This window comes from Chlorocebus sabaeus, chromosome 7 (assembly GCF_047675955.1).
Source record: "Chlorocebus sabaeus isolate Y175 chromosome 7, mChlSab1.0.hap1, whole genome shotgun sequence".
Lineage (NCBI taxonomy): Eukaryota > Metazoa > Chordata > Mammalia > Primates > Cercopithecidae > Chlorocebus > Chlorocebus sabaeus.
Genome location: NC_132910.1, coordinates 94,875,638 through 94,947,726, shown reverse-complemented (window position 1 = coordinate 94,947,726; position 72,089 = coordinate 94,875,638). Strand labels below are relative to the sequence as shown.

The window sequence follows — 72,089 nt, the reverse complement described above, 5'->3', positions numbered from 1 at the left end:
TCACACAGCTTTAGGGTTTCAGCTGAGAATATTGAGACCCTAAATCCAGGGTCTGCACCTGACATTCCAACCTGCTAGGGTGGTTTCCAGTGTCATCCCCAAAGAACACAGTCAAAGCCATGGGAGCCTTAGCCTGTACCATATATCTCATTCTATAGTAACAGTTTGCATAGAGGCGGCTTATACATTTCAATCTACATCACTGTTATGTCTCAAAATCCTCTTCTTTAAAGTTTATTTCCTCAACTTCTTAATTTTATACATATATATGTATAAAATATATATGTATATATTTATATTTGTATAAATTTTATATATTTATATATAATTATATATTATACATATAAATATATATAAATATTATATATATTTATATATGTATATAATTAAGAAGTTGTGCAGTATAAATGTATAAAATGTATACAATGTATAAAATGAAGAACTGGTGCAGGAATGAGACATTTTGTCTCCAGATCCATGGAGAGTTTTTATTCTGCTCCAAAATGGTTTGCAAGACCACAGTTGGTAACTCAACTGTAACAGTTCTTATGTGAATCACTGGTCAGATTATATGTCCAAAAACAATATTAGATTTGTAATTTGACAGGGTCAGACTTGTTCCAAAGAGAATTTAGCCCTTCTAGATGACTTGAAATGTAATTCAAATTTTTGCTTCTTTCTAGAATAGGGCTGAAATAGTAACATGTACTGACCTCAGGACTCCCTGCTGTTGATCTGATATAACACAGATTTGCTACTTTCTTTAATAGAGGGAAGTTCCAGTTTGCAGACTTAAAAGAAGAGAATAACTAGGTAAGTGAGGTATCATGAAAGAGATAAATGATAACTGGCCGGGCTGAATTTTAAAATCTGTCAACCAAGAAGTTTTTTCTCTTAATTCTCTTTATGACACATTTTATAAATGATACATATATGATTCTATTTTTGTTCCAAATAATAAATTCATACACATACATGCACGTTTATGTGTGTGCATGTGTATATGTACTTCATTATTAAATAGTGAAGTTCGCTTCTTGATAAAAAACAGCTCCATAAATCTAAAGCATGATAAGGGTGAAACAAAATTAATGAATGTTTGAGATGTGGGTCTGAATCATTTTATAAATACAAATGCGAATCCTAGTTTCCAGTAGATTTTGAAATACATAGTCTATAAAATTCCATAAGAGATTCAGCTTTCAGATATAAAATGTCATATATCGTAATTCCTATATATTTCCTTTAAGTTAATGGCTATTTCATAGTAATAGTACATCATTAGCTACAATCTGTAGTTTTGCATTTAACCAAACTTTTCACACGAATCATACAACAGATTCCCAACATGTTTTCAAATGTGTCTCCTAAGATACAGTGGAAAATGTGACTTATATTTAAAACTTAATAAATAACTCATTGATGTGAAGTGTTTTAAGTATAGCAATGTGCTGTTTTAAACAAAGTAGTGAAAATATATCACTGACTGTGTCTAGTTGTTTTCACTTCTTTCAAGGTTTAGATTTCCTTTGCCTGCCCATCTGATTTAACTGGGGAAAAAAAAAAAAAAAAAAAAAAAAAAAAAAAAACTTATGGAAAGTGGGAACCTTGCATACTTCAAAGTTAGCCAAGATCAAAGTCAAATGAAGTCCACTGAATAAAGAACAAGCCTAAATGCAAAATGTGTCACGTTGATATTGGCTTGAGTCTCTTAGTTTATGGCTTGTACCAAAGCCTTAACCTTGGATTTGTCAGGTATCTAAGCACTGTGAGTTCTTATGGGAAAAAAAAAATGGTTTACTTAGTTTCTGCAGGAGACCATTTAAACACAAACTCATCTACATAACCAGGTAAATAATGTAGCTATTGGTAACTGAAACCTTGAAAATGTGAAAGGCTTCTTGCCTATTGCATCTTTGTTAACTGCATTTAACTCCTGACAAATAGTCACCTTCTACAGGCTACATCTTGTCTAATTACAGAATTAGAAAGTTTTAATATGAATTATGCCTCCCTAAAATGTGAGCATGCTAAAAACACTGAAATGAGCTATTATATCTTTCTATCTCTGCTAGAAGAATCTCTTAAAGTGAGACAGTTTCTTTGAGTCTTTTCAGGATTCCAATCTTGTTTGTTTTTGAATCTCCACCAATTTAGGGTCTGGGGATTTAGGCTAATGTTGAGTTCAATTAAAAAAAAAAAAAAAAAAAAAAAAAACCAGAATCATTAGCATGCAAAAGGTAGTGTGGTCTGTTATTTCAAAGATGCAATGGGTGTTCTTGAATGTTCTGCTTCATTGGAGCCCTCCTACACCGCACATGTTACCGGTAAAGGCACAATGTTTTTTCCTTGAAATGGTCCATGCTGTTTCATTTGAAACGGTGTGTGCTGCGGCTGGGTGTTCTGTGGTTCTGTCTCAACAACATTACTCAGAACTCACATTCAGCAGGTATCAACCAATAGGCCCTTTGGTATCAGAGGAGGAAATAAATCACATTCTCTAGAAACACCCATCTGTTTTGAATAGTCCCATAGAAAGATGGCTGTTTCAGGGAATATTTAATATTAGAAAAAACCAGTCCAAAGAGTTTACTCTCCTTAAGACTAAGCAGCATAAGGTCTTCCAGTAAATGCACTGCATAATGGGAGAGGCCAGAGACATCCCTCTGTGACTCAAAAACGGAAAGAAAAAAATACTGATAATTTCTGTGACTTTGGTGACCTCTAGCGATCAAATCTTAGAACAAGTCTACCAAGTTTCTTTTCTAAAACAGAGGGCTCTACAGAGTTAGATATTACATATTCGTTTTGCAATTTTTCTACTCATTATTTATTCATTTATTGGTCATTATTTTAATTGGTACATAATAAGTGTACGTATTTGTGGAGCACAGCATGATATTTTCATACATGTGTACAATGTGTAACGATCAAATCAGGGTAATGAGCAAGTCAGCAGTCACCTCAAACATTTATAATTTCTTTGTGTTGAGAATACTCAAAATCTTCTATTCTAGCTATTTGAAAATATACAATAAATTGTTGTTTACTCTGGTCCACCCTACAATGCTATAGAATATTAGAACATGTTCCTCCTATCTAGCTATAATTTTGTATCCATTAACCAATCTCCCCTACCCCCTCTTCCCCCTACTCTTCCCAGACTCTGTTCTACTCTCTACTTGCATGGTATCAACTTTTTTAGCTTCCACATATGAGTGAGGTCATGTGGTATTTGTCTTTCTGTGCCTGGCTTATTTCATTTAACATAACGTCCTTCAGGCTCATCTGTGTTGCCACGAAGGACCAAATTTCATTATTTTAATGGTTGAACAGTATTCCACTCTTTATACACCACATTCTCTTCATTTATTCATTTGCTGATGGACACTTACTTAGGTTGATTCCATATCTTGGCTATTGTGAATAGTGCTGAAATAAACAGAAGAGCGCAGGTATCGGCCGGGCATGTTGGCTCACTCCTGTAATCCCAGCACTTTGGGAGGCCGAGGCTGGCTGATGACCTGAGGTTAGGATTTAGAGACCAGTCTGGCCAACATGGTGAAACCCCTTCTCTACTATAAACACAAAAAATAGCCAGGTGTGGTGGCGGGCACCTGTAATCCCAGTAACTCAGGAGGCTGGGGCAGGAGAATCTCTCGAACCCAGGAGGCAGAGATTGCAGTGAGCCAAGATCACCTCGCTACACTCCAGCCTGGGCGACAAGAGCAAGACTCCATCTCAAAAAAAAAAAAAAACAGAATGAAGATATCTCTTTGACATACTGATTTTTGAATATATACTCAGCAGTTGGTGAGTCGTACTGTGTTCTATATGCAGTTTTTAGAGGAACCTCCATACTATTTTCCATAGTGGCTGTACTATTTTATATCCCACTAAAGTGCATAAGAGTTCCCCTTTCTCCAAATCCTCACCAGCATTTGTTATTATTAGTATTATTTTGGCTTTTTTATGATGTCCATTCCAACTGGGGTGAGATGATATCTCACTGTGGTTTAGATTTGCACTTTATTGGTGATTAGTGGTGGTGAACATTTTTCCAAATACTTGTTGACTATTTGTGTGCTTTGTTTTGAAAAATGTCTACTCAAATTATTTATTCATTTTTCAATCAGATTATTTGGTTTTTGCTGTTGTTTGAACTTTTAGCTTTCTAGCCATTCTTTAAATGAAATAACTGAATAACTGTAGATGATTTTTCTTATTAGTTAACAGCAATGTGTTCCCATGGTAAAATATTTAACAAACAAAAGGAGGAAACAATCTTGTTCTTTGAGATTTTGTTCTTTTCAGTTTTGTTTCTACATGTTTACATACAGATTCCCAGCAACACACAAAAATTTTTTTCTCCACAATAGCATCATACAGGACATACTATTTTCCAATTTGCGTTTTAACAGTATTTTCCTAATATCTTTCCATATCATTAAATATCCTTCTACCATATTATATTCTACTGGCCACTTAATCAGAGCGTCCTCAAGTATTTATTTATTATTAGTTACAGATTGTTCTAATTTTTTCTTATTATCTTTAAGGCTAAATCTTTGCATTCTTCTAAGCATTATAGATTTGACATAGAGTCTTAGAAATAAAATCTATGTTTCAAAAGTTACGGAAAACACAGTGGTTCTTAATATATATTATCAGATTGCCAGATAATTCTAAGAAAGAAATAGTCACCTAGACACGATTACATGTCATCCAAAGGGAACACAAGGTAAGCTGGAGACTCTAGGGCAGCCTAAATGCATGGCACTGCTACCAGCCAGGTATTCCTTGAGGGGCCTGCAGCCAAGGAGGGAACGAAAAATAATAAAAAATGCTATAACATGTGAGGTGCATAATAGCCTGTCAATCAATTCAAGGTTATGCCCATTGAAAAAAGGAATAATTAAAGAGTTATCAGATTCCAGGGAACTTTATTTTGTAAATACATATTGACATATGGCTCCCACATCAACAGCAACTTCTAATCTTACATAAAGTATCCATTCACTAGCTGTCAGCTAAAATTTGCATATGGAGAGTGTTTGCTGAAGACTTAATTATTGTTCCATGGGTTTTGCATTCACAGGGTAAATGTGCAGTTCTTTTTTTCTTTTCTTTATAAGATAAATAATACCAAGATAATGTCTGCAATACAGGGGCAAGCAGGAAGAAGAGAATTACTGGACATCTGTTTTTGCAATTATCAAAGTAAGGGTGGCACATTCTCCAATATTTTGTATGTGTAAATTAGATTTCCAGGCTATCCTGTTTTATGAATTCATGCTATCAATGATGTACTATATTTAGCCATCACTCTGTACCTCCCTACCTCAGAAGTATGTATCTGAATATCAAGGGACTGTGTAGTTCTTAAGAAACATATTCACCTACCATTATTTTCAATGTCAATTACAGAAAGTAAATCTCCTTTTAAGTCTTCTGAGTGCTTTGAAACTGAAGTTGGATGGAAAGATTGGGTGGCAGGAGTTAAAAAGATTGAGAAACACAGCTTTGAAGCAGTTTTTATATACCAGGTCTCTGGGGTTGTAGAATTATTTGGCAAATTTGAAGGATGTGTCCAGCCAACTTGCCCTTGCTCTCAAGTCACAATCTCAAGGCCCTGCTGGTCTCCCAATAGCTACATATATCCACTCCCTGGGGTTATATAACCAAGATTGAAAGCAGCAGCACAGGCTACACAGAGAGAGGGTCTGTCCAGTCTGTCTATTTAGCCTTTTTCCAACAGCACGAAGATACAGATGCCACAAAGGTACCAATGCATCGTGGTCTCCAGGTACAACCTTACTCTAAGATTCTGATTTTAGGGTTCTTTCTCTTTGATCGTGAGTGCCTTCTACTGTATTTGTATTGGTTAGGGTTATATGGTTGAAAGCAAAATAATGCTGTCTAATGGAAGACAAAGTGTAAACAAACTAACAAAAAAAAATTGCTCAGGAGATCCAGGAAAATGGTACTGAAGAGTCATCTCTCCAGGGTGTGTTTTGGAAAAACCAGCTTAAACCAGGTTCTGTGTTCGAATTCCTCCACTCAAGACACCATATATGCAGGTATCTCCTTCAACCCTGCTTACCAATAGGAAATATTCTGCATAGAGCCAAAGTAATTTTTATTTACTATTACTATACTGTGTAGTATGTATTATCAAATTGTGTACTTTAAAGTTTTCCCAGATAAATAATGATACTAATTAGGTATCTCATTGACCATCTCGTGTCTTGAGGGAACAACTTATAGGCTATTTCTGGGTTCTAGTGTTTTGTTTTTGTTTCACTAGCTATGGAATTTTGCAGAATCATTAAACAAATCTATGAAATGTAAACAAATCCTTAAATCTCTATTGAAGTTATTTAAGTATAACATTACTAAAATCTTTTCTTCTTTCTTATGACTTAGCATTTCCTTGTTTATTCTTTTAAACTATATTTTGCATCAGTTACAATTTATACCAAAGGTAGTACATTAGAAACATTACTATATGTCTCATTAACTCATACTAACTAATAAGATATGAGTCTAGTGACATAGAAATTGACTGAGAACTTAAAAATTCCTTCTTCCATCATTTCTTATTCTAGGATCTTTTGTCCAATAAAGAAAGACATCAATATTTTCAAGTACTTTCTTCTCCTTCCTCCCTATGTCCAGGACCTGAATAGAATGCCCAAATAAAAAAGGTGTCAACCTTCTTTACTGTCACATCCTATGAGGGAAAAAGAAACAACCCTGATGATTTAACTGAACACATAAATGAGAAACAGATTTGTGTAACATGAGTTTGCTCCAAGCCACAGAAGGCCGACACCATCCATTGGCATATTTTTAAGGTTAAGGGGTAATTCAATCCCTTCTACACTAGACAGATATTTTTTAAAAAATGAAGCAGCAGGATTTGTCTGGAAGAGACAATTCGGGCTCACATCTCACTTATGAGAAAGCGTGGCAGGACTGAAGGGCGTATTTAGGATTGTGCTAAACATCCCCACATGATTAGCCATGCACAAAAGGGCCCCTTTAGTCATTTGAAGCCAAATTATATGCAATGGCTTTAGCGAGTGCAGTCACCACACTTTTCACTGTGTCATAGAGAGATTTGCAAAGCCGCTTATCTTGGTCCCTGGCCAGCTCAGCTCAGCCTCAGCCTTTGCTTCATTCTGTTAATGATTCCCTAATTAGACACATCAAGTCTGTCCTAATTAAGACTCTTTTGGTTGCAAGTATCTTGAACCAGCTTTACAATATCTTTATAGAACAAGAGAATTTATTTGAAGGATACTGGGCTGCCTCACAGATTCCAGGCATCAGAAAAGGTGGGAACCCATGCAGTTCAGCAGGCCCCAGGAGATTTTTGGTGATATTCACTCAAGAATTCTATTAATAGGGCTAAGCTTCTAACACCCAGTCTTCTGTGTTTCTCCATAGAAGAATTAGAAGGGCTGAAGTTGTATCCAGTGTCCATGCGTGAGCTAATCAGCCGTAGTCAAAATTAATGGTCACATAACACAGTCTATGTCTTCTGAGTGCCACCCCTGAAAGAGAGGAAATTACTCCAATAAAAGGGATAGGTTCTGGGCAAAACAGTCTCTTAGAAAGCCACATTGGATGTTACCAAAACCTGGAATTTAATTGATTTGATATGGACTAGGTCATCTCCATTCTCCAATTCTCACAACTAGACTTAGAGACCTTCTAGCGCCTGTTTATACAATCGAAAGATAGTACAGATCTGTCTTTCACCTGATTGCTATCCATTAGGATACAGCGGATACTTCTATTCAATCCATGCGCAAGCAGACAGATGACTGCCACATCTCTGTCTTCAGTCTCGATTCCTCTTCTGAGTCCCAAATTCAAGAGTCCATTTTCTTCCTTGACTGCTCCACTAGTATATTCCAGAGAAACCTTAAATTTAACAAATCTAAAATGAAACTTACGATTTTCTCTCATTTCCTATCTCTATAAACAGAACCACTCTTTACCTAGTCATTCAAGCTGAAAACTTTGGAAGCAACCTTTAGCCTCCCTCTTATCCTCCTTACCCAAATAAACACAAAACACTCAATATTAAGTTCCAAATAGTTAAAACTTAAAGATGCCAAGGTGGGAGGTTTGCTTGAGCCTAGGAGTTTGAGATCAGCCTGGGCAACACAGTGAGAACTTGTCTCTACCAAAAAATTAGCTGGCCAAGGTGGTGCACACCTATAGTCCCAGCTACTCAGGAGGCTCAGGAGGCTGAGGTGGGAGGATTGCTTGAGTCCTGCAGGTAGAGGCTGCAGTGAGCTGTGATCACGCAACTGCATGCCAGCTTGGGGAACAGAGCAACACCCTGTCTCAAAAAAAGAAAAAGAAAAAAAAAAAAAAAGACTGTTATTGAATTGGTTTAACTAACACCACAATAGCTACCTTAGTTGAAATATCTGACTTTACTCTTACCTCAGTTTCTGCTAAGAACTTCTTGCAGTTCTGCTTGTCAACCTTGTTACTTCCCTAATATCTGTTTATCCTGTAGACAGTATGGCTCCACCCTGCTGCACAGCCTCCAGTGGCTTACCTCTTGTCTATGGGATGAAGCCCCAAACCCTCACATCATAATCTCACTGCCCATACCCTACAGTCATATCCGTTACTATGACTCACCTCTCATGCTATATTCCCCAGTCATACTGAATTTCACTCCTCAGAACAGTATGTAACTGTCTCTTTTGAAAGAGTGGTCTCTATTTAAAAGCCTCTTCATCTGCTCCTGCACGCAGCTTGTGAATAATGTCCAAATATTTGCATTTGACCTATCCCTGCTCCTCCAAACAATGCTAATTGACTTTTGTTGCATGGTTTAATATAGCAGGAGGACATATAGTTTACAGAGAATAAACCTGGGCCATAATGGCAGACTGCCTTGGTTCAAATCCTGGCTCTACCACATGTTTAGAAAATAATACATGTCTCATAAAATCACGATGAGGAATAATATACTGCCCACGAGAAGTAACTAGTACAATGCCTGATATGTAGTTAGTATTCAATAACCTGTAATTAATATCATGGGTTTGTCAGAGGCAAGAATAACATAAGCAAGAGAGTAACAATGTGATAGGCATCCCATGGTATTATAATCTAAAAATAACTGTATTATCTTTGAGGTCAGCTGGCTCTCAGGGCATGTAGAGACTCACATATATTTGCCACTCTAGCAAGCCACCCAGTTTCTGTCCTCTGACCCAAGACTGCAGTCAAAACAGGGGAAAGAGCAGAGATATTGGGATCTATGGTCTTAAAATTGTATGAAATATTACCAGTCTCTTGGAACTTGTTTTAAGGAAATTGGAAATCTATCACTAAAAATGACCCTTGGCTATTTGCTCATTGATTATTTGAAACAAGCAATACAACTGTTCCTCTAACTTGGGCACATTTGGAAGAAGGGTGAGAATATTATCAGAAAATTATGTTATTGGCATCATAATCACATTCAGGCATGAGAGGTAATAGGGAGTTATACAGTCACATGGGGCGGCTTTAATTTCCCTAGGGGAATTTGGCTGTTTGCTGATTTCTTCTATGGTAACTAAGTAGATTATGAGCAGGAAAATACCATGGAAGTGGGGAGGAGGTATTAAAACTGTTAGAGCTTTTAGTGGTTAATCAGGGCTGGTATAACAGGTTAAGACTAGAGCCCCAACCGCAAAGCCTGTTTTCCCCAAAGGACACTTGCTGAGTTTTAGAATGGCACAGTAGGCTGAAAAGCTAAATTGGGAAAAACAGTAAAATCCTACCAGAGGGAAGGGAACTGCAGTAAAGCATGATTAATATCTTTTTCAAGACATTTCCATTGAAGCTGCACAGTTAGGAAACTAAAAAGCTAAGGTCAAGATTCTGCATATGGGGAAAAATTTGATTAGGCATGCAAAGAGGCAGAAAATGTGGCAAATAATCAAGATTTTTAAAAATGAAGGCTATGGTTGTACACCTAGAGTGTGAATGCACTTAATGTTATTGAACTATACGCTTAGAATGTTAAACAATAAAATTTTGTTATATATATTTTATGATAATAAAAACAAAAACTAAATTACAGATATCTATACATTGGAACCAACAGACAAATACTTTAAAATAATTATGATTAGTATATTCAAGGAAGCAGACTGAGTTACATAGAATAAATGAAATTAGTAAAATTTCTTTTTTGTTTTTTAAAATAATTTCAACTTTTATTTTAGATTTAGGGGGTAGAGGTGCAGGTTTGTTACATGCGTATATTGAATGATGCTGAGGTTTGGTGTATGATTCATCTCATTATCCAGGTATTAAACATAATACCCAACAGTTTGTTTGTAAGCCCTTCCCCTCTTCCCTTCCTCCCCCTTCTAGTAGACTCCAGTTTCTGTTCTTGCCATCTTAATGTCTGTGAATATACAACATTTAGCTCCTACTTATAAGTGAGAATATGTGGCATTTGGTTTTCTGTCCCTGCACTAGTTCACTTAAGATAACAGCCTCTGGTTGAATCCATGTTGCTGCAAAATACACGATTTTGTTATTTTTAAATGGCTGTGTAGTATGCCATGGTGTACATGTACCACATTTTATTTATTTAATCTATCATTGATGGGCACTTAGGTGGATTCCATGTCTTAGTTATTGCTAGTAGTGATGTAATGAACATAAAAGTGCATGCATCTTTATAGTAAAATGATTTATTTTCCTTTGGGTATATACTTAGTAATGGGATTGCTGGATTGAATGGTAGTTCTAAGTTCTTTGAGAAATATCCAAACTGCTTGCCACAGGGCATGAACTGTTAAGTTGATGCAAAAGTATAATAATTTACATTTCCACCAACAATGTGTAAGCTTTCCCTTTTCTCTGCAGTCTCGCCAGCATCTGTTGTCTTTTGACATTTTAATAATAGCTATTCTGAAGGATGTGACATGATATCTCATTGTGGTTTTGATTTGCATTTCTCTGATGATTCGTGTCATGGAACATTTTTGTACATGTTTGTTGGTTGCTTGTACATCTTTTGAGAAGCTTCTGTCTTTCACCCATTTATAGGAGAGTTATTTGTTTTTTGCTTGTCCAATTGTTTAAGTTTCTTATAGATCTGGATAGTATACCTTTGTCAGATACATAGTTGGAAATACACTCTTTCATTCTGTAGGTTGTCTGTTTACTCCATTGATAGTTTATTTTGCCATACAGAAGCTCTTCGGTTTAATTAGGTCCCACTGGTCAATTTTTTTTTTCTTGCAATTGTTTTTCAGGACTTAGTCATCAACTATTTTCCAAGGCCAATGTCCAGAATGGTGTTTCCTAAATTTTTTTCTAGGATTCTTATACTTTAAGGTCTTGCATTTAAATATAAGTAGAATTTCAAATATAATTGAAACTTATAAAAAATCAAATGTGTATTCTGAATTTAATAATTTAATATCAGCATCAAAGAACTAATGATACAGATTTGACAGCGGCCTAGACACAGCAGATAAGATTGTTAAAAGTCATTAAATAGTAGCCAAGCTGAAGCACAGTAAGGAAAAAAGAGAACGTAAAAGGTCTGATGTATGCATAATTGAAGTCCCAGAAGGAAAAGAGAGACAATATTTGAAAACGTAATCAAGATTTTTCCAAAACTGCAAATAATATGAACCCAAAATTTAACAAGCTAAGAAAATACCAAAGAAAATGGCGAGCAGATACATCACAATCAAACTCCCAAAAATATAAAACAAAGAGAAAATCTTAAAAGCAGTCAAAGGACAAAAACATATTGTCTTCACTGAAGGATCAATAAGACGGATGACTGATTTCAACAAAAATGATGAAAACCGGAAGATAAAAAAAGCGGTATCTTCAAAGTGTCAAGCAAACAAACCCCTGAAAACCTGGGCATCTATACACAATTAGAATAAGCTTCAGAAAAAAAATAAAGAAAGTCATTTTAATATAAACATAAGTTGAGCAAATTTTTCATCAGTACTGCCAGAACTATCAGTACTACCAGAAATGCAAACACGCACACACACACACACACACACACACACACACACACACACTTCATGCTGAAAGAAAAGGATCCCAGATGGGAGCATGGGATTGGAAAGGGTACCGAAAGCTAGGAAGCGTAAATATGTGTATAAATAGACAAGAATTTTAAACTGCTACTAATAATATTTTATGATATTTATAATATATAGAAGTAAAAATATTGTTATTTATTTTAATTATACAATCATTCCATACTTAGATCTTATCTCCTGTGTTTAATCAGTTGAGGAAGTTGAAAGCTCAGAGAAAGTTAGTAATCTGACAAAAGTACCTTTGGCCATAAGCAGAGTAAAAGTCTGAACCCAGGATTACTTCAGAGCCCATGCATGATATTTTAAGCACTTTGGAAAATAAGAGTTGCTTTATAAATATTTAACAGTTATGTTCCCTCAAGCCCTACACAAAATAAAATGCATCACATATGAAATAATAAAAATAATAATTATGCAAATAACAGAAGGGAAAAAAGAGGCAATATGTGGTATGTCTCTTGCATTATTCAGGAATTGGTAAAACTACCAACTTAAGGTAGGCTATAATAAATCAGTCTTAAAAATACATGACTACTTAACTAAAGCACAAAATTCTTGATTTATATAAAAGAAGGAAGGAAATTATAAATAACCAAAGAACAAAGGAAGAAATGCAAAGCAATCAGGAAACATGGTAGACTTAAATACAACTATAAAGTTAATTCAATAAATGTAAATAGATCAAACACTCCAATTAAAAGGCAAAGTGTGCCAGACTAAATTAAAATATCCACCTTTATACTGTTTGTAAGAGACAAACTTTAATTTTAAAGAAACTGGTTGAGAGGAAGAGAATGAAAAATGATGTTGTATGAAAATATTAATCAAAAGAAAGCTGTATTTTTCTTTCTTTTTTTTTCTTTCTTTTTTTTATTTTTATTTTTATTTTTTATTTTTTATTTTTTTTTAAATTTATTTATTATTATTAAACTTCAAGTTGTAGGGTACATGTGCACAACGTGCAGGTTTGCTACATATGTATACTTGTGCCATGTTGGTGTGCTGCACCCATCAACTCGTCATTTACATCAGGTATAACTCCCAATGCAATCCCTCCCCCCTCCCCCCTCCCCATGATAGGCCCCAGTGTGTGATGTTCCCCTTCCCGAGTCCAAGTGATCTCATTGTTCAGTTCCCGCCTATGAGTGAGAACATGCGGTGTTTGGTTTTCTGTTCTTGTGATAGTTTGCTGAGAATGATGGTTTCCAGCTGCATCCATGTCCCTACAAAGGACACAAACTCATCCTTTTTTATGGCTGCATAGTATTCCATGGTGTATATGTGCCACATTTTCTTAATCCAATCTGTCACTGATGGACATTTGGGTTGATTCCAAGTCTTTGCTATTGTGAATAGTGCTGCAATAAACATACGTGTGCATGTGTCTTTATAGCAGCATAATTTATAATCCTTTGGGTATATACCCAGTAATGGGATGGCTGGGTCATATGGTACATCTAGTTCTAGATCCTTGAGGAATCGCCATACTGTTTTCCATAATGGTTGAACTAGTTTACACTCCCACCAACAGTGTAAAAGTGTTCCTATTTCTCCACATCCTCTCCAGCACCTGTTGTTTCCTGACTTTTTAATGATCGCCATTCTCACTGGTGTGAGATGGTATCTCATTGTGGTTTTGATTTGCATTTCTCTGATGGCCAGTGATGATGAGCATTTTTTCATGTGTCTGTTGGCTGTATGAATGTCTTCTTTTGAGAAATGTCTGTTCATATCCTTTGCCCACTTTTTGATGGGGTTGTTTGTTTTTTTCTTGTAAATTTGTTTGAGTTCTTTGTAGGTTCTGGATATTAGCCCTTTGTCAGATGAGTAGATTGCAAAAATTTTCTCCCATTCTGTAGGTTGCCTGTTCACTCTGATGGTAGTTTCTTTTGCTGTGCAGAAGCTCTTTAGTTTAATGAGATCCCATTTGTCAATTTTGGCTTTTGCTGCTGTTGCTTTTGGTGTTTTAGACATGAAGTCTTTGCCCATGCCTATGTCCTGAATGGTACTACCTAGGTTTTCCTCTAGGATTTTTATGGTATTAGGTCTAACATTTAAGTCTCTAATCCATCTTGAATTAATTTTCGTATGAGGAGTAAGGAAAGGATCCAGTTTCAGCTTTCTACTTATGGCTAGCCAATTTTCCCAGCACCATTTATTAAATAGGGAATCCTTTCCCCATTTCTTGTTTCTCTCAGGTTTGTCAAAGATCAGATGGCTGTAGATGTGTGGTATTATTTCTGAGGACTCTGTTCTGTTCCATTGGTCTATATCTCTGTTTTGGTACCAGTACCATGCTGTTTTGGTTACTGTAGCCTTGTAGTATAGTTTGAAGTCAGGTAGCGTGATGCCTCCAGCTTTGTTCTTTTGACTTAGGATTGTCTTGGAGATGCGGGCTCTTTTTTGGTTCCATATGAACTTTAAAGCAGTTTTTTCCAATTCTGTGAAGAAGCTCATTGGTAGCTTGATGGGGATGGCATTGAATCTATAAATAACCTTGGGCAGTATGGCCATTTTCACGATATTGATTCTTCCTATTCATAAGCATGGTATGTTCTTCCATTTGTTTGTGTTCTCTTTTATTTCACTGAGCAGTGGTTTGTAGTTCTCCTTGAAGAGGTCCTTTACATCCCTTGTAAGTTGGATTCCTAGGTATTTTATTCCCTTTGAAGCAATTGTGAATGGAAGTTCATTCCTGATTTGGCTCTGTGTTTGACTGTCACTGGTGTATAAGAATGCTTGTGATTTTTGCACATTAATTTTGTATCCTGAGACTTTGCTGAAGTTGCTTATCAGCTTAAGGAGATTTTGGGCTGAGACAATGGGGTTTTCTAAATATACAATCATGTCGTCTGCAAACAGGGACAATTTTACTTCTTCTTTTCCTAACTGAATCCCCTTGATTTCTTTCTCTTGCCTGATTGCCCTAGCCAGAACTTCCAACACTATGTTGAATAGGAGTGGTGAGAGAGGGCATCCCTGTCTTGTGCCAGTTTTCAAAGGGAATTTTTCCAGTTTTTGCCCATTCAGTATGATATTGGCTGTGGGTTTGTCATAAATAGCTCTTATTATTTTGAGGTACGTTCCATCAATACCGAATTTATTGAGCGTTTTTAGCATGAAGGGCTGTTGAATTTTGTCAAAAGCCTTTTCTGCATCTATTGAGATAATGATGTGGTTCTTGTCTTTGGTTCTGTTTATATGCTGGATTATGTTTATTGATTTGCGAATGTTGAACCAGCCTTGCATCCCAGGGATGAAGCCCACTTGATCATGGTGGATAAGCTTTTTGATGTGCTGCTGAATCTGGTTTGCCAGTATTTTATTGAGGATTTTTGCATCGATGTTCATCAGGGATATTGGTCTAAAATTCTCTTTTTTTGTTGTGTCTCTGCCAGGCTTTGGTATCAGGATGATGTTGGCCTCATAAAATGAGTTAGGGAGGATTCCCTCTTTTTCTATTGATTGGAATAGTTTCAGAAGGAATGGTACCAGCTCCTCCTTGTACCTCTGGTAGAATTCAGCTGTGAATCCATCTGGTCCTGGACTTTTTTTGGTTGGTAGGCTATTAATTATTGCCTCAATTTCAGAGCCTACTATTGGTCTATTCAGGGATTCAACTTCTTCCTGGTTTAGTCTTGGAAGAGTGTAAGTGTCCAGGAAATTATCCATTTCTTCTAGATTTTCCAGTTTATTTGCGTAGAGGTGTTTATAGTATTCTCTGATGGTAGTTTGTATTTCTGTGGGGTCGGTGGTGATATCCCCTTTATCATTTTTAATTGCGTCGATTTGATTCTTCTCTCTTTTCTTCTTTATTAGTCTTGCTAGTGGTCTGTCAATTTTGTTGATCTTTTCAAAAAACCAACTCCTGGATTCATTGATTTTTTGGAGGGTTTTTTGTGTCTCTATCTCCTTCAGTTCTGCTCTGATCTTAGTTATTTCTTGCCTTCTGCTAGCTTTCGACTGTGTTTGCTCTTGCTTCTCTAGTTCTTTTAATTGTGATGTTAGAGTGTCAATTTTAGATCTTTCCTGCTTTCTCTTGTGTGCATTTAGTGCTATAAATTTCCCTCTACACACTGCTTTAAATGTGTCCCAGAGATTCTGGTATGTTGTATCTTTGTTCTCATTGGTTTCAAAGAACATCTTTATTTCTGCCTTCATTTCATTATGTACTCAGTAGTCATTCAGGAGCAGGTTGTTCAGTTTCCATGTAGTTGAGCGGTTTTGATTGAGTTTCTTAGTTCTGAGTTCTAGTTTGATTGCACTGTGGTCTGAAAAACAGTTTGTTATAATTTCTGTTCTTGTACATTTGCTGAGGAGTGCTTTACTTCCAATTACGTGGTCAATTTTGGAGTAAGTACGATGTGGTGCTGAGAAGAATGTATATTCTGTTGATTTGGGGTGGAGAGTTCTATCGATGTCTATTAGGTCTGCTTGCTGCAGAGATGAGTTCAATTCCTGGATATCCTTGTTAACTTTCTGTCTCGTTGATCTGTCTAATGTTGACAGTGGAGTGTTGAAGTCTCCCATGATTATTGTATGGGAGTCTAAGTCTCTTTGTAAGTCTCTAAGGACTTGCTTTATGAATCTGGGTGCTCCTGTATTGGGTGCATATATATTTAGGATAGTTAGCTCTTCCTGTTGAATTGATCCCTTTACCATTATGTAATGGCCTTCTTTGTCTCTTTTGATCTTTGATGGTTTAAAGTCTGTTTTATCAGAGACTAGTATTGCAACCCCCGCTTTTTTTTGTTCTCCATTTGCTTGGTAAATCTTCCTCCATCCCTTTATTTTGAGCCTATGTATGTCTCTGCCTGTGAGATGGGTCTCCTGAATACAGCAGACTGATGGGTCTTGACTCTTTATCCAGTTTGCCAGTCTGTGTCTTTTAATTGGAGCATTTAGTCCATTTACATTTAAGGTTAAGATTGTTATGTGTGAACTTGATCCTGCCATTATGATATTAACTGGTTATTTTGCTCGTTAGTTGATGCAGTTTCTTCCTAGCCTTGATGGTCTTTACATTTTGGCATGTTTTTGCAATGGCTGGTACCGGTTGTTCCTTTCCATGTTTAGTGCTTCCTTCAGGGTCTCTTGTAAGGCAGGCCTAGTGGTGACAAAATCTCTAAGCATTTGCTTATCTGTAAAGGATTTTATTTCTCCTTCACTTATGAAACTTAGTTTGGCTGGATATAAAATTCTGGGTTTAAAATTCTTTTCTTTAAGAGTGTTGAATATTGGCCCCCACTCTCTTCTGGCTTGAAGAGTTTCTGCCGAGAGATCTGCTGTTAGTCTGATGGGCTTCCCTTTGTGGGTAACCCGACCTTTCTCTCTGGCTGCCCTTAAGATTTTTTCCTTCATTTCAACTTTGGTGAATCTGGCAATTATGTGTCTTGGAGTTGCTCTTCTCGAGGAGTATCTTTGTGGCGTTCTCTGTATTTCCTGGACTTGAATGTTGGCCTGCCCTACTAGGTTGGGGAAGTTCTCCTGGATGATATCCTGAAGAGTGTTTTCCAACTTGGTTCCATTTTCCCCCTCACTTTCAGGTACCCCAATCAGACGTAGATTTGGTCTTTTTACATAATCCCATACTTCTTGCAGGCTTTGTTCATTTCTTTTTCGTCTTTTTTCTTTTGGTTTCTCTTCTCGCTTCATTTCATTCATTTGATCCTCAATTGCTGACATTCTTTCTTCCAGTTGATCGAGTCGGTTACTGAAGCTTGTGCATTTGTCACGTATTTCTCGTGTCATGGTTTTCGTCTCTTTCATTTCGTTTGTGAGCTTCTCTGCATTAATTACTCTAGCCATCAATTCTTCCACTTTTTTTTCAAGATTTTTAGTTTCTTTGTGCTGGGTACGTAATTCCTCCTTTAGCTCTGAGAAATTTGATGGACGGAAGCCTTCTTCTCTCATCTCGTCGAAGTCATTCTCCGTCCAGCTTTGATCCGTTGCTGGCGATGAGCTGCGCTCCTTTGCCGGGGGAGATGCGCTCTTATTTTTTGAATTACCAGCTTTTCTGCCCTGCTTTTTCCCCATCTTTGTGGTTTTATCTGCCTCTGGTCTTTGATGATGGTGATGTACTGATGGGGTTTTGGTGTAGGTGTCCTTCCTGTTTGATAGTTTTCCTTCCAACAGTCAGGACCCTCAGCTGTAGGTCTGTTGGAGATTGCTTGAGGTCCACTCCAGACCCTGTTTGCCTGGGTATCAGCAGCAGAGGTTGCAGAAGATAGAATATTTCTGAACAGCGAGTGTACCTGTCTGATTCTTGCTTTGGAAGCTTCCTCTCAGGGGTGTACTCCACCCTGTGAGGTGTGGGGTGTCAGACTGCCCCTAGTGGGGGATGTCTCCCAGTTAGGCTACTCAGGGGTCAGGGACCCACTTGAGCAGGGAGTCTGTCCCTTCTCAGATCTCAACCTCCGTGTTGGGAGATCCACTGCTCTCTTCAAAGCTGTCAGACAGAGTCGTTTGCGTCTGCAGAGCTGCTGCGTTTGTTATTATTTACTGTGCCCTGTCCCCAGAGGTGGAGTCTACAGAGACAGGCAGGTTTCCTTGAGCTGCTGTGAGCTCCACCCAGTTTGAGCTTCCCAGCAGCTTTGTTTACCTACTTAAGCCTCAGCAATGGCGGGCGCCCCTCCCCCAGCCTCGCTGCTGCCTTGCCGGTAGATCACAGACTGCTGTGCTAGCAATGAGGGAGGCTCCGTGGGTGTGGGACCCTCCCGGCCACGTGTAGGATATGATCTCCTGGTGTGCCTGTTTGCTTAAAGCGCAGTATTGGGGTGGGAGTTACCCGATTTTCCAGGTGTTGTGTGTCTCAGTTCCCCTGGCTAGGAAAAGGGATTCCCTTCCCCCTTGCGCTTTCCAGGTGAGGCAATGCCTCGCCCTGCTTCAGCTCTCGCTGGTCGGGCTGCAGCAGCTGACCAGCACCGATCGTCTGGCACTCCCCAGTGAGATGAACCCAGTACCTCAGTTGAAAATGCAGAAATCACCGGTCTTCTGTGTCGCTCGCGCTGGGAGTTGGAGACTGGAGCTGTTCCTATTCGGCCATCTTGCTCCGCCCCTCTGGTTTATGAATTCTTATCCATTCTTCAATTCTGTATCTTTTAAGTGGAGTGTTTAGGCCATTTATATTCAATGTTAGTATTGAGATGTGAGGTACCATTCCATTCATTGTGCTATTTCTTGCCTGTATACCTTGTGTTGTTGTTGTTGTTGTTGTTGTTGTTTTATAGGTCCTGTAATATTTATGCTTTAAAGAGGCTCTGTTTTAATGTTGTTCCAGAATTTGTTTCAACATTTATAGCTCCTTTTAGCAGTTCCTATAGCGCTGGCTTGCTAGTGGCAAATTCTCTCAGCATTTATTTGTCTGAAAAAGACTGTATCTTTCCTCCATTTATGAAGCTTAGTTTCAGTGGATACAAAATTCTTGGCTGATAATTATTTTATTTAAGGAGGCCATAGATAGGGCCGAAATTCCTTCTAGCCTACAGAGTTTCTGCTGAAAAATCTGCTGTTAATCTGATAGGTTTTCCTTTATAGGTTACCTGGTCCTTTTACCTCACAGTTCTTAAGATTATTTCCCTCATCTTAACTTTAGATAACCTGATGTCAATGTGCCTAGCCAATGATCTTTACGCAATGTATTTCCCAGGTGTTCTTTGAGCTTGTATTTGGATGTCTAGGTCTCTAGCAAGGTCAGGAAGTTTTCCTTGATTATTCCCCCAAATATGTTTTCCAAACTTAGATTTCTCTTCTTCCTCAAGAACGCTGATTATTCTTAGATTGATTGTTTAACATAATCCATAACAGATTTTTTGGAAGCTTTGCTTGTATTTTCTTATTCTTTTTTCTTTGTCTTTGTTGGTTTGGGTTAATTTGAAAACCTCATCTTCGAGCTCTGAAGTTCTTTCTTTTGCTTGTTCAAATCTATTGCTGAGACTTTCCAGAGCATTTTCCATTTCTGTAAGTGCATTCGTTTTTACCTGAAGTTTTAGTTGTTTGTTATTTATGCTATCCATTTAATTGAAATTTTCTCCCCTCATTTCTTGTATCATTTTTTTTCCCTTCCTTAAATTGGGCTTTGCCTTTTCTGGTGCCACCATGATTAGCTTAATAACTAACCTTCAGAATTCTTTTTCAGGCAATCAGGGATTTCTTTTTCATTTGGATCCATTGCTGGTGAGCTAGTGTGATTTTTAGGGGGTGTTAAAAAACCTTGTTTTGGCATATTACCGGAGTTGGCTTTCTGGTTCCTTCTCTTTTGGGTAGGCTCTGTCAGAGAGAAAGTCTAGGGCTCAAGGCTGTTGTTCAGATTCTTTTGTCTCACAGGGTATTCCCTTGATGTAGTCCTCTTCCCCTTTTCCTAGGGATGTGGCTTCCTGAGAGCAGAGCTGTAGTGATTGCTATCCCTGTTCTGGATCTAGCCACCCAGCAAGTCTACCAGGTGCTGGCTGGTACTGGGGGTTGTCTGCACAGAGTCCTGTGATGTGAACCATCTGTGAGTCTCCCAGCCATGGAGATCAGCACATGCTCCAGTGGAAGTGGCAGAGGGGTGAAATGAACTCTGTGAGGGTCCTTAGATTTGGTTGTTTAATGCACTGTTTTTGTGCTGGTTGGCCTCCTGCCAGGAGGTGGCACTTTCACAGGAGAATCAGCTGTATTAGTACAGGGAGGAACAGGTGGTAGGCAGGGCCCTAGAATTCCCCAGAGTATATACCCTTTGTTTTCAGCTACCAGGGTGGGTAGGGAAGAACCATTAGGTGGGGGCAGGGCTAGGCATGTCTAAGTTCAGATTCTCCTTGGACAGGTCTTGCTGTAGCTGCTGTGGGGGATAGGGATGTGGTTCCCAAGTCAATGGAGTTATGTTCCTGGGAGAATTATGGCTGACTCTACTGTGTCATGCAGGTTGTCAGGGAAGCTGAAGTCACAGGCCTCACCCAGCTCCCATGTAACCCAAAGGGCTGGTCTCACTCCCACCACAGCCCCTACAACAGCACCGAGTCTGTTTGCAGGCAGTAGGTGAGCAGGGCTGAGAATTTGCCCCAGGCTACCTGCCTCCCAACTGCAAAAGCAAGTAGGACTTACATGCTTCCCCGCCTGTGGCATTTGCACACTGGATTCACGCCCTCCCCCAAGTTCCCCAAGTTCTGGCCAGGAGACTTCTCAATCTGTTCAAATTGTTACAAAGTTCAGCTGGAAATTTCCTTCTCTTTGTTACCTTTTCCCAGTACCTCTGGTAGCCCTCCTCAAGGACCCCTATGAGACCAGGCAAAAATGGCTGGCTAGGGAACCCAGTGAGCCCAGAGGGCTTTTCCCACTGCTTCCTCTATCCCTGTATTTCTCTTGGCTCTTTTAATTGACTCAGTTCTGAGTAAGGTCAGATTCTTCTCCTGTGATCTAGACCTTTAGGTTCCCCAGTTAAGTTGTGTTCAGGAGCTGACTATTCCCCTTTCCTACTTCCACAGTTTGCAGTTTGGGCACTCACATCATTTGGGGTGTCTCCTGAGACCTGCAGGAGCGATCTGCTTCCTTCAGAGGATCTGTGGGTTCTCTCAGCTTTCCTGATTTATTCCTGCAGTCAAAGTTCATGATGCAACACTCCACATGCTTCTTTGTCCAAGTGGGAGCTGCAATCTAGTCCTGCCTCCTATCCACCATGATCCCTGGAATACGTCTGGAATGTTCCGTGTCTTGATTTTCTGGTGCTTGTTTCCATTTCTTAGATTAGATTCTACTGTGGTAAGGCCTCAAAATCTAGTGTCTTGCAGACAGTCACTGGGGACAGATAAAAAGTGACAGTTTAACACATATATTCATGTATGCGTGTGTGTGTATGTATGTGTGTGTATATATATATGAGTTATACACTTACAGTTTGTGAGTGTTACATTTTAATAAAAATAAATCTTAGAAATTACTACATATTTATTCCTTATCTTTTATCAATATACTTCCTCTAGTATTCATATAGAGAACCAGGGTTAAATTCATATTTACAAAGGTAAACAGCAGAATGAATTGATATCCTAGACACTGAAAAGAACAAGTGCGAGATTAAAATTTCAAACAGTTTTGAAAACAATTACATTGTGTACTCTTGCAATCTGTCTCTCTTTCTTGATATCAGACCATTGCTTTTGCTGTTTTCTCTGCTTAAAATGTTCCTACTTCTCCCGTGACTTGGCTACTCATCCTTTAGGTCTCATTGCTTGCTCTGGAAAACCTTTCCAGAAACCCAAGTCTGAGTTAGGTACCCCCTCTTATGTACTCTTATAACACCCTTAGCTTACTACTGTCATCCACTTGACATGCCAAAATGCAGTTCCCTTCTTAATTTATTTGTCTCCCAATTAAGCTGTCAGTTCCTGAAGGGAAACGTGAGTTACTGGAGGTTGTGTCTTCAACACTTGTCATGGTGCCTGGTACGTGCTCACAAATCATTTGTTGAATTATTATTTGGATGTAGAACAAGCTGGACCTATGAATTCTCAGCAGAAAGATTGTGTGTGTATGATACCTGATTCCAGCAGTATAGCACAATGGACTTAGAGGCAACTGGGAACAGTTTTTCACTGCCTTTGTCACCGTTGTAGTGATGAGAATTTCTCACTTCTGGGGTTTATTCAACACACATCACATCTCATTATAATTTTAAGGAAAGGAAACTGAAAACTGTGTTAAAGAAATCTCATCACTAGAAGGTGTTGAAGAAGACTCCTAAATAAATTTGATTTCCAAAACCAAATGCCAAAAGCTTAGAAAGAGTGCAAATGAATGTAATGGATTGTGTTTTTGCTCCCAATTATTAGTGCCCTTCTTGTAAGTGTTTTATATATCCTCACCATTGACATATGACTTGCAGGACTTCCATTTGGAAGAATTATATTTACTTGTCCCATTGAAGTCAGCTTGGCTAGTGATTTACTTTGGCCAACAGAATGTGAGAGAAAAAAAAATAACATGTACCATGTCTGAGAGGAAACATTAAAAGCCATTCCTTATTTGGCCTTTTCTCCCCTTCTTTGCAACAAGAACAGTATGTTCCAAATGGGGGTGGCTCCCTCAGTCTGGATCCTGGAACTTGTCACCATCATAGACCAAATGTAATGTGAGCAGGAAATGAACCAATGTTGCTGCAAGACACTGAGATTTTGAGGCCTTAGCACAGTAGAACCTAATCTAAGAAATGGAAGCAAGCATCAGGTGGAGCACTTACCAGACTCAAGAAAGCCTGTTTGTCCCAAGAGACAGTCAGTCCCTAGCTCTCATGGATTGTCACAATGTAGAACTGCATGCTAACTCTTGCCAGATCTTCCTGTAAGAGGAGCTGAATTTTTAATTAAATCCCTTCCTGATTTTTAATTAAAATATACCTTCTTTTTAAATGTTGGCAGCTAAATCCATATGTTTAAAAAACACTTAGGGCAAATCAAATCAAGTAATACAGTCATAATCTCTTTTCCATTCTATAGTTTGCTTATATATAAAATAAGAATGCTAATATCCGTTCTGCCTCTCTAACAGGGTTATTTTGAGTGTTAGATTTATCTTACCTTGTAGTTTTTTTAAATTTTTTTTTAAAATTTTGAAATGATAACATCACAAAAGTCAGGGAAAGCTCTTAGAGTACTCTGGCAAAGCAGGCTGGACAATTCTAAGGTGACGAGGTACCAAGGAGGCTAGTAGTACAAATGACTGTGCCTCAACTTTCCTGCCCATCTCCTGTTCTCCACTCTTCCATGCAAAACATGAAAAGCAGACTTCTCCACTGGCAGATAAGACTAGCATGCAACATCTTCAGGAATAATCTAAGCCTGAAATAGTTGAGGGACAAGTAATTCACAAAAATGAATGGTTCTCTGTCATGAAACAAGTAAGGTACAAGTTTGTGTTGATCAATCCAAGTTGACTTTCCTAGGTTATAACACTGAACTTCATCCTTCTTAACTACGTCATAGAAATGACTCAGGCAATTAAAAAATAGCCTAAACACACACAATATCAATAAAATTTGATAAAATTTTTATGTTTGATCAAAGATCTCGGAAGTACTTGTTTTATTTTATGCAGAGTCAAAATTCTTAAAAGATGTGGAGTTGTCTAATAATTTGCATGATATAGCTCATAGGTAGAATTTTATGATAATTATGAATGTGTATTTAAGTAAAAATATTTTTGAAAAATTTAAAGAAGATTGGGGAATGCCTGAAAGAGAAAAATGTAATCTGATGTATATTTTTTTCTGTTGCATTTTCAGGGCTCACATTTTTCCTTCCACTATGCAGATATGCCACTAGAGGGCACTGTAAGGCGCTGCTTCCTTACACCCTGTGTGAGATGCTGAATCTGACCTCTAATTTCCCTATTGAGAACCCTCCAGGTTTTGCCTTACTTTAATAGGGCCAGGTACTCTGTAGGGCATTGTGCCAGGTGCTGGAAACAGAACAACAGAGACAGGACCCACAAATACAAAGGAACGGATTGTTCAGAACAACCTGAGACAGGTGTTAATAAACAGGCATGGGTCAGCACTCTAGGAATTTAGAGAATAGCATTATAACGATGTGATTCTGCAGAAAGGGAAAGTGGGAGGTCATGGAAGAGAAAGCACTCTCAGACTCTGACCAGTTCAGGCTGAAGAAGGTATGAAAGCTGAATTTTAGGGTGAGTTTCCTTTTCCTTTTCCCTTTCCTGCCTTAGCAAGGGACCTCCATACTGGAGGGAACCTGAAGTTAGGATATGACGTAGGTTACCCACAGTATATATAAAAAATGATCAGCCTATACACCCCAGGACTGCCCATGAGAAGTTGCTTTCCTCTGCACTGCAATATTCATTTATCGTTTATTGATTTGGGAAATATTTATTGCCAAGTATGCCCCAAGCACTCATTGGTAAATAAGATAGCCATAGTCAGAGTGTGCCCACTTAAAAACTGTAGTCCAGTGGAGACACAATGATTGCAATGTAGTGTAACAAGTCCTATGATAAGGGAAGAAGACGGAACCATATACATATAGAGCAGGGGCACCTGACAGACAGGAAGTCAGGGAAGGCTTCGTGGAGGAAGTACTATTCAATTGAGACCCTGGCAGAATTGGAGGCCACCTAAAAAGGAGTAGGTGTATTCCAGGTGAAGGTAGCACAACCCAGAGGAAAAAATAATCAAATAGGATTTTATTTGTGTATATACAATTTTGAGATCTTGCTGTTTTCCACTTATCCTTTTTATCCTGAGTTTCCCTATCTTTAACTATTTTTGAAAATGTGGTTTTAATAGTTGCTCCAATAGTCCATTGTAAGAATGGTGACATTTATTTACCCATTTTTAGAAATAGCATTTTTAAGACTCATGCTAATTGCTCTCCCTTTGTCAATATAAAATCATATGAAATAATTCTTACTGTTTATATGAATATCAACAACATTCCTTTACTTGGCTGACTCTTGAGCACAATTCCTGCAGCACAACCTGATATCCAGCCATAACAAACACTGAATTTATGGAAAGTATTAATTTATTGCATATTGTTTAATTTTAACTTTTTTATAAAATTTGCTGCAGTTGTTTTACATGAATTGGCAGGGCTTTGAGAGGCACTCTGGATCCTTGTCCTGCTTCTCAGATTACCCCCTCTGTGTCATTCATTCTTCCGTCTCCACCAAGTCTGCATCTCCGCTCCCTCCATCCACTGGTCCCTCAACCTCAGGCTCCTCCCTCTCTAGGATGCTGTGCAGATACTTATCTCCATCTTTTCTCCAGTAAATAATTTTTTTTTTCTCTGTGGCCCAGTTTCCTGAAGCTGCAAACATTAACTTCCTAAATGATTTTTTTTAAACCACACTTTGGGTAAATATGTGTGATATACGTGGCAAATTGCTCACATAGCAAATTGATTTTCTGGGTCAGGCAGGAAAGACTTTCACAAAAATCTTACAGGAAGTAAGATGATTTAGATGGAGTATCCAATCACCTTCTGTTGAACCATTTCAGACCTAATTTATATTTTTTGTTCTCCCTCCCTTTAAGATTGAGCTTCCTCACATTTCTATAGCCTTCACTTTAACCTACTTTAATGATAGGGTTTTTGGTGTGTTGGGTTTTGTTTCTGACTGTTTGCATTTATTGTCTTGGTATTCACTTATGCTTACTTAGCAAGGTATATTTCAGAGAGAAACAGCTCACTGGTTTCATAGCTATGCAGGCACTAGCTCTTCAGTTCAAATTCTATTTTCAATGAAAGATTTGTTGCATCTCACATCTCTTACATTGCTGTGTGACTCACCATGAGTTTGGGAGTCTTTCAGAACCTCAGAACACTCAAGTGATTTAAATTTCTCAAACATGTTCATTTCACATATAGGAAGTCACTTTCGTTTGGACCACAGGGTCTCCACATTAGAAATGAGAAGGTCCATGGCTCCACAACAGCTGCCTCAGCCTGGCACGTGCCCTGGCCTCAGAGATTCACAGTCCAGTTCTTTGTCCAGCTGGGTGGCTCCTGTCTACCACCTTGCCATGCCCACTTAACCTATGCAAAGTTAATATCACAAGTAGAAACCTGTTGCTTGCTGTGAAACTTTTACTTGCCACTTTCATAGGCCCAAGATATCCATGTATCTTTATGAACAGGCGCTTAACAACTTGCATCATTTAAAATGCCTCCCCTGCCTATCAGCTGATGATGACCGCAGGAAGGTGGGCCTGGAAGATAACAGCTAGCAGGCTAAGGCCAGACACTGACACTTGCAGTTGCCTTTGGTAGTTTTTTTGCACTAACTTTAGGAGCCAACTCATGATCTCAGGATGTATGGAAAAATAATCTTTGTATTACTATTGTCAGGTAAGTGACTTTATTTCATCTTGGTTCTGTTATATTGGGTATAAGATCACAGAATAAAATATAAACTACCCTATTTTAGTTCTATCTTATTTAAATGAGTAAATGAGTAGTATTTCCTATTCCAGTCTGGTGAATGGATTTTACTGGAACTCAGCTACCAATGTGGGGAAAATGACACAAGGGAGCCTGGTATTTATGGCTGAATCCAGTTTTCTAGTATGAGAAGTTTACTTCAATTCTAAGTCTAGCTAGAATTAAAATAATTTTATCAAATGCTATGAGAAATACCTCTGTGTGAATAAATATATTGCTTTGTTTGAGTTATAAGGAGATTCATTTCCAAAATGAATTCATTTCCAAAATTTAGAATTAATAATTCTAAAGAGTTATTATTGAAGGTGTTGGTAGCTAAATGGCTTTTAGTTTTCAAAAGGTATAATTTCCTCCTTCTGCCCAATGGTGAGAAGCCAAAAGCATGAACACTGAAACCATGGGGAGTTGTTCGCTTCTCTCTGGGTCCATTACTGAAGTGTCACATAGGAAGAAAAACAAAAACATAAACAAAAACAATTCTTACGGCTTAGGTGTCGCGTGAGTTTTGGGAGAAATCTAAATCCATTAAAATAAAGAAATATCATAGGGTTATTATTAAATTGTATTAATTCAATAATTTGAATTTAACTTAATCTAAATTTAATTATTAATTTAGTGTATTAAATTAACATGATTTGGGCCTCTTTCTGAGAATATTATAGTTAAACCTCCTCTCAAGTGCAGTGTTTATGTGTTAGCAATACTAGTGCCCACCCAGTGCACAGGGGTCAGGCAGTTGCTTGAAACATTCTGAGTCTATTAGACATTGTTGTAACCCAAGTTAGAGCAAGCATCAAGGATCTACTGAGCACTCTGTAGCATACAGGGTAGAGAGGTCGGCATTTTCTCAGATACCCTAGGGGAGGATAAAATAGTGTGATAGTTAAGAGCACAGGCGTGAGGAACAGACAGAACTGGGTTCAAATCTAGTTTTACTTCTCAAGGCTGGGGAACATTAAGGCAAATGATATGCCCTCATTTTTATGTGTCCTCATCTGTAAAATGCAGGCAATGCTGGCACTTGCCTCATAGTAATAAAGACCAAACAAAGTATTTAATGGAATACACTTACTGATGCCTGAAACAAAGTAAAATGTTAAGCTTACTGTGCATTTTCTATGATTAGAATTAACTATCATGATTAATAAGTATTAATAATATAAATGTTATTAAAATAAGTAGTAGCTACCGATCATTATAGACTAGGGAACAAACCTACGTATGTGATTGGTGATTTTTGAAAAGTCAGAGAGAAAAGAAAATTACAGAAAAAAAATACCAGAAAACAAATATAGTTACTCTAATTTTTTAATCAGAAAAGTATGAAAATATTTAGTTTGAAGAAAACAAGAGAAAGGGATGTAGTATAATATTTGTATTCATGTATTTATAGTGCTATTACACTAGCACTATAAAAGAGATGTATTCTTTGTGTTGCTCCATGGGGCAAACCATACTGGGTGTAACTCAAACAAAATTGAACACTGCATACTCTACTGGGGGTATGCCTAGCATTTGGGAAAAGGCTGTGTGACTTACAAGTGCCCCAAATTTGAAAAGGGCTCCTGGCAAAGAAATGATTTTTCTTTTTTTAATTTCTACAACTACACAAGCAGATAGTGAATTAAAGCCTTAAATGGCACTTGATGAAGAGGTCATTGGGGCAAGATGACCCTGAAGGTTACAATGGTTTCCAGTACCCAAGCTGTTATCATCTTCGTAGCGTCAGAAACCCTCCAAGGAAACTCTCTTGATGTGGCTACTTTATAGTATAACAGAAAGGTGTAAGAGCAAGTTTTTACCCCATACTCATTAGCTGAAGAGAAAACATGGTGAAGTCTTTTTCTTTTTTTTTTTTTTTTTTTTTTTTTTTTTTTTGCTATGAAGAAAAGATGATTGCCTTGCTTTCTCTAGGAATCTTAAGAATAAAGCCGATATTTCTAATTCTAAACTTACCAGAGATCTTCCTCCAAATGGAGAATCCATTTTTTCTAATATGACTTGATTCCCAGTCCCTGAATTCCTGCACTCATTTGATGATTCAGTCATTGCATGTCAGATTGTGAACCAGGCACTGAGCCCACAGCAGGAAGACAAATGGGCTCCGATGGAGGATACTTGGAGGGTAGGCACAGTGGGTGGTGGGAGGGAACACAGATAATAAACAGAACAACAACTATTTTATTAAAATAAGATTAAAACAGTCAAAAATAACACAAAGCATATAAAACCAGGTAAGATGATAAACATGAATGCCGAAAACTGCTTAAGAAAAGGGTAGCAGGGAATTATTTTCTGAGTAGATGATATTTATGCTAAACGTAGAACAAGGAGACAGAGCTAATCCCGAAAATTCTGGGAAAAGAGGACAGATGGCAGAGGGAAGAGCAAGAGCAAAAATTCTGAGACAGGAGGTAAGTTAGTGTTTTCAAGGAAAAGCTAGAGCTTTTATCTGAAAATCAGATTCTGAAGCTAAGAACCAATTTGAAAATACAGTACTATATCACTTCAACTAGGAAATTATGGCATAAACCAGGAGTCTCCAAAAGTTTTGCTTTTACTTAAAAATTCGTACAAAATTTGCATTCTAGATCATAATATACTAATTTAATGGGAGGAAACAAAGGGACTGGTATGATATCATCATGCCTACTTTATTCATCCGTGTATCCCCAGAATCTAGCACAGTTCCCGATTAGGACTTACAGTAGCATATTGGTTGAGTAAGCAAGGAAGGAAGCGAGGGGAGGGAGAAGGAGAGATAAGCAGAGAAGGAGAGGAAGGAAGAAAGAAAAGAAGGAAGGAAAGAAGAGAGGAGGGAGAGAAAGGGAGGCAAGAAGGGAGAAGAGAGAAGGGAAAGGAAGAGACAGAAGGAAGGGGAGGAGGAAAGGAAAGGGGAAATACTTGTTTTCATCTGGTTAGACACAGTGAGTGCTCCGCACAGACAGATCATTATTACCCTGTGCATCTGATTCACAACCCTGCAGGTACATCAGTCTAAAAAGCACATGTTAAGTGAAGAAACAAGGTGTCTCTCTTTTTTTTTTTTTTTTTCAGGGATCCAAGAAGAGAGCCTTGCTAGCCTGTCTATTTAATTGGTACAGGAAAGGGTTACAGGAACTGTATGCCAGGGACTACATGACTATAAATTCTTTAAAAGAAAAACCTGTGCCTTCACTTATGTGTCCCACACATTGTCAGCCACATAGTAGGCAGTCAATATCAACTACTCAAAATGACAAATGGCAAATGACCAGAATTTTGTGGCAGACTAGCTTGGCCACGAAAAATCATTTAACACTTGTGGACCTCAGTTTTCTTATGCCTATTTTATAAAGCACCGAGTAGATGGTATCTGCAATCATTTTTCATCTGTAAACCCCAACAAATCCCCAAAATTCAGCCTGAGATGAGCTGGACTAGTTGCCAAACCTATAAATATCCTTTGTATGGTGTGAAATAGGGTTTTTAGAAAGAAACGGACACCCACTGTGAACTCCTTTGCAGACAAGGTCTGAATAGAGGAGAAAGTAGGGATGGCATCTCAAACTTACTTTACAGTTATTTTAAATTAGGAAATTTAGCTTAACATTCTTGTGATAAATTTCTTTTCACCTTGGTTTCTAGAAGATTATTCAAAACAGCTGTGAACCTATTTGAGAAGTATATTTTTGAGGAATTTCCCCCAAGTTATCTTTGTAGGTTATATTTTGACACCAACTGCAAATGTAATATCTTTTGCCCAAAAAAAACCCCAAACCTACTTACATGGTGCTGACAAAATCAGGCTGGACCTACCTTTTTACATCATAGATTTCCAGCCATTATTATCATATCCACATCTTTAGTAAGTACCTATCTGTGTAGTTTTCTGTGATAAATGAGCTAGACTAAAACTAAGCAAAAATGTTGAAAAAAAAATTCCGGGTTTATCTCTGGGTGTTGGGATTGTAAGGTATTTTTTTCTCATTTTAAATACTTTCTAAATTTTCTGCAAAGAGAACCATACAATATAATCAGGACAAGTTTCAATATGTTTTAAAAAGTAAACTGAACAAACACAATCTCTGCTTTCTAAGAAGTCTTTAATTTTTGTACATTGGTCATAGACTATGACCTATACAATTTATTTGGAATATTTATTAAAATTTCTGTCTAACCCAAATTATTATATGTAAGCACTAGAAAAATGATGTCATCTTTGTTTGTAGTGTACAAAGTTCTATAAATAGCTATTTAATCAACTTTGGTATTTCCATCCCTAGATTTATATACAGCAGGTTGGGTTCCATACATTGGCAGGTTCTGAATAATAATAACCAACACTGATATAGCACTTACTTTGTGCCATGCACTGTTCTAAGTAATGTACATACACTTAATTTTTAAAACTGTAGTAAAATACACATAACATAAATTTACCATTTGAACCATTTTGAAGTGTACAATAGGTAGCATTTAATGCATTCAAAATGATGCCCACCCATCGCCATTATCTAGTTCCAGAAAATTTTCATCACTCCAAAAGGAAACCTCTTACCCATTAGCAGCCACTTCCAATTCCTCCAGCCCTTAGAAACCACTGATTTGTTTTCTACCTCTACAGATTTACCTATTTTAGATATTTCATATAAATGGAATCATATAATAGGTAACCTTTTGTGTATGGCTTCTTTCACTTAAAATAATGTGTTTAAAGTTCATCCATATTGTAGCGTGTATCAGTATTTCATTCCTTTTATAATGAATTTTATTCCATTGTGTTGGTATATCACATTTTGTTTATGCATCTATCATTTGATTAAAATTTGGGTTGGTATATCACATTTTGCTTATCCATCCATCATTTGATTAAAATTTGTGTTATTTCCACCTTTTGGCTATTGTGAATAGTGCTGCTGTAAATATTCCTGTACTAGTTTTGTTTGAAAGCATTTTTAATACTCAAAGATGTATAGGGGTAGAATTGCTGGGTCACAGTAATTTTATGTTTAACTTATTAAGGAACTGCTAAACCCTTTTCCACAGGAGCTGCACCTTTTCACCTTTCACCAGGGCGTATGAGGTGCCAGTTTCTCCACAATCTTGCAGAAACTGTACTTTGTCATCTTTTTAATTATAGCCATTTCAGAGGGTATAAAACAGTTTTTCACTGTGGTTTGTTGCATTTTCCTAATAAGTAATGATGCTGAGAATCCTCTCATGTAGCTGTTGGTAATTTGCATTTTGCATATCTTTGGAGAAATGTTGGTTCTAGTCCTTCACCCATTTTTAAATTTATTTTTGTCTTTTTGTTGCTAAGTTGTAAGAGTTTTTTCTGTGTTCTGGACATAGAGTTTTATCAGATATATTATTTGTAAATATTTTCCTTCATTCTGTGGATTTTTATTTTTACTTTTGATAGTGTCCTATGATGCACAAATGTTTTTCAAGTCCAATTTATTTTTTTTCTTTTGTTGCTTATGCTTTTGATATCATATCTAAAAATAATTGCCAAATTTAAAGTCATAAAAATTTCTCCCTATGTTTTCTTCTAAGAGTTTTGTAGTTCTTCCCTTATGTTTAGATCTTTGGTTTATTATCAGTTAATTTTTCTATATGATGTATGATAAGAGTCCACCTTAGTTATTTTGCAGTTGTCCCAGCACTATTTGTTGAAGAGACTATCTTTTTCCCATTGAAGGGTCTTGACACCCTTCTTAAAAGTTAATTGGCCATGGATATATGAGTTTGTTTCTGGAGTCTTAATTCTATCCTAAGAATATGTCTGTTCTTGGAGCAAAATCACACAGTTTTTATTGCTGTTGCTTGGTTATAAGTTTTGAATTCATGAAGTGTGATTCACCAAACTTTGTTCTTCTTCAAGATTGTTTTGGCTATTAAGATCCCTAACAATTTCATAGAAATTTTAGGATTAGGTTTTCCATTCTTGCAAAAAACAAATTATGTGCATTTTAACTTAATGAATCTGTTCAACAACTCTGTAAGGTAGAGACTAGCCCATTATATAATAGTGGAACAAAAATATAAAGATTAAGTCAATTTTGCAAGATCTCAGGCAGTTGCTAGAGGAATTAGTTTGAGTCTAGGCAGTTCCACTGCAGAATATGTGCACTTAGAGAATACGTTATGTTGCCTGTACCATACCTAGTGATGTTCCAGGATTGACTCCGTTACTCTTACAATATCGTCACTCAGTGTTCTGCTTGTGCTTTTACCAAGCTGAAGACCTTAATGAAGGTTGATGGTCTGTCTTCCTCATGTGGTGCAGCTAAGAAACTCTAACTGTTTGGCTGTCATGTTAGCCTTTCGTTCCTTTTTATACAGGCTATGGAAAATGTTTTTAAATTCTGGAGGCCTCCTTTTGATGTTATCATTTATTTCCCAGTCATAATTATGTTTTTAGAAACCAAAATAGAAGGAAATAAATAAAAAAAATAAAACATGAATAGTACAGCTATTTGAGGCAACGGAGAATGTAGATCATGGCACTGAAATTGCATTTTGCTAGGAAAAAGACCACAAAAGTTCTCCCCTTGCTACCTTTCCTGAACTATTCTGTTAGATTCAGACCTCAAAAACATTTTATCAGGAAATACAGAAATGTTCTTTCAAAATGAGTATATGGGAATGTGAGAATGTGGGAATGCCTAATAAAATCTGTCCTCATTGGTTCGTTAGCAAAACATAAAACATAGCTTGTGATTGCAGGAAGATATATTTCAGATCCTTTCTGTGTTTGTTTTTTGCTTTCTTGATGTACCACAATTGGAGAAAACTTAAAATTTCTCAGTGGTGTTGTATTCTTGTCAATTTGTTATTCTGCTTTATATTTCTCGTTGCTATGTTATTGGGTCATAATGGTCCATAATTACTTAAGAATCATTGTGAAATATATTGCTTAATGACACAAGTAAACCTTTTTCATTGTTTGTAAAGTTTTAGCTCTTAATTCTACTTTGCCTAAGATTAATGATGTTATTCCTGTTGAGTTTTATATATATTTATTTATTTATTTTGAAGATGGAGTCTCATTCTGTTGCCCAGGCTGGAGTGCAGTGGCACGATCTCGGCTCATTGCAACCTCCGCCTCCCGGGCTCGAGCAATTCTCCTGCCTCAGCCTCCCGAGTAGCTGGGACTACAGGTGCACAACGCCATGCCTGGTTACTTTTTTGTATTTTAGTAGAGATGGGGTTTCACCGTGTTTCCCAGGCTGGTGAGCTCAGGCAATGTGCCTGCCTCAGCCTCCCAAAGTGTTGGGATTACAGGCGTGAGCTATTGCACCAGTCCTAACCTATCTCTTTTGACTCAATCTAAAAGTCTTTGTCTTTTAATACAAAACCATAATCCATATGCATTCACAACTGACATTTAGTATCTTATTTCTGTTCTTATTTCATATTTTATTATATGATTCCTTGTTTCTGCTCTTTTGATATATATACTATGTTTTATTTGCCTTTATCTTCTTATGTGTTTCTAAAGGTATATAGTCTACTTGTACGTGTCCCATTAGCTAACTTTATGTTTTTGAAAGCATTTTCTTTCAGAATTCCCATTTTAGTGGCGCAGCACACATAGAAAGTCTAAGTGCTTTCTGGAGCTAGGTAAGCTGGATAAAGGTGCGCATGAGCCACTGGTCAATGGCTTGTGCAGGCCGTGAGTGCATTTCAGGTATGTCATAGGCTATTGATTGCCTCAGCCCCTCTGGCCGCCAGGTATTCAGATAGGGTTTAACCTGGTTCATCAGACTCAAAACATACTCAAGTATTATTGAGACATAGTTAATGTGTACTACCACTCACAGCACAGACTCGCACACACATTTGTCTGAAATAAAATTCCACAAAATAATACCTTCGCTTATTATGTGTGATGTACTTTGGTATATTCTCTTCCATTTTATACAACTTAGTGTTTTTTTAGAGACAAGATTTTGCTCTGTGGCGTAAGCTGGACTGCAGCGGCACAGTCATAGCTTACTTCAGTCTTGAACTGCTGGATTCAAGTGATTCTCCAACTTCTGCCTCTCAAGTAGCTGAGACTCCAGGTGTGCACAACCACACCTGACTAACTTTTTTGTTATTTAATTTGTAAATATGGGGTCTTGCTATGTTGCCCAGGCTGGTCTCGAGCTCCTGGCCTCAAGTGATCCTCCTGCCTTGGCCTCCCAAAGCACTGGGATTACGGGCATGAGCCACCACACCCAAACTACAACATAATTTTTTAGTGCCAGTGACAACCCACTGGACTGATTTCATAGCCCATTAGTAGAGGAATGCACCATCTTGACTGCATGTTGGAATTGTCTCAGAGAATCTATGTAGCACTGATGATTGGGTTTCACATCCAATGTTTCACATCTATAACATTCTAATTATGTTAATACATGGGCCAAGCAAACTATAGCCTGTGAATGGCTGGCCCCCTAGTTTTGCACACCTTACAAGTTAAGAATGATTTTTACTTTTTTAAGTGCTTAAAAAAATCAAAATAGGCTGGGCGTGGTGGCTCAAGCCTGTAATCCCATCACTTTGGGAGGCTGAGGCGGGCGGATCACGAGGTCAGGAGATCGAGACCATCCTGGCTAACATGGTGAAACCCCGTCTCTACTAAAAATACAAAAAATTAGCTGGGCATGGTGGCAGGCACCTGTAGTCCCAGCTACTTGGGAGGCTGAGGCAGGAGAATGGCGTGAACCCGGGAAGCAGAGCTTGCAGTGAGCAGAGATCGTGCCACTGCACTCCAGCCTGGGCAACAGCGCAAGACTCTGTCTCAATAAAATACAAAAAAAAAAGAATCAAAATAAAAATAATAATATGTGAATATTTTATGAAATTCAAATTCTACTGTCCACAAATCATTATTGGAACATAGTCATACTCATTTATTCATGCTTTGGTTTACATATTGTCTGTGGCTGCTTTTGCACAGTGACAGAGCTGAATATTTACAATAGATGGTCCACAAAGCCTAAAGTAGTTATGGTCCACAAATCCTAAAGTAGTTACTCTCTCTCCCTTTACACAGGAAGTTTACTAACACTTGTGCTAAGGGATCCCCACAGACAATTTGAAAAACTTAAGTTTTAGACTAAAGATTTCCAATCTAAATTCCTGTGGAGCTTTCTGAAGCTGCCAGGTGGAGATGGGCACAGGATGTGAGGCTCCAAGCCAAACACTCAGGCTGGCTTCCACCAAGCAGTTCAACTCTGTCTGTTTCACACACTGATGAGCTGATCCTTGGAAAGTGATTAAAGTAAAATTAAATGCGATGTGAGAGAGGAAGTGAGGGGGATTGTGGCTCTAAAACAAAACCCTAAGAAACACCAACATTTAAGATGGCAAATGATGTTATTTCTAAAGTCGTTCAGGCTAATATCCCATACTGTAGCTGTTCACATTATAGATAAAGGTGACACTAGAACCATAGAAAATATAAGAATGGACCTCAAAACTCAGGAAAATGAAGTTTACATATATTAATCGTATTACCAACTGGAGCAGTTGTTCTCATTGCTGGCCACACATCAGAATCCAATGCCTGGATACCACAGATGATTCTTCCATGCAGTCAAGGATGAGAACGAACTAGTTTCGTTTCTGCAGTTTTTTATTATTCAACCAGTGAAAGGAAGTACCAGTGGTGTGAAAACTTTTGGATAAGCTTTTTTGTTTTAAATTAAAATTATTTTCATCCCGCCCAACTTCCTTAAGCCCAAAGTTAATGTATGTGAAGTTCAGCTACAGAAATACCAATATCTTAGACTAAAGTGGACACAGGTAAAGTATGTGAAACCCCCTTTTGTTCTGAGGATTCTTTAGTAGGCAGGAGTGACCAGATTGGAATATGCTTGGCTGGAAAAAGTACAATTCAAGTTAACAAACTGTTAATAACCAGAACCATCTGCTCTTCCGTAATGTGGATTTGCCACTGCAGGTCACCCTACAATGCTATGTTAGACGTACAACACTCCTACCCTCAGGCTATGAACAAGGTGAATTATTTTTATAGATCTTCATTTAGCCCTGATTTGTTGAAGTGAAGGCTTGCTTGAGAGTTAGTTGCATCATAATTTGGTGAGAATTTAATCTCTCGATGACACTTATTTGATTCTCTCATTCTCTTTCTGCTGCATAGATCACAGTAGACCTTGGCAGACAGTTCTGTAGTTACACAGGTCTGAATTCAAACTCCAGGTCTGCCGCTTAGCGGCTGTGTGAACTTGGGCAAGTTAGGCGTGTTTCTGATGGTTTTTTGTTCCTCTTCCACAAAGAATAATTAATATATAACAATAGGGTCTCAGCTTGTTGTTTTAAAAATGGTTAGAGAGATGTGTGGAATGAAGTAGGTGTACAGTAAGTGTTAACTACAAATATTATTATCTTAGACATACAGATTTCCATGATTCATGAATGGTGAAGCATTTTAGAAGACATCTATTCCAGGCCGGGCATGGCGGTGAGCACCTATAGTCCCAGTTGCTCAAGAGAATGAGGCAGGAGAATTGCTTGAGCCTAGGAGTTTGAGGCTAGTATGGGCAATATGGTGAGACCCTATCTCAAGAAAAACGTAAAACTTTTTTTAAAGTTTAAAAAGAAAAACATCTCTTCCAGTACTCTCATCTTCGAGGCCAGAAAACTGAGGCTCAGATAATTTCAGAGACTTGTACAGATCCCCCAACCATTTGGTGGCAAAGCCAGGAATAGAACTCTGCTCTCGTCTCCCAGTAGAACAGTGGACAGAAATTCATCTTGCTTTCCATCTGTCCAGGCTGAAGAATGTGCACTGGCCGGGATGACAGAGTGACTGATATTTTTCTCCACCTCTGCTATCTCAGCAATGGTTTGGTACAGTGTGGATGACCAGAAGCTGAATAGTACAGAGCCAGGCTAAAAAGTTCAGGCTTCCTGAAGGGAAGCTGCAGCCTCCTAGGCCACGACACCTTTGAGACAGAATAGATAAAGCACCCTTCTCTACCAAGTTAGGAAAGGAAGAAGTGTAACCAATTAGCTGCATGGGGACTGCCAAAGCACGCCAGTCTGAAGATGAGCAGAGACTGGGTCATTCCATTTGGCACCGAGCACACTAACTGTACCAGTTAATAGGCCATGCTTTTCTCCAGAGCCATTGGCTGAAGAGTTCAAACAAAAAGTATTGAGAATAGGCTATCCAAAACAGTAGGCTCAGATGCTATCACACAAAGCACTTTATCCTTAAGTTCAATTTTTCTAAATTGTAGTTGGCTGCTTTGGCTTAATAAAAACCTTCCAAAAAAGGAAAATGAATGGCCACAGACAGTATGGGTGTCTAACTATATTATCACAACTTGACCAAGATTGAACTTGTCAATCCTTTGGTTCAAGAGCAAAACAAAATCGTTCCCTTAAAATATTGCTTCATGGGAACCGTCTTCTTCAAACATCTTTTAGCACAGGCAAGATTCCCATTTATACATTCATTCTGTCCAAGACAGTGAGATCTGGCAGAAAAGGCATTGAGTTGGAAGTCAATGGATATGAGTTTTTGTCCCAGTTTTACCACAAATTAGCTGAGCATAACTTCTACAGATGCATTTATCAAGCAGTTTTCATGGTCATTGCAATGCCAAAAAACTGTAGCATTTAGAAAATTTAGTTTTCAGACTTGGAAACTATTTAAGGCATTGCATATGAAGGGTGTGTCCTTGTAAGAGTTTGCTTATGCAAGATAAGGATTCTTTCAGCTGCAAGTCAGGAGGGAACCAAAACTCAAACCAGCAGCTGCATGAACTGACTTTATCACATCTTGACAAGAGCTCAGCCACTGGAAGTTTTGGCATACAGAAAAACTCAAGGGTACTTGTACAATATCACGTTTTATTTTTATTGTGTCTAATAGCATTTCATGTTAGAAATGTCATTTATTTGGAAAAACTGAGTGGTTTGATGGATGAAGCATAAAGCAGAGAGCTAGGAGGCTGGCTATTTCCAGTTGTATTCCTAACATGTCTTGGGCCCCCACGTCACCCCACCTCCTTGGTACAATGGGAACAGTGACAGAAATCCATGCTGTCTCCCCTAACACATGGGAATAAAAGACAAGAGAGGTGAAATGTTCTGGAACATATCCAGTGTTATACAAGTATAAGCTGTGAGATGATCCAAACACAAATTTTGCGTATTTCATTTTCTAGAAAGTATACCAATTCATTCCACCCCTCAAACCTAAATTATACAATTCAATTCAGGTCACACAGACTTACTTTGTACTAAGTACCATAGCAAATGCCATTTCAGTGCCTGAAAACTGAAAAACATTTGAAGTAGGAGTTTGAGGCCTTGCTAATATGACAAAACATACTATTATATTTTATTTTGCACTAATTTGCCACTTAAACATTAAACTCTTTTCAATCTGAGAGATTTGCCAACACTTGCCTGCTAGGTGCCCTAAGCCTCCACATCAATGCACGGTATACTCCCCTTTCTCCATATGTTAGCCCATGCTATTTCTTTATCCCTCCTCCTCTGCATCTTCACCTAAAACTCTGCCCATCCTTCAGGGTTCATCCAGTGGTTCATTTGCAAGTAGGCATGGAGAAGGTCTTGACAGTATGTTTTTCAGAGGCCCATGCAGCTAAGAAAATGTGCAGTACTGGCACAAGGTCTGTCCATTCCTGGGTAGCCAGATGCTGGACACATCTTTCCTAACACCACAAGGTGAATATGCTTCACTTGGAGAGAGAGCTGAAATTTTTCAGGTATAGACTGGATGTGTTCCTGCCAGAAGATGTGAAGGGATTAAGAAACTGACTCTCATCCCAGTATTGCTAGAGCAAAACACAGTTTCTTTCAGTGGCTACAGTATAAGGACAGTGAGGGCTAACAGATATAATCTAAGTAATATAATAAATTAGTGTGGAAAAAATCATCAAAATGAAGACTACATGGTTTTTTATTAAAATTCTAGCTTTTAGGATATCCAGGAATTTAGTTGTCCTTTGTTGTATGTACAATGTGCCCCAATGCTTGCTGACTAATGTAATAAAACATCAGAGAAATCTCGCCAGATCTCAACCAAGCAGTGAGATCTGGAAGGTGAGAATAACAATGGGGGTCAGCAGAATTAAGTCTCAGTTCTGTCTCTTACCAGATATGCTCATCTGAGCTAGTCATTTAATTTTTGTGAGACCAAATGTCTTATCTGTAAAGTCGGCAAGTTGGATTAGATGTTCTACAAGCAGTTTTCTAGCTTAAATGTACCTGAACTCAACAGGACAATACTTAAACTGGCCTTTAATCTAGGAATGACACAAGTAGATTTTTGAAAGCTAATTTAGCTATAGAAATCTGAGAGCTCCAAAGGCAAAGAGATAAAAATAACTGGAGAGCCGTCTCTGAATCCAGTTCCTAAGCAGTTTTGGCAAACTAAAGTTTGCTGTTCAATGGTTATGAGTTTGCTTAAACGCTTTCTACCCAGTTTACTGAACTAAATATGCTATAGTAAAAAGTCCTGTTCAAACACCATCTTCTTGCAGATATTTTGCAGGTTTTCAGAATTGAATATGTCCACAGATGTCTATTAGCTGGTTAGGGTCTTAGGAATCTAGGAGAGCCAAGTCGTTGTGCGAGCTGTTGCTATCAAGTGTAGTTTTGAACATTCTTGGTGACTTTAAGGGATCATATTGTGGAAATTTGGTTTCCTTACCTTGAATTTTGAATGAAGCTTTAGCATTTGAAGATGTTTCTTTTGTTTCTCCTTCCAGGTAAGTGATTTTTTTTTTTTTTCAACCAGATGCTGGTTTATTTTATTTGAAGCTATCGATGAAATTCTTTAAAATGCCCCCATGTGATTCTACTCTGGAATAACTAACAAATTATTTAAAAGTTAATTAATACTAGAAAATATGAAAACTCATTTTTTATGGGAATTATTGTTCTTTCAAGATGACATTGTTTTGTAAACGATAGACTTCCAATAGCAAGCCTCTGTGCCTTCCTCTTACCACTAAGCAAGCATGGGTATTAATTCCTATTGAAAGGCTTATGTTATCTTTTTTCCAGAAATAGAAGAAAAATGAACTATTAAAAAGGTCATTTTATGGGTCAGCTACCATTATTAGATTGTTGAGGAAATGAGATTAAAAAACAATTTTTATCAAATTATCTTTAGGGCATTTATATGTTTATGTTCTTACTGTGTTGACTTAAGTAACTATAAGAAGTTGTATCAGAGCAACTGATTCTGGAGAATTAAAGCGAGTATTTCTAAGAACATAAGTGGCAACTTTCAGTCTCAAATCAATTTGGCCACCAATCAGTTTTTGTAAGGGTACAAATAGGACATAACATGCTCAGATGGGACTTGGATAAAGTGTATACAATTTTACATTGAGGAAAGTGTGTCAATGTGTTACCTTCAATGTTAGAAATTCCCAAGTTCTGACAGTAGTTCAGAGCCTTGTTAAAAGCCAGAGTGGAGGCATATAGATCCAGCTGGAAAGAGAGGCATTATGGTCTAACTTAGGACAAATTTTAAAGCCAGTGTTAGGGTCTGAGTCCAGCTTTGTAAACTTGAGTACAGTATTTGATCTCTGGGGTTTCAGCCTTGACTTCAGAACAAAATTTCCACCAAGTGCTCTTTTACCATGAGGAGTGGCTATTGAAGAAGAAAGAAGTCTAGCTATTTGCTAGAGTGTTAAAATTGTTTTCATTAAGCTCAAAGCTTATGTAAATAAGTTATCTCTCCCTAAGCATGTTTTCATTTTTATAAAAAAGTTACATATACTTTGCTTATCAATTTAAAATACTTTTCACCTTCTCTGACTTCATTTAAAATTAAAATAATTAAAGTGCCAATTTTAAGAGATGTTAGCTCCCATTGCTCCTTCTTTGCCATGTTCTTTTTACAGCCTGCTATAATTTTCTGCCCTCTTTAAAGCCTCAGGCTACAGGCCTTCTCCACCAAAGGAATGTTAAGGAGTGATAAGGACCTTCTGTGAGCAGAAGTGGCTTGTTTGCAAAGGGATTGCTTATCTTGGCCACTCTTGAACACAAGATGGGGCCCTCTACTGCAAAGCTCCGGCATGTTTTCTTCCCCCAAGTTATCCTCCATACTACTGACAGTGATTTTCCCTAAGTAAAAAACTGCTTCAAACCCTTCATTGTCTTTCCACTGCCTTAAAGATAAAGTCCAAATTCTAGAGTGTGACTCACAACATTTGGTGCCTCACCACCTCCTCAGCCTCTCATTTGCTGTTCACCCATTTCTCTATCCATCTGCTTCTCACACCTTGTGCTGCAGCCACATAGATAACCTGCAGTTTTTCTAACTTGCAATGATGTCTCAAATTCCAAGGCCTTGCTGGTACCACACAGCTTGCCTGGTAAAATCCTAGACTTCTTTCCAGATAAATTCAAAAACACCTCCATGAGGTCTTTCTACCTCTCCAAGTAGAATTGACCACTGTCTCCTTTGTGCCCCCACTTCCACCACCATCCTAAAATACTTATTATACTTAGATTAATAAATGTCACTCTTACTGTACTGGAATTTCCCTGAAAGGAAAAGCCATGAAGTACTTATCATTATATTCCTAGTACATAGTCCACAGCACATACCCCTCACCCCAAAAAAAACCTTTTGTAAATAATTGAATAAATTAATAAACACCCAAGGCCCCCAGTAAACATCAAGGCCTAAGCAATGCATATCTGGATTCTAAACAATCATAAGGTTTTACAACACCATGTTAGGCACCAGGGACTTCAGAGAGCTTTTAGTCTAAATGTTATTAGAGAGGCCAACGAAGACCTCGCAAAGGAAGTGGCATTGAACTGAGATTTGACAAGCCAGTACTTAGGCAAGATAGGGAGGGAAATATTTCAGATGAAGGGAGGAGCTGGCACAAGGTTTAGGACATGGAAAAGGTTATGGTGCATTCATAGAGTGAAGAGATATGCAGAATGGCTGGAGCCCCAAGAGGGAAGGGAAGGGTGAAGCTATAAAGATGGGAGGCTAGCAGGACTGGACCATGCAGAGTCTTGCAGGTGTTCACAAAGAAAATTACAGCACCCTCCCATAGACTGAACACACCTCTCTACCTGAACCCCTGGAATTCTGACTCAGGCAGTTCCTAACATCCTGCTGAACAGTTGGGAAACTTGTACTCATAGTCAAAACTACTAGATGGCATTTACAGACTAAGTTTTGTGTAATTTTTTTTTTTTACTTTTTTTTTCTTCTTTTAGCAAAAGTATGCTTGCTCTTGAAATGTTGAAAATATTTTGTTGATCTTAAAATGATGCTTATTTTTCCAGATGCTTGCATTCATTCTGCATGTGCTGTTTTGTCATTTGGCTTGTTTAATTTATTATGTTCACATTCAGATGCAATCTGAAAACCCATTGTGTTAGTTTGTTTTCACACTGCTATAAAGAAATAACTGAGACTGGGTAATTTATAAAGAAAAGAGGTTTAATTGCCTCATGGTTCTGCAGGCTATACAAGCAGCATAGTGCTTCTGCCTCTGGGGAGGCTTCAGGAAACAATCATGGCAAAGGGAAAGTAGTCATGTCTTACATGGTTGGAACAAGAGCAAGAGAAAGAGTAGGGAGAGAGAGAGTTGGAGCAAGAGCAGGAACAAGAGAGAGTGGGGAGGTGCCACACACTTTTAAACAACCAGATCTCATGAGAAATCACTATCTCCAAGACAGCATCAAAGGGGATGGTGTTAAGCAATGAGAAACCAGCCCCATGATCCAATTACCTACCTCCAACATTGGGGATTACATTTCCACATGAGATTTGGATGATGACACAGATCCAAACCATACCGTAACTCACCTAATTCTTTCTCTGTAAGAATTTTACCAAGCATTTATAACAATTAACATTTCATTTAACATCTTTTATGAACAAAGAACAATTCTCGTGCTGAGAAGATTCAAAATAATGGGATATTGAAGTCCTAGGAACAAGTTTTATGTTTCAGAAGAGCCCATTCGGTATCCACAGGGATAAGAAATGTGCACCCTAAATGTAAGTGGATTACACCGAACTGAAAAGTGTAAAGAAGGAGTGGAGGATTAAAGGGAGAAGTGTGGAGAGGACGAAAGTTAGGAATGGAAGTGATGAGCACACCTGTGTGAAGGATGAGAGCTCTAGCTGCCTTTTCCAGTTGTATTCCCGTGCAGCTGAGCCAAAGGCTGATCTCACGTTTATTGTTACATGCCCATTTAAGGCTTCTGGCCATTAACACCTTTGATTTTTTTGGCTTGTTATTTTATTAGCTATTTTCATAACAGTTTCATAGCTAAACCTATTTTACTCAGATTGTATGCCTTTTCAAAAATACAATAGATGGTCCATATTCCATTATCTAGGAATAAGCTGAAGCTCATATCTAACATTTATTAAGAGAGATGGATTATTTTTGTTCATGAATTATCTTTGTAAATAATTTTTACATACTTTCATTGACTCATAAAGATGTTTCTTTCTGTAATTTTAATCTTAATATTTGTTGAACTTCAAAATCCCTATCACCAGGTTATTGTTTAAAAGCATTGGTTTTTATGTTATCTTAAAAGCCATTATGACTGAGTGCTGAACAACTTAGAAACATTCAGTAATTGTTTTGCATGCTATTTAGTGAATTCATATGGCAGTCGTTTATACACACATGACGGAATCAGGTGGCAGGCCAAGTTAAAGAGCAAGGCCAGAAAAGGACTTAAAAGAGAGGAGAAAACATAGACAGTTTGGGAACAATAGATCATGTCTTCTCCATGATTTGGGGGTAAACTGATTACCTATCAGCTGACAAACAGAGGCAGGTTTTAGAAGTCTTCCCTCCGGTAGACTAATGAGAGGTGTCAAAGAAGATGTTTTCTGTTGTTTGTGGGTTCTCCAGGAAACTTTGAGCATTCAGCTGAGAGGCCAAGTTGGCTGCCTCTGAGAAGAAGCCCTTCCACCTCCACTGCATTGCACTTGGGTGCCATTCCCCTCATTTGAATGTCTCAAAGAGATGAGCAAAGGTACATCTACAAAGTTCAGGGTACTGACGTTTATCATAATGATTTGTAACTCTGAGACGAGTGAAAAATACATGAATGCACAGAATAGCAGATTGAAATATAAACCACAGAACACTCCTACAATACAATACTATGCAGTCATTAAAAATCTTATTATAGAAGAATATTTGACAGGATAGGGGTATCTGCGGCATATTAAGTAGAAAGTCATACTTGTAAACATTATATATATATTCATGTATATTTAAACACCATGATCCCAGATTTAGATATAACAACTAAAAGTTCAGATGGCTATATATCAAAATGTGTCAAATGTTCAACCTTGCATAGGCTGACTGTAGATGAATTTTATATTATTATTTGTGCTTTCTCGTAGTTCCCAAATTTTCTTTATTGAATCTATATTACTTTTGCAAATTAAAGAATCTAATTTATAAAATTTTGTAAAATAACTTATAAATTTGAAATGTATTGCATTTAAGAATAAAAACAGTGTTTAATTACAAAAATAATTCGCAATTTATCTAATGAGATTTTAAAAAGATGTATGTGAGTCTACATTCTGATTTCATGTTTGTGTGCATGTTTTTATATTAGAGAGCGGCAGTGACCTAGAATTCATTCCATTGCCTGGTTATCTGACTCTTTAGTCAGTATCTTAGGCTGAAGCCAGCATTGCCTATAATTCCATTACAACTCTGAGCATCCCCTTTCGAAAGAAGAAAAAAAAAAGGCGTGGGAGGGGAAACTTAGAATTGACTCAACCTCTATTGAACTATAAGAACATTAAATGCAATAGTGTTTTATTATTGTTTCAATTTTTACTGAAGAGGTAAGATTGTCCCTAGCAGATGGAGACACTGAGACATGGGATAGAACTTTTGTTCTATATAATTATTATGCACTTCCACCTTTCTTAGCATAGACAGTTTTCCAAATGCATCTTCAAGCTACCCCTTTATAAGCATGATAACAATAATACCCAACGTATATGTAATTCTCTTTATGTGTAACTGCTATACTAACACGTACATACACATACACATCACATACAAAGATACCACATATGCACATATACCACATACGCACACATACAACATACACACACACACACATCACATACACACACATACCATATATGCACACATACCACATACACACACATCACATACACACACACCACATACGCACACATACACATCACATACACACACAACATATACGCACAAATACCACATACACACACGTACACATCACATACACACACACCACATACACACATACATATCACATACACACATACCACATAGGCACACATACACACCACATACACACACACCACACACACACATACCACATACGCACACATACACATCACATACACACACATACCACATACGCACACATACTAATGCACACGTATCACATACACACACACACCAAATATGCACACATACCACATAAGCACACATAGACATGACATACACACCGCATATGCACACATACCACATACGCACACATACCACATATGCACACATAACATCACACATGCACACATACCACATATGCACATATACACATCACATACACACACACCACACAAACACATACCACATATGCACACATACACATCACATACACACAAACCACATACGTACACATACCATGTATGCACACATACCACATACGCACACATAAACATCACATACACATCACATACACACACACCACATACGCACAAATACCAAATACACACACATACACATCACATACGCACACAGCACACACACACACCCCACATACACACACATACACATATGCACACATACCACATACACACACATACACATCACATACACACACACCACATACGCACACATACACATACGCACACGTACACATCACATATGCACACATACACATCACACATGCACACATACCACATATGCATACATACACATCACATACACACACCACAAACATACACATACCACATACGCACACAATACATCACATGCACATGCATACCACATATGCACACATACCACATACACACACATATACACACACACCAAATATGCACACATACACACACACCACATGCACACACATACCACATACGCACATGTACACATCACGTATGCACACATACACATCACACACACACATACCACATATGCACACATATCACATACGCACACATACATATCATATACACACACACCACATATGCACACATACCACATACACATACACATCACATACACATACACCACACAGGCACACATACTACATACACACACATACACATCAGATACACACACACCACACACACTCACATAACCGCATACACACACATACTCATTACTTACACACACATACCACATATGCATACTTACCACGTACACACACATACACATCACATACACACACATACCACATATGCACACATACTTATCACATACACACACATACCATATGCGCACCCATACCACATACGCACACATACACATCACATACACACACACCACATACACACAAATACCACATACACACACATACACATCACATACACATACCACATATGCACACATACACATCACAGATGCACACATACCACATATGCACACACATCACATGCGCACACATACACACCACATATGCACACATACCATATACGCACACATACACATCACATATGCACACACCACACACGCATACATACCACATACGCACACATACACATCACATACATACACATACCACATATGCACACATACCAGATATGCACACATACACATCACACACACACATCCCACATACACACAAATACCACATACACACACATCACATATGCACACATACCACATACACACACATACACATCACACACACACACACACCACATATGCACAAATACCACATACACACACACCACATATGCACACATACCACATACACACACATACACATCATATACACACACACCACATATACACACGTGCACATCGCATATGCACATATACACATCACATACACATACCACATATGCACATGTGCACATCGCATATGCACATATACACATCACATACACACACACCACATATGCACACATGCCACATATGCACACATACCACATATGCACACATACACATCACATACACACACGTACCACATATGCACCCATACCACATATGCACATATACCGCATATGCACATATACCACATATACACACATACACATACATACCATATATGCACACATACCACATATGCACACATACCACATATGCACACATACACATCACATACACACACATACCACATATGCACCCATACCACATATGCACACATACCACATACACACACATATTTAAACTAATTTCGTTCTCACAATGACATTTCAAGGCAGGAATTATTATTGTACAGAGGAGAAAACCAAGGTACACTTTATTTATCTGCAAACCTCTGCTATGCAGAAATTCTGGAGGAGCTTCCGGACCCTTAATTTTAAAATAAGGCCAATAATACAATACTTACCACATAGCAATTCTCTAAAGATTATGTAAGATGTATACAAAAGCGCTTAGCTCAGGCAATGGAGGGATGTGAGAGAAATCTGTCCTTCGTGGTATGCTTTATGGTCCGCTCAGTCACCTCATTCTTAATCCCTTTCTCAACTTCTATTTTATACAGAAATTGTGAGCATATCAGCATCAAGTACCCCTGTTCCGGCAATGCACACTTCCATCTCTTCTTTGGGCCCAGAGAGTTATGTCTCATCACAGTCAAATGGTTTGTTTCCATTTTTTATTTTTAAATGGTGGCTCCACAATCATTTTTGTGATGTAACCCTATTTTAGGGGACCTGTCACTGCAGGGAAACTGACAAACACTGAGAAATGCGAGCTAAGTAGACACAGCCTACTAAGTAGACACAATTCCTACTGCAGAGGAATTCTTGCCTCTGAAATATCTTACAGAAATAATACTGTGAGTTAGAGAAATTAAAACAATGTGGCAAAGCACAGAAATGATGCTTGTGACCATGACATCGTGGACCAGGTAAAGGGAACCTAATAGTGCAGTGTCACGGAGGGTCTGCGGGCAAACTGAGTTCAGCTCAGACCTGGGTTCAACTCTATCCCAGCTGCTGACCCAGGGTGAGTTGCCCTGCAGGGTTTCTATCCCATTAATTTTAAAATGGGGCCAATAACACAGTACTTATCTCACAGCGTTTCTCTAAAGGCTAAACAAGAAGATGTATCTAAAAGTGCGTAGATCAGAGCCTCACACATTATCAGTGGCTGATAAACAATAAGCAAAGCTGGGAGCTGGGATAAGAGTAAACTGGTGGCAGTCTCTCTTGTTAGTTTTCAGGGGAGAAGAAATTCTGGAGCTGCTAGCAGGGATGTGGAAGAATTTGTCTTTCATGATACATTTTATGTCCACGGGGTCGCCTCATTCTTGATCCCTTTCTCAACTTATCTTGTATGCAGATAAGCACAAATCGGACACACATCCAACCACTCCTAGTGCTCATGAAGTTTTGGAATTTTCTGGTAGAACCCTTTACCCTCCAGAAGAGGAAAATAGTATGTTCTTAGTTTTAAATAGTTGCTCTGGAATCATTGTTGTGATTGAACTATATTTACACAAGCTGTAACTCATGGAAGTTCTCAAACTTTTGTGACAGAAAACCCATCTGTTTTACCCCAAAGCCCATATAGCACCCACAACTATTGACTGTGACCAAGAAAGAGAAGGCAAGCCCCAATTAACCTTTGTACATAAAGCCTAAAGAATAATAATAAAAAAAAAATACCTGAATCCTCAATCATGTGATACAACATAGTATATACTATGTAATTTGTAATGATTAAGCTCTAGAAAATTGTGTGGCTTTGGTAGTAAGAGAGCTTCAAGACATAAAATGGCAAGTGGAGACAGAGACAAAAGTAAGATGTGGGCTGACAGGGAAGGTTAGCACAGGTGGAACAGTAAGGCAACCGTACTATCCATTGCTGCTGACATAGAATCCAGAGAGACTATTGGCAAAAGCTCAGATGAGATACAGTAACAGTTTAGATTCAGACAGTGGCTGTGGCATAAATCTGGAAAATTGATAGCCACATGACCCCTCTTTGCATGGGACTGGCATCCGTGTGGAGTAATGGCTCCATACGTCTCCTTTCTTCTCATTATTCTTACATTTTTTTAAAAAATATATTGCTTCTTGTGTAAGTCAATAAGTGATTCTTCCAATACTTTCTCATTCCTTTCCCCTCAGTTATGAGATAATTTGCTTATTTCTCATCCATGAATACTTGTTGGGTCATTAAAAGTAGATACTGAAATTATTAATGGTAAGACTGACACATTACATCATAAAATTTACTAACCAGATGTTGAAAGTTGACCAACAACTCTCAAAATGTGATTAAGAAAAGGAAACCCACAAAACTGTTTAACTCCAAAATGATTTTTTTTTTGCACATACCTTACTTGTTTGGACTTAACATTGAAATTTTGCTTTATAGGAGAACGGGTACAACTTGTCCATGAATTCTCTGAACTAGGTATGTTAATATTTGACAAATAATAAAAGTCATTCCATTTTAAACTATCCATTGCTTGTTTCAAATGCCTAAGAAAATGTGTCAATCTTAAAACAGAAGAGCGTATGTTGTTTACTTTATTCAAACAAAATTGTAAAGGCAAAGAAAATATTCTCTTTTTAAAATTAAATTAGCCATCTCTTATTTTTAAAAACATTTAGGGGGCCAGGAGCAGTGGCTCATGCCTGTAATCCCAGAGCTTTGGGAGGCCAAGCCTGGCTAATCACTTGAGCCCAGGAATTTGAGAACAGCCTGGGCAATATGGCAAAATCCGTCTCTACAAAAAAATACAAAATTAGCTGGGATGGGGCACGCACCTGTAGTCCCAGCTACTTGGGAGGCTGGCTGAGGTGGGAGGATCGATTGCCTGAGCCTGGGAGTTTGAGGCTGCAGTGAGCTGTGACTGTACCACTGTACTCTAGTCTTGGTGACCGAGTAAGACCCTGTCTCAGAAACAAATACATAAGTAAATAAAAATAAATAAAAACATTTTGGAAATAGAAATACATAATTTGGTAATAGTTTTTCTCTTAAGTGAGATGTTTTACCTTTCTAGCCAACCCTGAGTGCTTGAAAAAAGCCTCATAAGAGCTTATAAAACAAATGAACCTCCCTCTTCCTTACCGTAAAGAGCCAGGCATTTAAAATCATCTAATTAACTGGTACTGTATTTCAAAGTTAAATCTCAGCCTTGATTCATTTTTGGCCCAATGCAACCACTTAGGGGCCATCTTGACAACCTCTGCTGAAGGGACATCCCTTCCCCTCACTTGAGTATCACTGTGTGTGCTCATTTGCTATTCTGCATTCTAACCCTCCCTTGACACTTGGCTGTGTCCACAGCTCACAGGGTAAAAAGCACATCATAGAACTTCATCACTATCACATACATTCAAGCTAAGTGGTCAAGAAAGCTGGGCAACACCAGCAAGAGGAAATGCTACTTTTACTTTTTATCAATACTAGGGCTTTTAAATATTAATTAGGCAAATAAATGAGCCGTTTTACCTTTATGTCCAGCCTTCCATTCTATTTACTTCATCGGGAAGCACTACAAATATGCTATAAATATGGAACTATCTCTAAATTAATTTATTTCCATTGTTTCATTCCCAAATATAAAAGACTGCAAAAGCATTTTAGCGACTATATTGGAGACTATGCATAAGAATACTGTGGAAGGAATAAAGCTTAGAATATAGATGACCTGCATTATAGTTATAATTCTAGTTTTAACTAGTTGTCTGACCAAGGCTAAGTTAACCTTATTCAGCTTCTTTTCTTCATTTGTAAACTGTTCATACCAGTTTCTTTCCAAAAGTATGATTCTGTGATCTGTTCAATGTTCTTTTATACATCAAGACATTATTTTCTCTCATAACTTCCAAATTATGAGAGAATTTGTGTTTTTTTCCCCCATATCTGAGTAGAAGGTCCACTGAGTTCTTATCTACAGTTACACTAGTGAAGAACGCTGGGTCTGGAATCAGAAGCCTCAGGTCTTAGTTCTGTCATCAACTAGTTGTGCGACCTTGGACAAAAGACTTGATCACTCACAGTCCCAGTTTCCCACATGGTTACTGTAAAGTGCACAATTTTTAAAAAGACAAAATATACATAATAGTATATTAATTGTACTTTCTATTAAAAGGCAAGGTGAAGTTACCCTGATTTTATCTGTCTTATTTTTCAATTGCTATGTGGTCATTTATTTCAGGCTTTCATAATTTTGCTGCTCTCTTTATCTCCTGTAGTGATAGCACTCATTATTTTTGGGGTGATGGCTGGTGTCATTGGAACGATCCTCTTTATTTCTTACGGTATTTGCCGACTGAGAAAGGTGAGAATTCAGTTTTTAATGTTGCTCTAAATACCAATGTGGACAGCTCTTGGAGGGTTTATTCCTCTGAGTTCAGTTAAACTCAAAAGAGGAACAGAACTGCAAAAAATTCCATCTTTTTCAACTGGACACATAGCAGTCACTGTGTTACTCTTGCAGAATTTATTTTTTTATGCATTTGCCCAGTTAAAGCGAACCTCTAAATATAAATCTATCCCCAATTTTCCCAATGAAAATTCTCCCTAAGTTTTTGTCTAACTTGCTTTCACATATTTTGATGGATATTGAGGAAATATTAAGATTCTATTTATAGTATTTACCCTATTTGTGTATAAAATATTTAAAAGAATATATTTACATGTGTTTAAAACTTTGGGGGAGGCTAAGGCAGGAGGATTGCTTAAGCTCAGGAGTTTGAGACCAGCCTGAGCAACAAGGTGAAACCTAGTCTATACAAAAAATATGAAAATTAGAAAGGTGTGGTGGTGCACATGTGTAGTATCAGCTACTCAGGGGACTAAAGTGGGAGGATTCGTTGAGCCTGGGAAATCAAGGCTGCAGTGAGCTGTGATCATGCTACTGCATTCCAGCCTGGGCAACACAGTGAGACCCTGTCTCAATAAATAAATAAATAAATAAATAAATAAAAATAAACAAAATAAAACTTTTGCTTTTCTTAATTCTCACGTATTCTGAAACAAATTTTTCAAATTTTCACCCATGAATTCTTAACATCAGTGATTTATTTTGAATCACTAATGCTTTTTTTTAAATACATATTTTTTTGAGACAGAGTTTCCCTCTGCCACCCAGGCTCGAGGGCAAAGTAGCGCAATCTCTGCTCACTGCAGCCTCCGCCTCCCGGGTTCAAGTGATTCTCGTGCTTCAGCCTCTGCAGTAGTTGAGACTACAGTTGCAGGCCACCATGCCTGGTTAATTTTTGTATTTTTTTAATAGTAGAGATGGGGTTTCACTGTGTTGGCCAGACTGGTTTCAAACTCCTGACCTCAAGTGATCCACCTGCCTTGGTCTCCAAAGTGCTGGGATTACAGGCACGAGCCACCACACCCAGCCCACTAATGATATTTTTAAATACATACAACATAGCTTATCGAAGTGTGTAACTTTTGCTATCATTTTCTATTCACAATATTTAAGACACAATGTGTGTGTGTATTTATGATGCTGTCACTGTCTCTGTAATCCTAGATCAGAAGTACTTAAGTCACATGAGATTGGTACAGTTGTGTTTTCATTCATCCTCTATTCTTAATCTCTCTTTGTGACTTTTGAGACCATAACCACTATATAATTCTTTTAAAAGGCTGAGTGGTGTAACAACACTGCAATTGTGGGGCCATCAGAAGAATGATAGTAATATCTACATTAAGTTCCTTTGCCTCTTTTCTTTTTTTAACTGCTTCTAACAGTTAACTTCTACAGTCATCCAATCCTATAATTGATTTTCATTATTATATGTAAATATATCTTCCTTAAATAATGCTTTTTGTTAATCAAAGAAAAATAACTGAGAATGCCTACCCTTGTATGAGATTTTTCGTAAGGACTTTAATATAAGATAACTTCTCTTGCCTGGAATATAAAAGAGAAAAATCATCTTCTTACATGGGCATGTATGGCAAAGTGGGTTGTCTTCTCTCTTGGTCAATGTTCTAAAACCTGGAAAAGTCAAGGAAATATTTAGTTGAGAAAATTCAGAGAATTTTCTAAATGTGTATGGATGAATTTTGTCCTGGTCAACGTGATGCAAAGATCACACACTTCATTTTTAGTTTCACTTTCACTATTTATTACAACAGGGAAATCTGTAGTATCAGTGTTTGAGGTGATATTTCTCCTACTGAAATACCAAATACTATAGAAGAAACAAATACAAGTTTAAATCAATGCTTATAAATACTAGTAACTAGTAACAACAACAAAATATCTGCAAAGGGGATTTCAACCAAAAGAAAAGAAAATTTAGAAAAAAATATTTTTAAGCTGAAGCATTTTACTTTTTACTGTCTTAAGGTGAGAAAATTGTGTTATTAATATTTTTCTGGTATTTCTTCATAGAAAAGCCCATCTGATGTACAACCTCTCCCCCCACCTGATGCAGAGGTGCCTTTAAGTTCTGTTGAAATAGAAAATCCAGGTTGGTGTTAATATTTGCAGTTCCTTTTGCCTTTTAGGAAAAACAAACAAACTAGTGAGTTACTTCTTTCTGATTTGAGGGAGGGGAAAACTAGTTATGATTCATTTCTATTCTATTTCATTAATTCTACTTCTGATTTTTTAGAAATGTAAGAGTTTGCTGCAGCATAGTGAGATTCTCTTTTAGACACAACATGTTTTGTTTTGTTTTGTTTTTTTAAAAAAAGACTCAATCAAATAGTAAAAACAAAAGAGAAAACCAAGTGTACTTCTTATTTCCCAAACTGCAAAGTTCTGTGTGTAGGAGACTCTATGGTCAGTATGGTGTAGTGTAGTGTAATAGCCCCAGATCTGAAATCAGACTTGGATTTGAATCCATGCTCCAACGCCTATTAGCTGTGTAACCCTGAGCAAGCTACTAAACCTCTGTTAATATGGGGATAATGATAGCGTCAATCTCACAGAGTTTAATGATAATTAAATGAGCAACAACCGGTAAAGCATTTAAAACCATTCATGGTGGCCATGATAAGTTCTCACGCCTGTTAGCTGTTATCAATATAGCAGGTGTCATTCCCAAATGACCTCCTGTGCACACTGGCAAGCCATCTGGCACATGCGTTCATCTCCACTCCCAGGTGCTAAGTAGATACAAAACATACGAAAGGCTATAGATATATTTTGTTTATCCAGAACAGTACTGAACCACATAGAGCTTTTTGAAAAGAACATTTATTGTCAACTTTTAAAAGTGGGAAATTGTTACATTTTATTTTATTTATTATACTTTAAGTTCTAGGGTACATGTGCACAACATGCAGGTTTGTTACATATGTATACATGTGCCATGTTGGTGTGCTGCACCCATTAACTCGTCATTTACATTAGATATATCTCCTAATGCTATCCCTCACCCCTCCCCCCAGCCCACGACAGGTGCCATTGTGTGATGTTCCCCACCCTGTGTCCAAGTGATCTCATTGTTCAATTCCCACCTGCGAGTGAGAACATGTGGTGTTTGGTTTTCTGTCCTTGTGATAGTTTGCTCAGAATGATGGTTTCCAGCTTCATCCACGTCCCTACAAAGGACATGAGCTCATCCTTTTTTATGGCTGCATAGTATTCCATGGTGTATATGTACCACATTTTCTTAATCCAATCTGTCACTGATGGACATTTGGGTTGGTTCCAAGTCTTTGCTATTGTGAATAGTGCCATGATAAACATACGTGTGCATGTGTCTTTATAGCAGCATGATTTATAATCCTTTGGGTATATACCCAGTAATGGGATGGCTGGATCAAATGGTATTTCTAGTTCTAGATCCTTGAGGAATCGCCACACTGTCTTCCACAATACTTGAACTAGTTTACAGTTGCACCAATAGTGTAAAAGTGTACCTATTTCTCCACATCCTTTCCAGCACCCGTTGTTTCCTTTTTAATGATCACCATTCTAACTGGTGTGACATGGTATCTCATTGTGGTTTTCATTTGCATTTCTCTGATGGCCAGTGATGATGAGCATTTTTTCATGTGTCTGTTGGCTGCATAAATGTCTTCTTTTCTGAAGTGTCTGTTCATATCCTTTGCCCACTTTTTGATGAGGTTGTTTGATTTTTTCTTGTAAATTTAAGTTCTCTGTAGATTCTGGATATTAGTCCTTTGTTAGATGGATACGTTGTAAAATTTTCTCCCATTCTGTAGGCTGCCTGTTCACTCTGATGGTAGTTTCTTTTGCTGTGCAGAAGCTCTTTAGTTTAATTAGATCCCATTTGTCAATTTTGACTTTTGTTGCCATTGCTTTTTGTGTTTTAGTCATGAAGTCCTTGGCCATGCCTATGTCCTGAATGGTATTGCCTAAGTTTTCTTCTAGGGTTTTTATGATTTTAGGTCTAACATTTAAGTCTTTAATCGATCTTGAATTAATTTTTATATGGTATAAGGAAGGGATCCAGTTTCAGCTTTCTACTTATGGCTAGCCAGTTTTCCCAGCACCATTTGTTATATAGGGAATCCTTTTCCCATTGCTTGTTTTTGTCAGGTTTGTCAAAGATCAGATGGTTGTAGATGTGTGGTGGTATTTCTGAGGCCTCTGTTCTGTTCCATTGGTCTCTGTTTCTGTTTTGGTACCAGTACCATGCTATTTTGGTTACTGTAGCCTTACAGTATAGTTTGAAGTCATGTAGCATGATGTCTCCAGCTTTGTTCTTTTGGCTTAGGATTGTCTTGGCAATGCAGGATCTTTTTTGGTTCCATATGAACTTTAAAGTAGTTTTTTCCAATTCTGTGAAGAAAGTCATTGGTAGCTTGACGGGGATGGCAGTGGATCTATAAATTACCTTGGGCAGTATGGCCATTTCCACGATATTGATTCTTCCTATCCATGAGCATGGTATGTTCTTCCATTTGTTTGTGTCCTCTTTTATTTCACTGAGCAGTGGTTTGTAGTTCTCCTTGAAGAGGTCCTTCACATCCCTTGTGAGTGGGATTCCTAGGTATTTTATTCTTGTTGAAGCAATTGTGAATGGAAGTGCACTCATAATTTGGCTCTCTGTTTGCCTGTTATTGGTGTAGAGAATGCTTGTGATTTTTGCACATTGATTTTGTATCCTGAGACTTTGCTGAAGTTGCTCATCAGCTTAGGAGATTTTGGGCTGAGACGATGGGATTTTCTAAATATATAATCATGTCATCTGCAAACAGGGACAGTTTGACTTCCTCTTTTCCTAACTGAATACCCTTTATTTCTTTCTCCTGCCTCATTGCCCTGGCCAGAACTTCCAATACCATGTTGAATAGGAGTGGCGAGAGAGGGCATCCCTGTCTTGTGCCAGTTTTCAAAGGGAATGCTTCCAGTTTTTGCCCATTCAGTATGATATTGGCTGTGGGTTTGTCATAAATAGCTCTTATGATTTTGAGATACGTCCCATCAATTAGTAGTTTATTAAGAGTTTTCAGCATGAAGGGATGTTGAATTTTGTCAAAGGCGTTTTTTGCATCTATTGAGATAATCATATGGTTTTTGTCTTTGGTTCTGTTTATTTGATGGATTACGTTTATTGATTTGCCAATATTGGACCAGCCTAGCATTCCAGCCATGATGCCAACTTGATCATAGTAGATAAGCTTTTTGATGTGCTGCTGGATTTGGTTTGCCAGTATATTGAGGATTTTTGCATAAATGTTCATCAGGGATATTGGTCTAAAATTCCGTTTTGTGTATGTGTGTGTGTCTTTGTTACCAGGCTTTGGTATCAGGATGATGCTGGCCTCATCAAATGAGTTAGGGAAGATTCCCTCTTTTTCTATTGATTGGAATAGTTTCAGAAGGAATGCTACCAGCTCCTCTTTGTACCACTGGTAGAATTCCACTGTGAATCTGTCTGGTCCTGGATGGATTAATTATTAATTAGGCCATTAGTTATTAATTATTGCCTCAATTTCAGAGCCTGTTATTGGTCTATTCAGGTATTCAACTTCTTCCTGGTTTGGTCTTGGAAGGGTGTATGTGTCCATGAATTTATCCATTTCTTCTAGATTTTCTAGTTTATTTGCATATAGGTGTTTATAGTATTCTCTGATGGTAGTTTGTATTTTTGTGGGATCGGTGGTGATATCCCCTTTATCATTTTTTATTGCGTCTGTTTGATTCTTCTCTCTTTTCTTCTTTATTAGTCTTGCTAGTGGTCTATCCATTTTGCTGATCTTTTCAAAAAACCAGTTCCTGGATTCACTGATTTTTTTGAAGTGTTTTTTGTGTCTCTATCTCCTTCAATTCTACTCTGATCTTACTTATTTCTTGCCTTCTGTTAGCTTTCGAATGTGTTTGCTCTTGCTTCTCTATTTCTTTTAATTATGATGTTAGGGTGTCAATTTTAGATCTTTCCTGCTTTCTCTTGTGGGCATTTAGTGCTATAAATTTCCCTCTACACACTGCTTTAAATGTGTCCCAGAGATTCTGGTATGTTGTGTCTTTGTTCTCATTGATTTCAAAGAACATCTTTATTTCTGCCTTCATTTCATTATGTACCCAGTAGTCATTCAGGAGCAGGTTGTTCAGTTTCCATGTAGTTGAGCAGTTTTGAGTGAGTTTCTTAATCCTGAGCTCTAGTTTGATTGCACTGTGGTCTGAGAGACAGTTTGTTATAATCTCTGTTCTTTTACGTTTGCTGAAGAGTGCTTTACTTCCAACTATGTGGTCAATTTTGGAATAAGTGGAATGTGGTGCTGAGAAGAATGTATATTCTGTTGATTTGTCTATCTGTTGATAGACATCTATTAGGTCCACTTGGTACAGAGCTGACTTCAATTCCTGGATATCCTTGTTAACTTTCTGTCTCGTTGATCTGTCTAATGTTGACAGTGGGGTGTTATAGTCTCTCATTGTTATTGTGTGGGAGTCTAAATCTCTTTGGAGGTCTCTAAGGACTTGCTTTATGAATCTGGGTGATCCTGTATTAGGTGCATATATATTTAGAATAGTTAGCTCTTCTTGTTGAATTGATCCCTTTACCATTATGTAATGGCCTTCTATGTCTCTTTTGATCTTTGTTGGTTTAAAGTCTGTTTTATCAGAGACTAGGATTGCAACCCCTGCTTTTTGTTTTCCATTTGCTTGGTAGATCTTCCTCCATCCCTTTATTTTGAGCCTATGTGTGTCTCTGCACATGAGATGGGTCTCCTGAATACAGCACACTGATGGATCTTGACTCTATCCAATTTGCCAGTCTGAGTCTTTTAATTGGAGTATTTAGCCCATTTACATTTAAGGTTAATATTGTTATGTTTGAATTTGATCCTGTCATTATGATGTTAGCTCATTATTTTGCTTGTTACTTGATGCAGTTTCTTCCTAGCATTGATGGTCTTTACAATTTGACATGTTTTTGCAGTAGCTGGTACCGGTTGTTCCTTTCCATGTTTAGTGCTTCCTTCAGGAGCTCTTGTAAGGCAGGCCTGGTGGTGACAAAATCTCTCAGCATTTGTTTGTCTGTACAGGATTTTATTTCTCCTTCACTTATGAAGCATAGTTTGGCTGGATATGAAATTCTGAATTGAAAATTATTTTAAGAATGTTGAATATTGGTCCCCACTCTCTTCTGGTTTGTAGAGTTTCTGCCTAGGGATTAGATGTTAGTCTGATGGACTTCCCTTTGTTGGTAACCCGACCTTTCTCTCTGGCTCCTCTTAACATTTTTTTCTTCTTTTCAACTTGGGTGAATCTGACAATTATGTGTCTTAGAGTTACACTTCTCGAGGAGTATCTTTGTGGTGTCTTCTGTATTTCCTGAACTTGAATGTTGGCCTGCCTTGCTAGGTGAGGGAAATTCTCCTGGATAATATCCTGAAGAGTGCTTTCCAACTTAGTTCCATTCTCCCCGTCACTTTCAGGTACACCAATCAGACGTAGATTTGGTCTTTTCACATAGTCCCCTATTTCTTGGAGGATTTGTTCATTTCTTTTTACTCTTTTTCCACTAAACTTCTCTTCTCACTTGATTTCATTCATTTGATCTTCAATCACTGATACCCTTTCTTCCACTTGATCAAATCAGCTACTGAAGCTTGTGCATGCATCGTGTAGTTCTTGTGGCATGGTTTTCAGCTCCATCAGGTCATTTAAGGTCTTCTCTACACTGTTTATTCTAGTTAGCCATTTGTCTAATCTTTTTTTCAAGGTTTTTAGCATCTTTGTGATGGGTTTGAACATCTTCCTTTAGCTAGGAAAAGTTTGTTATTACTAATCATCTGAAGCCTTCTTCTCTCAACTCGTCAAAGTCATTCTCCATCCAGCTTTCTTCCATTGCTGGCAAGGAGCTGCATTCCTTTGGAGGAGAAGAGGCACTCTGATTTTTAGAATTTTCAGCTTTTCTGCCCTGGTTTCTCCCCATCTTTGTGGTTTTATCTACCTTTGGTCTTTGATGATGGTGTTTTGGTGTGGATGTCCTTTCTGTTTGTTAGTTTTCCTTCTAACAGTCAGGACCCTCAGCTGCAGGTCTGTTTGAGTTTGCTGGAGGTCTACACCAGACCATGTTTGCATGGGTATCACCAGCAGAGGCTGCAGAACAGCAAATATTGCAGAATAGAAAATGTTGCTGCCTGATCCTTCCTCTGGAAGCTTTGTCTCAGAGGGGCACCCAGTTGTATGAGGTGTCTCCCAGTTAGGCTACTTGGGGGTCAGGGACCCACTTAAAGAGACAGTCTGTCTGTTCTCAAATCTCAAACTCCATGCTAGGAGAACCACTACTCTCTTCAAAGCTCTCAGACAGGGACATTTAAGTCTGCAGAAGTTTCTGCTGCCTTTTGTTCAGCTATGCCCTGCCCCCAGAGGTGGAGTCTACAGAGGCAGGCAGGCCTCCTTGAGCTGTGGTGGGCTCCACCCAGTTCAAGCTTCCCAGCTGTTTTGTTTACCTACTCAAGCCTCAGCAATGGTGGACGCCCCTCCCTCTGCCTCACTGCTGCTTTGCAGTTCGATCTCAGACTGCTGTGCTAGCAGTGAGCAACGCTCCGTGGGTGTGGGACCCTTGGAGCCAGGCGTGGGATATAATATCCTGGTGTGCTGTTTGCTAAGACCATTGGAAAAGCACAGTATTAGGGTGGGAGTGTCCCGATTTTCCAGGTACCGTCTGTCATGGTTTCCCTTGGCTAGGAAAGGGAATTCCCTTACCCCTTGTGCTTCCTGGGTGAAGGGATGCCCACCCTGCTCCATGGGTTGCATCCACTGCCCTACAAGCCCCAGTGAGATGAACTTGGTACCTCAGTTGGAAATGCAGAAATCACCCATCTTCTGCATCACTCAGGCTGGGAGCTGCAGACTGGAGCTGTTCCTATTCGGCCATCTTGGGACCTCCCTCCTGAAATTGTTACATTTTAAAAATCAGGTATTACTATTCCTTTGGGGAAAAATGTTAACTCCCAAAATGCTGAGAGTCTTCACACCATCATGAGACCAATTCCTAAGAGCTGAGTAGTGGCTGCTACCCCTACTGTTGGCTAAATACCTAGCCAATTGCATTTGTTTTATTCACTATGGCCCCTAGTATTAACTATATACAGAAAGTATATAGTTCCTATTAAACTTTGCCAGAAGCATAAATCCAAATGACATCTATTTTGGGAGATAGTCACCAAGAACAAGTCTCTGTAATGAGCTTTATTCCTTAAGCAAAAGAGATTTCATTCTGCCTTCTACAAAATCAGTTGGTTTTCTCCCATAATTTTCAAAACTCATGACAGACCAGAGGTCCTGTACACTTCTGGATTTCAATTTTAACCCTGGACCAGTCTAGGTTTTCTAGACTTTAAAGAGTCACAGAACACAGAGTTTTAAAGATTCATCACAGCTACACAGGTTATATGCAGGATTTGCCACATCACATTATCATGTGAATTCTTAAAGCTTAACAATGATTGTTACATAAGTTTATAATCCTAAGAAGTTCCTGCTATGTGGAAATGAATGGCATAGATATGATTCTCAGGCAAAAGGATTAATAAAATCCAATCTGCAGGTACTTGAAACAACAAAAGTTTTTAAGTCATATACCAGATTCACTTCATTTACTAAGGTTATCTTGTTATTGGACTGGCAGCTGGAACAAGTATCTATAAAATATTCATTTTATCTGCATTCTGTCTGTTCCACAAAAAAAAGTCTTGATGCAGTTTTTTAAATGGAGCAATTACAACCTAAAGCCTATTTTTTTAAACTTAAATTTATATACTTTTTTTGCTAGTTATTTATTCTGTGACAAATTTAGTGTTTAGTGTTTCCCCTGCCATTTTTTTTTTCACACAATCTTAAGCATCTCAGATGTTGGGGACAATTTAATACACCACAGTGCATTAAGATATCCTTGTAGTTAGACCAGAAAACCAAACACTGCATGTTCTCACTCATAGGTGGGAATTGAACAATGAGATCACTTGGACTTGGGAAGGGGAACATCACACACTGGGATCTATTATGGGGAGGGGGGAGGCGAGAGGGATGGCATTGGGAGTTACACCTGATGTAAATAATGAGTTGATGGGTGCTGACGAGTTGATGGGTGCAACACACCAATGTGGCACAAGTATACATATGTAACAAACCTGCACATTGGGCACATGTACCCTGGAATTTAAAGTATAATGATAAAAAAATAAAAATAAAAATAAAATAAAATAAACCTAAAAGATATCCTTGTAGATTAATTCAGTTAAGTGCAACAAACATTTGCTAAATGCGTACAGTGGGGTAGGCACCACACTCACATTAGATATACCAATGTGAGTCTCCGTCCTTTAGAAGCTGAGAGACTAATGGAAAAACAGAATGTCATTGCAGTGAACAAGTTCTACAGTAGTGGAGGCAATAGCTCTACTTGTCCCAGAGATTGAGACAGGTATCAAAGGCTTCTGGAGATGAAATCACCTGGGATTAGCCTTAAAAGACAGATGAGGCCGGGTGCAGTGGCTCATGCCTGTAATCCTAGCACTTTGGGAGGCCGAGGCGGGCAGATCACAAGGTCAGGAGATTGAGACCATCCTGGCTAACACAGTGAAACCCCGTCTCTACTAAAAATACAAAAAAATTAGCCTGGCGTGATGGTGGGTGCCTGTAGTCCCAGCTACTCTGGAGGCAGAGGCAGGAGAATGGCGTGAACCCCGGAGGCAGAACTTGCAGTGAGCCGAGGTCACGCCACTGCACTCCAGCCTGGGAGACAGAGCGGAACTCCGTCTCAAAAAAAAAAAAAAAACAGACAGATGAATATTACCTAGGGCAGGGTTTTAGCAGAAGGACAGCCTGAGTGAGTACAGGCATGGAAGACAGAATATGTTTACTTAAAGAATTGTATGCATTTCCACATTAGCAGGATTGCTGCTTTGATTCTCTGTTCATGTTTCAAATATGTGTAATGACAGTGGGAAGTCTGAAGAACCAAACTTTAGGCTCACTTTATTTCCCCACATTTGTGCAAGTGAAGTTATTAAATGTCTTAGTATGTTACTGAAACAGGTTATGAAATCTGCCTGCACCTCACAGAAAACATAGGAAAACACATTATTAAAGAATATTTAAAATGCTTTAGTCCTACTTTTATAGAATACGGCTCTAAATTAGTTTATAAGCCAAAGGCATAAGAGGTTAAAATGACAGTACCATCTCAACAAGAACTAATGATGTTAAGGAGTAATTAAAGTATAAATTGTTTTAACCTTCTAAAAGTGCACGTGATCTGTGATTGGTGAAAAATGAGAATAAGCGAATCTGAGTCAGCTGCCGACTGTGGCATCCACATGTGACCCACCAGCCTATTTCTCACAGGAGGATGTTTGAGATGCACAGTTCCCATGGTGCCCAAATAGAAGAAGACTGGAAAAGCTCTGCTTCTGTAAGAGCAAGGGCTCCCCTCTCCCTTTCATGCACTTTCTAGGAACAACATAAATTCAACTTTCCAACCAGGAAAAGTGGAGCATCGGGTTTACTGGAGAAAACTAGCCCAGTGCCCTTCTTTCATACCCTAGAACCAGAGAGGAACTTGACGATAAACCTTTGTGCAGACTTCTCCTTGGGGGGAAAAAAAAGTCATTATTAAAAAAGACATGACAGACTTAGAAACATACCTTAAATTTTAACATGCATATGTGATTCAACTTATCATTTACTGGCTTCACATTACATTTTACCTCTATACAAGTTTGGCTATTAGTTTCTTATCTCTGTAGAAACTAGGAGCAGAGCAATTATATTTATTCTTTACCTAAGTCTTTTAGAATAGATAGTCTAAGAAATTCTGTATTTTTCTTTACACGAAACTTCAATAGAGCTAATATTAAGGAGAGTCCTTTCGTTTCCTACTAATTACACTCAAAGACAACTCTGCAGGAATGTAGAATCCTAAAATTTATACTGTGCATTAATTTCCTATTGTGCTTAAACATAATTATGTCTCATATTTCGGTCTTGTATTTTTTTTTACTATAATCCTTCTAGAGGAAACTGATCAATTGAATCTGTTCACCAAACCAAATGAGGAAAGAACATAAAGAAGACATAAGACTTCAGTCAAGTGAAAAATTAACATGTGGATTGGACACTCCAATAAATTATATACCTGCCTAAGTTGTACAATTTCAGAATGCAATTTTCATTATAATGAGTTCCAATGACTCAATGATGGGGAAAAAATCTCTGCTCATTAATATTTCAAGGTAAAGAACAAATGTTTCTTTGAGTGCTTCCTTTTGTGTGTTAGTATAATTTTTAGAATTGATTGAGAATTCTGTTCGAAAACTTTAGTTGAATTCATCTACATTTGTTTAATACTAACTTAATCTATTCTATTGTATTATAATGATGGTTCTGTCAAATGAAAGGGTGAAATACCTAGGTGAAGTTTAGGTTTTCTTCCTATTGTAAACTTTTGAATCTGGTTTCATTGTTTTAAATAAATTAAGGGGACACTAAAGTCCTATCATTCATTTGCTCCATTGCTGAACAGGTAAGATATAATATTACATGAATGATTACTATATTTTGTTCACACTAATAAAGCTTGTGCTCAGAAATGCCATACACACACACACACCCCTGCACACAAATACACACATTATCATTTAATGCATAAATCAATGCAAAAGGTTTTCCCATTAATATGAAATGTTACATATATATAAATGCCATATTTAAAATAATTTGTGTAACAGTAGAACTTTGTCAGAGCACTCACTGAAGCTTGCATTCCACTGAAAGAGTTATTTGTGTAAGTAGAGTATCCTGAGAAGGAAAAGACTTACGACTTTTCTTTATAACAGAAACTCAACTCTAAATTCAACAAGATGTGCAAACTGGACATGCAGGTGAATATTTTAATAGGTTACTATATGTTCTCAATTAAATTCTTTAATCTGTCCAGTCCCAGTTTCTCTTATTAATAAAACTTTGGAAATTTCTTTAAACCATTTACAGGAAATTTCTAGATATAGAGACTAAGGACTGTGACTATACAGCTGTCACTCTTAAGTTTAGTGAAACTTAAAAAGCAAAAACAAAAAACAAAAAAGACCTTCCTGTGATACTTTATTTCCAAACTAATAAAAATCTACATGACTTTTTATTGTTGTGTGATAACAAAGTAAGTTTTTTGTATTTTGTGTACTTTCAGGCCTGGCAACTGAAATTTACCTTTTAATAAATTTAAAAATCTAAATTTTAACCTACTTGTATGCTCAGAGAGTGTTTTTGTATTAAAGTGACTACTTAAAATAAAGACCAAGACTAAGAAGGGAACATTTCTGTTGATACATGTGTTTTAAAAGTAATTTTAAGAGCATTATTAGGTTAATTTAATCCAATTAATGACCCAAATGCCAAGGTAATTTTAAATTTACATTTTTAATAAAAGCAGCATGTTGAAACAAGAGAGGGTGAGATGAACCTTTTCGCTCAAGTAATTTACAAGTCAAAGACAAGAAGAGATCAGAGTGAACGTGCCATCTTAACCAGAGCTACAGAATTTAGTGAATAATTAAAGTACAAATTGCTTTAACCTCCTTGAACTTTTCCAAGCAATTTCTCTGTACTTCTATATATGAATGTCTTAGTTAATTTTCTGCTACTATAACAGAATACCACAGACTGGGTAATTTAGAAGAAAAGAAATTTATTTTCTTCCTAGTTCTGGAGGCTGGGAAGGCCAAGGGCATGGCATTGACATCTGCCTTGTATCTGATGAGGGCCTTCTTACTGCATGATAACAAAGCAGAAAGGCAAGCAAAAGCGTAAGAGAGAGGAAACAAAACCAAACACATCCTTTCATCAGAAGCCCATTCCCTCTATAAGGCATTATTCCATTTATGAGAATGGAGCCCTCATGACCTAATCATGACCTTAAAGGCCCCTCCCAACACGGTTACAATGGCAATTAAATCTCAACAACGTTTCCAGAGGCGACATTCGAATCATAGCAATGAATTTTTCATAGTTATATTTGGTATTCGTGAGGGAAGAAATGACCATTTCCCTTGTGTTTTTATAATTAAATCAGCAAAATATTGTGGTAATCTTTCCTGTGAAGATGCCATGACCCCATGGATGGCTCATGTTGGATTTCTTGAAACTGGGGCTGGGATGGGAAGGTGTGATGATGCTGATTATGGAATTTAACTCTCCAGCCCTGGGTGTTCGCTTGTATAGTTGTGAGCAAAAGGTCTAAATGAGGGACAAAATGAATGGAGAAGGCTGAGGGTCATTGTGAAGAAAGAATGACCTTTTCTTGCAATAGAAATTTAATTCTGAAAACAACTCTGAATGGAGAGCCCAAGAACAGCATGGGCAAAGGGGTATTTTGGTGATATTGATATACAGTGATTGAAGAATAGCATTCTGGTTTATTCTAAACATTTATCCTATCAAATGTAGCAAGTTTCTTAGAAGAAATTCCCAAAAGCCAAATGTTATTTAAATAAAAATAAATAAATAATTTGACCCACCGTGATGCATAGACCTGTTATTGTGTCAACCAGTTCTAATGCATTTATGCCCTCAGATGTATTTAGGGGGTATGTGCATTGCCACCTGCTAACCCACTTTCAGCATCTAGATGTAAACATGTCCTCTGAATGCTCACAGCACTTATACATATTTTGTAGCATTACTATGATCTGAATTCCATACCCTGCTTAACTATGATTCATTAAGAGCAAGAACTTTAATTCATTTTTGTACCTCCTGAGAGGCTTAACAAAATTTGCTTCTATTTCGTGAAGCTTTTATGAATATTTAAAATGGTATGATACACAGTGACATCTTAAAGGTTGAGTCTGGCATGGCGTGGTCAGAGAATCAGGTTTGGAGCCAGGATTTGAACTCTCACTATTTATTCATATAACTTTGATTTCTTTATCTGAAATATGAATATTAGAATAACTGCCTTGTGGAAATGTCACAAGATTTATATATTTATATATATCTATACAGAAAAATGAAAAACAAGGAGAAACTATTAATGTCAATCCAAAAGGAAAAAAATATACTACATCTCTCATGTAGTGAGAGATAATCCTCATGTTAGTCATGTGCAACTTTTGCAATTCTCTCCCATATCTTCTTAAACCTGAAAAGTGTCTGGTTTATTCACATGTTGATGTAATGCGTAGAGTGATATTCTCCACAACTGTTTCCCTCAGACTAAAGCCCCTGGATTTTTTTTAATTTTGCATAGAAATTAAATCAAGATTAACCCATAAGGAGGAAGCGCACAAATGTTTTTTGATGGAAAGAGGAATATTACAGCAAAAGATGACTCAAACATGATTATAGACACAATCTGGTTTTGTATGGGAAAGTAAGCAGCTTTTCAGAATTAGTCCTAGTTTATCTTTAAAGAATGTGAAACTGCTTATATTGAATTTGTATATAGCTGTAGAGCTTAGTATTAAGCCATAATTAATATAAGAGAAAGAAAAATAAAAGGATAAGCACAGTTACATTTTATGAGTTTACCTCTAAGGAACTATATTACTTGTCTGCAAAAGACACAACAGGTAGATTCTCAAAACAGAAAATAAATCCAGCCGGGCGCAGTGGCTCATACCTCTAATCCCAGCACTCTGGTAAGCTGAGGTGGGTAGATCATCTGAGTTCCAGACCAGTCTGGCCAACATGGTGAAACCCCATCTCTACTAAAAATACAAAAATTAGCTGGGCGTGGTGGTGCACACCTGTAATCCTAGCTGCTCAGGAGGCTGAGGCAGAAGAATTGTTTGAACCTGGGAGGCAGAGGTTGCCATGAGCCAAGATCGTGCCACGAACTCCAGCCTGTGTGCCAGAGCAGGACTCTGACTCAAAAAAAAAAAAAAAAAAAAAAAAAAAAAGAGAAAGAAAATAAATCCAATTATGGAAAAAAATACAGTCATAGTTTTGTACCCTGAGTTGTGATTATTCATTTTTAAAAATATATTTATTATTTCCTAATATCTTATTTACTCATGAAAAGAAATAATTCTTAAGAGGTCTGATAATATTTCTTCTTAAATCTACATTTAAAATGTCAAAAGTGTGACCACAGAATGAGGGATCTTAGAATTGACAACTGGCTGAGCAGCCTGGGGTGGGAATGGTATAAAATTCTTGGGCACAGGTATCACAGCCAGGCCAGGGAATCATGGGAAAGGGAAGGTGAGAGTGCTCATCATCTGACTGATTATGGAATTTATTATGCTTATGGTTCCAAATTTGAACATTAGAAAGCGATGTAGACCACCTGGGATCATTTGGAAGACGGAAAGCAGACTAGGCTGGATGCATCAACATACCCTATCTGAACATACAGTCAGCACATGAAAGACAGCTGGAGGAGAGAGGGAGAGGAATGGAAGAAGAATGAGAAAGTGAGCTAGATCCTGAAGAGCTGCGCATCCAGCTGTGCCTAAGCAGACACAACCTCTTCTCAGTTATGGGAGCCAATAAGTCCCCTCTTTGCTTAAGCTGATTTTTTAAAATTAGGCTTTTTTTCACTTATAATAGAAAGTCTTAACTAAAGTAACAGAAACTTAAATTAGATGATTGGACTGACACCTTATATCCAATAAAGACTGCATTCCAGGTTGATGTATAAGACTTAATACAGAATTTACAAAGGAAATGTCTAAAGATTGCACAATTCTAAAACTCTCACCAACAGCAAAGTTATAAAAGTGTAAGGAGGCCGGACGTGGTGGCTCAAGCCTGTAATCCCAGCACTTTGGGAGGCCGAGACGGGCGGATCACGAGGTCAGGAGATCGAGACCATCCTGGCTAATATGGTGAAACCCCGTCTCTACTAAAAAATACAAAAAACTAGCCAGGCGAGGTGGCTGGCACCTGTAGTCCCAGCTACTCTGGAGGCTGAGACAGGAGAATGGCGTAAACCCGGGAGGCGGAGTTTGCAGTGAGCTGAGATCCGGCCACTGCACTCCAGCCTGGGCGACAGAGCGAGACTCCGTCTCAAAAAAAAAAAAAAAAAAAAAAAAAAAAAAAAAAAAAAAATGTAAGGAGTTGGTGACTGAAAGGGAGTGTAGAGAAGAGAGCTGTTTGTGTGTCTTCAATATCTCTCCTAAGGAGGAGAGGTGAGGGGTTCTCCTCTCTTCACTTTGTCAAGAGCTCTAGAGGGTCTTGGGAGAACTTGAATGTGTCCTTGGAATGTCATAGAATTATGACTCTCACTTGAGAAATCTAAAGGGCAAACAAATGGCCCCAGTGCTGCCTTGAAAGTATATTGAGGAGAGATTGGAAAACTAGGGATGACAAGCATTCCTACAGTTTTAAGAGGCAGTGAAAAATGAGTTTCTTGTGGGCTGTATACACACCAACTGGAAAAAAAAAAATGTTCCTGTGGGTTATCTTTGGTCATGTTGGAAATGACTTCCTAGAGAGGCCAATAGCTTTTAAGAGAAAGAAAGTGGAAGTGTTGCCAGACATCTGATACTTTGTTTGCCCATGAGGGACGGAAGAAGGATGCAGGCAAACAACTAAAACAGACATGGATTTATACAAGCCAAGAGAATAGTAGATGGAAAGTCCCAAGTGATGGGAAAATTCTGAAGAACCCACAAGAGCACATACAAGAGAAAGGTTCAAATGTAAATCTCTGCCAAGAGAAAATGTGGGACCACTGTGAAATACTGGTCTAGTCAGAACTTTCCTACTCCTTTACCTAGGTTTTTCCTTCCTGTTTTCCAGTGCTAGAGGGTTTGGAAACTGAGTAGCAAGATGGAAGAAAAGCAATAAATGCTCCAGTTTGGGGTTGGTGAGGAGAAGTTGACCACATCATTCCTTTCCTGAATCCAGGGAAGAAAAGGAATATAAACATTAATTTTAAATCAGAAGGGAAATGTCGATTACTGCATCAGTATAGATATTTTGATTACAAACTGGAGAGCCATTTGTATTACCTAATGGTGACCAGAAGAGTAATAGAATGTTTGGCCAGAGGAAGAATGCAAGGACCAATTCTACAGAAGACATTTAAAAGGACACAGGAGACATGACTCAAATCATTTCTCATTGAATTCTATGAGTCTTGTTTACTTAACACAACCATTATACAGATAGAAGTATTAATGTAGCAAAAGCATTTGTTGATGACTTAGATAAGGCATAATGGGAAAAAATACTTATACATTATTAGTAACTGTAAATTGACTCAGAAACAATAGAGCAATGTATTCCAAAATTCACAAATTTGCCTATATATTTTTGACCCAGTATTTCCATTTTGAAGAATGTGCTCCAGTAAAATTACAAAAAAGTGTAAATTATTATTTTGTAATTAACTTTACATATTAATTGCATCAACGGATAGCAAAAAGAAAATAGCCCAAATGTTCACTAACTTAGTAATGTCTATGTGTCAGTCATAATTTACATATTAGCATATTAGCAAAATAGATTATTATGTAGCCAATTAAAAAGTACGTGTACACTTTTTCTACAAGTGCAAATGGGTGTAGAATTTTTAATGAAAAAATAGAAAACATAGTATGATTATTCTGAACTAAAAAAATATGTGGTGCATACATTTTAAAGCTCAAAAAGAAAAACTTCAACACTCAGTAGTTTCTTTCTTGTTTTTGTTGAAGAACTAGTGGTACTGATTTACAATGCAGTACTAACATTTCTGGCTCCTGTTGAATATTTTTCTAAGTTAGAGCTCTACTTCAAAACTGAACCAGAGACATCTTGGTACTGCCCCATGTTCATATCTCATGAAACATGTTTTTTGGGGTGTACTTAAACTGTGCCATGACTCTGCAAAAATAAGCCTTGAAAGCTGAAGGAGAAATGTTTCAAAGAGAAGGAAAGCCAGAAATATCTGTTTCCTAACTCAACAATAAGATAACTTAGTTTATATACCTTGGAAGGAATGTGATTCCATTTTTTAAATGTGAAGTGTTTCTAAAACTTTTTTATATTAAAACATATTAGAAAGACAAATATCACATGTTCTCACTCATATATGGGAGCTAAACATGTGGACTTCATGAAGAAAGAAAGTAGATTGGGTAGATAGGCAGTCACCAGAGGGTGGGAAGGAGAGTGGGGAGGGGATGATGAAGGCAAAATAAAGAACACAATTGTGTTTATTACTACTGAGGTGTATATGCAAAATGGTAAAGATGGCAAATTATACATGTATATTTTACCTCAATAAAAATATAAACGGGGCTTAAAACCTAGATGACGGGTTGATAGGGGCAGCAAACCACCATGGCACATGTATACCCATGTAACAAACCAGCACATTCTGCACATGTATCCTGGAACTCAAAGTAAATAAATTAACTAATTAAATAAAATAAAACAGACATATATGTATGTCAAATATATCAGTTTGACATAATATTAGGAGCAAGTGTGTATATAATCCTTCATCAGGTTA

The 72,089-nt window shown here is 37.8% G+C and overlaps 1 protein-coding gene across 5 annotated transcripts; it reads left to right on the top strand.

Annotated features, from left to right (window-relative positions):
- The first annotated feature begins 26,726 nt into the window (after positions 1-26,726).
- GYPA (glycophorin A (MNS blood group)) lies at positions 26,727-65,408 on the top strand. 5 transcript variants are annotated; one of them, XM_037992496.2, is made up of 8 exons: positions 26,728-26,950; positions 43,949-44,066; positions 44,941-45,064; positions 48,764-48,862; positions 50,608-50,646; positions 52,440-52,525; positions 54,605-54,683; positions 64,664-65,408. In XM_037992496.2, the coding sequence occupies exons 3-8, from the start codon at positions 45,055-45,057 to the stop codon at positions 64,714-64,716; spliced, it is 366 nt and encodes a 121-aa protein (XP_037848424.1). In that variant the 5' UTR covers positions 26,728-26,950; positions 43,949-44,066; positions 44,941-45,054; the 3' UTR covers positions 64,717-65,408. The 5 variants fall into 5 exon arrangements, with proteins under 5 accessions (XP_037848414.1, XP_037848424.1, XP_007998081.1 ...); XM_037992486.2 differs by lacking the exons at positions 43,949-44,066; positions 44,941-45,064 and adding an exon at positions 37,435-37,505 and having other exon boundaries at positions 26,727-26,950; XM_007999890.3 differs by lacking the exon at positions 44,941-45,064.
- Positions 65,409-72,089: the final 6,681 nt, after the last annotated feature.

Coding starts and splice junctions, on each gene's coding strand:
- GYPA (XM_037992486.2), top strand. CDS start 37,460: ATGGTGAAGCATTTTAGAAGACATCTATTCCAGGCCGGGCATGGCG. Junction 52,526..54,604: donor GTATTTGCCGACTGAGAAAG/GTGAGAATTCAG, acceptor ATTTCTTCATAG/AAAAGCCCATCTGATGTACA. Junction 54,684..64,663: donor TGTTGAAATAGAAAATCCAG/GTTGGTGTTAAT, acceptor TAATCCTTCTAG/AGGAAACTGATCAATTGAAT.